Source organism: Trematomus bernacchii, unplaced genomic scaffold (assembly GCF_902827165.1).
Source record: "Trematomus bernacchii unplaced genomic scaffold, fTreBer1.1, whole genome shotgun sequence".
NCBI lineage: Eukaryota > Metazoa > Chordata > Actinopteri > Perciformes > Nototheniidae > Trematomus > Trematomus bernacchii.
The window spans coordinates 18,561,122-18,633,210 of record NW_022987973.1 but is presented as its reverse complement, the minus strand read 5'-3'; the positions used below and the strand labels follow the sequence as shown (position 1 = coordinate 18,633,210).

The following is a 72,089-nucleotide window of genomic DNA, read 5'->3' as shown; positions in this document are numbered from 1 at the left end:
TTTGGATCCCATTGTTTGCCCTACTTTCCCTTTTCCACACCAACTTGGCACGCTGAAGCACTCAGCAGTAGCCCACAGTGTCTGGCAGAGACGTGCGTTTAGTGCACGCTTCCTTCGGCCTCCCTGCCAGTTTAGCTTTTTAGGGCCACAGTCACACACAGAGGGACGGGGCCCCCGCCATACAAGCTCACAGCAAGATCTGGAGTGTGATTTGCCCGCATCTTTTCTAAATCTCAAATTAATAAGAAGCCGGCAGGATTCATCAAAAGGGCTAGTTTGTGTCAAGTATTTTATAATAGCAGTGATGGCTTGAGACTATAGGCTCCAGGAAGTGTTTAATTCTTCACATACTAAGTGCGTATTGCTCTGCCACTTGCCAAGTGGTTGTTAAATCATGAGACACACAGGCTTAGTACATACAAGAGTCAGAGTGGGAATAAAAAATAGATCACTGTCAGATCTGAGACGTCATCGCACCTTTCTGGTGAAAAGCAAACATCCGGCTCCCCGAAGATGGGTCAGACCAGCTCTGTTTTGACGTCAGGGTTTTGAATGAACATCTCAACCAGATATTATACTCTCAAGATGTATTACTATCACCACGGGGTCCAGAAACCAGCAGCTGCTTGGTAATTTAAACAGTGAGGTGCATGCAGATGATTATCTTACTTCCAACAGAAGGTAAATTATAAAGAAACACAAACCCAGAGGTCTGAAGGCTCAGTGGAATAGCATAAGAAGGGCTGGGGGCTACAACCCTCTGTGAAGCTGAGGTAATAATTTAGACATGCCGCAAAAAGACAGATCTTACTGAGCTCTTAGGAAACCATGACGGCACCTCATCTGTCATCTGTCATCCTCCCTTCAGCCCATCTCCTGGGCCCGGCTGGAGAGCATCCTCCGTCTCTCTTTGCCCACATATACAGACGCATACAGCCTCAAATATGATGGATGAGGGGAGCGTGCACACAAGCCGTACTCTTTCAACAGAGCATGACTCCATTTACACCTACAACATTACCACTGCCTGGCTGGTGGATCCCAGGGATGTTGTCCTTATCCTGTCCAGTTTTATGAAGAAATGCAGACACATGTTAGGGCACAGTTGGCTCCTTTTCCACTCTTGTTGTGTGACTCTTATCTTATAGCTGCTCTTAAAGGGGATGCAACCGTTTCAAAGAACTGGTGCCATTTAGAAAGGAAACACAAGTATTAGCATATTTAAATGTTCCTTCCGGCATAGGGAAAAAAATACTGAGTCTACTGTAAGTGAGATCTCTAGATGATTTGAGTGTAATCTGTCATGAAGTTATCTTTGGAGCTATGTAGCCTAGACTAAGTGTTCCACAGTTTAAATCAGTTGAGTTTGAGCCAATGACTGTCAGAAATATGTTGGATAGTTTTTCTTTGAAGCACAAAAGTCATAACAGCCTGTACTTTGGTACTTTTAAGTATTTAAAGCTAATTTACTTTAATGTCCTCAGCACTGTCAGACTCAGGCTTTTATGAGAAAATATGTCAGGATTCATGAATCATTCTCTGCTTTTAAAAAACCTAATTATTTTATTTTTTTGCAGCTGACAGCTGTTATGATTTCTCTCTCTTCAGAAGCCATGAGATACACAGTGTTTCCACTTTTTTTTTTACAGCGAGTCACCTTTTGTTCGGATTTGCTTTTAGGGAAATTACAAAGTATTTTTAAGGTGGCACACTAGTCAACGCATGTTTCATGTTTAATGTTTGCTCTACTGGCAAATTCGCTGGTACAGCACTTCTTTATGTACTGTAAAAGATCACTGCAAGTAACTTATAAAGGTGTACACTGATGAAGTACTATTACTAATATACTTTGTGACAATGCATTTATTTTAAGCAATACATTCAGAAAGGATTCTTACATAGAAAAGCAGTCCTTTTTGAAAACATACAAATCACCACTACAGGAGTAAGCAAAGCACAAATGTATTTTTCCAGCAACTTAACACACTGCAAACTGAAAATCAGTGCTTCAAAGCCCTCACGTCCAGCATCACTAATGGCTGTTGTTAAAGGTGTGCTCTGTGGCACCTGTAACCACAACAACTGTGATGTATGTCACTGTGCACTGACACACTGGAGTGCACGTATTCATTACTGCGAAGGTGAGCATTTAAAGGAGACAATGTACTTTTATGCAGTTCTATTGGTTAAATAAAATCATCTTTTAAATCATTGACTTTCCTTTTTATTAACTCAACAGTTAGTTTAGTTGTTTTTTTTGTTTTTTAAACATTAAAGCATATTCTTGCAGAAATCCAAAATACAAGCATGAACCTATATAAAATGAGCATGATGAGCCCCTTTTTATTCATGTTCAGGGGTTGTATATGTATTTCTTAACTGCCATCAGTATGCCAGGAATCCACTATGATCTTGGAGGGGATCCAGAAAACATATTTTTAAAATTGGATCCACACCCTTTCTAAAAACACATCTATGAATGCAATATCCAACTAACCCCCAAATCTAAATCATGAGAAAGTTAACTTGCCTAACACAAATGATAGTTAAAGGGAGGTGAAGGCCAAACACAGGACAAGGCAAAGATAAAGGAGAAATGGACAAAGGCACCTACTGTGATTTTGTAATGAAAGCAGAGTTGACTGCAGGTTTAAGATGGGAAATGAACAACAGTCCAACCTAGACAGGAGGTAGATTTTCAGTGAAGCGTAAAGGTCGGTAGGCAGGATGTTTGAGGAGTTGGATCAATGCTGTCATTTTGCTGGTAGATATTATCTCTGAATATCAATACATCCAGTGACCACAGACTCAACTATGGGTCCATACATCGAGAATAATCGCTTTATAAGTACAAGGCAAACAAGATGACAACTATCCACATTTGCCTTTGAGGTATTGTCATGTCCTGAGATAATAAACGTACCGTCAAATCGGTGGGTTTATTCGTGCAGAAGCATACAAGACTGTTGCACTGAGGCTGAATGTCATCTGCAGCATGCACTATACCGAGGAAACATCATAAAAGACAACTAAACACAAGAAACGCATCAAAGCTTTGCAGACACATTAGTCTCTGTCCATGTCAGCGCCACTGGAAGTCATATCTTTTTCATCAGAGCAGGTTAGAACTTGGTCGTTCATATTTTAAATGATCGTATATTCCTAACCCACTGAAGTGCTTTGTTTTTGCTGTGAAACCAACAGGGGAATCTAGAAGGAGACAGAGAAATATTTGTTGGTGGAAATGTTGCATTAGCAGGAGCAGTGATATGGTTGTAAATCACTTAATCTTTCAAGGGGCCAAAAAGATTTAAAACCAAAAGTTTGGTTGTAATAAATACAAATGTGGAAGCATAATTATAATATGCAGTTCCCTAATTAATATATCGGTATTAGGGAATTACAATCTGTTTGTAAATAAATTACTGATACATAGCCATTGCTAAGGCTGAGTCAAAACATAGCTGGCCCCTCTCCAAGACAGCATTCAAATATTAAATAGAGTTTATGATTAAGAGAATAACTTAATAGCCCTAAAGTATTTATACAGATATGTGCACAGCAAGTGTAATATACTGTGACGTAAATAGGGAATGTCAGGCGGTGCAGTTATGTAATGTTGATTCTTCAGGTATAAAAAGGGATTTGGCCGTGTAAAAAACGTCAGCCATTTAATAAAAACAAGGCATTAGAGGATACAGTGAAATAAATTCAAACATAATATTATTTCAGTTTTATTTATCTAGTATTATATGAAAGAATCGGTCAGTCTCTCACTGACTGCTTATCCTTTTAAAAATATATACGGGCACACTAAACTCGTCTCTCTACACCTCCACATTGAATATGATATTATAATCCATCACTTCCTTTGTTTATAATCAGTTGCACTTGTTACCTTTCTGAGTGAGTTATAATCCCACTATGGCTCTATTAATGTGGACCTCGGTGGGCCCCGTTTATCTAGATTGCCATGTTTTCATGTGAGTACAACACAGAGGTTAGCTTTATAAAGACATCATGGGTTCTAACCCTTGCTCTCGCATAAAAACACAGACTCCACGGATTAGATCCACTAATACAAATGTAAAATCCTCCTAAGTTGTGTTTATTTTGTCGACATGGTTGCTAAAAAATTGTATTTCCTAATTTACTTGCCAAATATTTAATCAATTGCTTCTTTTTTTTTAACTATTGCTTCCCTGTTTATTTAGGTATTTATTTCTTTACCGTGTTTTTGCTGATCCGGCTCCTATCGATTGGTTGCACTCTGTTGCAGCTGAGAGGGATGGGTAGGTGGTGTGTGGGCGTTTTTATGATCCGTCCTCATCCTCTTTCCATCCTGTAAAGTGCTTAACGACAATCAATCTTAACCCCCCCTCCCACCCCCACCCCCCTCCTTAGGAGATAACGTCGACCATGAGGTTGCTATTGATTTGTGAAGAGGCCTCCAGGTGGTCTTTAGTCATTCCACAAACCTCACCTCTACCTGCCGACACAGAAAAACACTGATTTAGAAGGAATCGAGGAACCCAGGAGATATAACCTCTATTAATTAAATTAGTCGGCTGCTGAATGTTGAAGTTAGATTAGTTGGTTATGTAATAAATTGTGCTGCCTGTCTGTCACTTAGATTTATGCCTCAGTCACCATTTGCAGGTGAGTATATTATGTTTCTGACATCACTCAGACTGCTCAGCTTGTATTATGGCACAAAAAAACTGTAACACCAGATTCTGTGTATCGATTAAAACATCCCCAGGAACAGATCTGTCATCCATCAGCCATTTTATTGGATTTCAGAGGAAAGAAAATGGTCTTGTTAAGGTGAAAGTTTTATCGTCAAGAACACTAAAGACTCATCACTAGTCCCAGATTGTTTCTAATCCAAACATTGATTTTTGTACACAATTTGTCTGCAATTCAGACGCTTGTTTTTACTGAAAGATCAGATTTTAATTCAGTATGTGAGTCCTGAGGGATTAATGTTCCAGAAGACACAGGCTATAAGACGCAATCCTAAAAATGGAAGGTCGCTGCTTTGGCCCTTTATGATCAAGAAAGACATTGAACTGCCACTGCAGGAGCACCATCAGCATCTTAACCTGCACTTGTGATAAATACAAATGTTTCCTGCCTCTATAATGTGGAAGGGAACGATTATTTCACTTAGTTGATGATGTGGGATTTCTTTTGGTGATATGGAATATTAGAATTCTCTAAACCACCCGCAAATGCCATACATATCATTTTTTCTCAAGGTTATTAAATCATTAAATGCCTTATTATTTTCCTTCCCTTATGTTTTAGCATTTTTTTAAGTATCTACATGCTTCATGTGTCATGCTTAGGAAAGCATCCCACAGATCAAATATGACAGTGTGCATGTAATGAGCTGATTTTGTCATTTCTCAGCGCTGTGAGGCTGAGCACACACAGAAGCGCCATAACTCAGCGCGTTCTGGTTTGCTTTATCGTGACATGCTACAGCATTTACGAGAAAATAACAGGTCACACTAAATTTCCCTCAATGGCATCCCTGTGCAATGCTCAGTCGGTGCATCAGGCATTTGCATTAATCATCATCCGCATGCATTTGGTTTTTCCGAGCTGTACTGTAGAGGTTCATGTGAGGCGGTAAAACTGTCGAGAAAGTTAGCAGATAAGAGATATAACACCCCGGCCCATTTTAGAAGCATCCCTCTGTCTTCATGTTTATGCTAATAAGCCTCATTACGATGCTTTATAGAAATCCCGCACAGGAAGTCACATGATGAGGACACTCTTTTGGAGGTCATTCAAATTCAATGGGGACCGGGTGTAATTAATCAAAATAATGCATCCAGGAGAAACAAGGCCTGTTGGACAGCAGTGTTCAACGACGACGGGAACATTTGACTTTGTGCCAAGGTATCCGTATTGGCATGGCATAGGAGTGGAAGCAGCTTTGCATAACTCTTCATTGTTTCCCTGCACCTAAAACAATCTGGCCTAGGCAATGAGAAGGCTTGCTGCATTGTTTTCCTTTTGGTGCATTCTTTTGCAAAATGTGTCACAAAATAGCTCATAGGAAAGCACGCAGCAGTCAATGTGTAAATGTTACAGCAGATATTGCTTCATTTATCATACATAGAAATGTCTATGGTGAAAAATGGTCCTCACTGATAATGTCTTTATCGTTTGAAGCAAATAGATGCTGTGAAACCAAATGAAAAACAGACATGAGCTGAAAAGTCATGGTATACTGATTTGAGTTTTCACTCTGGCTTCTTGTTAGCTTTGCTTCAAATTAATTCAGCGCGTAAAAAAAACATCAGGCTTTTGTGGTCAAGCCCACAAAGGTCAAACACATTTAAATATATGCCATGTCCTTCTTAAACGGCAACACATTTGAGTATATAATTATATTAAACCTACATACAGATTGTTTTGAGCCTGTGTAAGCCAGAAAAATAAAACTATATTAGCTAGTTTTGAAGACTTGTGGTACTGCAGTGACATACTTCACACAGTTATCATGCTATTGTAGACTGCAAACTAACTCCATTGACACAGGAAGCATTAAGAACATCTCATACTGGCACTTTTCCATTCACTGGAAACATGTTCCTTCAAAGCCATTTCACCAGCTGAGTTATTTTTTCTTTAATCCACAAAGGGGCTTTAGTATAATATGCATACACAGAAATGCCACTTCAGTTATCTGGAACTGCGGTAATGAGAGGAAACACGGTCCATTAAGGTTCATCCTCCTACGCTGCTTACTGTGATCACTGAATACAAACAAAATAAAACGAAATAAATACAAACATAAAATAAAATGCCATGGGGTCTCTCCGGGGGCGAGTTCCAATTGTGTCACATGCACTCATAAATTAAAAGTGGTTAGGTATACAGTTATTTGTTGCTTTCAAGTAGTCTTAGTGTAGCCCTTGTATATAGACAGGTGAGATGACTAAATGAGGGTAGAAATATAAATAAAATGCGGGAAGAGGGGAATAAAAGGAATGAGGGGAGACTCAATATTAAATGAGTGTGAATCCTATGTGTTAAGCTGAGCAGATACTTTGTTCTTTATTAGTCACACCACACACATTTTAATCAGTTTGTCTGCATGGCCTGGGCTTGAGCTTTTCATGATCTTGCTGTACAGATCAATCGATCGGCCACAGCGTGGTGCTCACACTGAATGAAAGCCTGGAAACCCTGTTGGGCCCATTGACAATTCCAATAAAGTTAGTTCAAACAAGACGTATGCTCCCTCTACAATGTTGATATAGAGAGGAAAGGCAGCATTACTTTGTGCAACTCTTCTGTAACCAGAAAGTTCTCAGGAAAAATAATCAGATATGAAGCCGCAGATTGCTGGGTGCATACGGGCCTCTCTTTTATTCAGTGAATTCCAGTTTTACGTCAAAAGCAGTCTCAATCAAAACTATTAACCCCAAAATGTAACATACACGTTTGGTAATATTGAAACAAGCCTGCTACAGTTTGAAACATATCTTTTGACATTGGTCATGTTGTACCTCTGACAAAGATGTACAACCAAAGACCTGGGTCATATAATAATCATTCAGGTAATCCATAAGGCGTTGTGGCCCTCCTCACACTGCATGTCATGTCAGCTGATCTGGCAGACATTTAGTGTCTGTCCAAATTGAGACAGGGCCCTTCATCATCAGCACCAAACACAATACAATGTTTGTCTTGACGAAAGCTGTTCCTCTCTCCAGTAGAGTTCAGGACACTATGCCAGGTTGCACCGATACTCTTAAGGTTATGATGGCCTAATACCTTACTACAATAAACGATAAAGACCTGGAGGACCATTCAACATCTGAAATCCTCATCCTTCTGCCTCCATATTTTACCAATGTGAAACACTTTTTCAAAAAGGTTTCAAATGGCATGGCCTCAGATGTTTTACAAATTGTAAACACCTCTCTTCACTCAGGTGTATTTCCACATGCCCTGAAAACTGCAGTCATCAAACCACTGTTAAAAAGAAGAACAATCTAGTAGCCTTACTATTGAACAAATATAGGCCCATATCAGACCTCCCATTTATAGGTAAAATAATTTAAAAAGTAGTTTTTCAACAGCTTAAAGGTGGGGTAGGTAATTTTGGAGAAACCAGCTCGAGATCGCTAGAATTTGAAAATACACAACCGGAAAAAAATCTTCCACTTCCTTACAGAGCCCCTCCTCCAACACACACAAACGCGCACATGACCAATGAGGGCACGAGATAAGTGTGTGCACAGATGGAAGGCTGACAGGCAGGTAGGCCATCCAGTTATTTTAGCCGGGCCGCCTAAAATGATTGGTCGTGCTTTTTACAGTACTACGGCTTCCACAGATGACATTTTTTTATGGATTTTTTGTCAAAGCACTTAAGATATTCATTGCTATCGGGATGTTAAGAGCATTCCATGGAATATAACAAAAAGTGTATCTCGAGCCGGTTTCTCAAACGTACCTACCCCACCTTTAACAACTTCTTGGCACTAAATATCTAATATTTTAATAAAACAATGCATACAGTATATTATTTTGTTTACCTTGTTGTATGGCTGCCATTGTAGCGCTGAACAAAGTGCATTGCTGTTACTGTTCTGAGCCGGCATTAATATATTCATGAATAGTATATGTTTTGCCTATGTACTGTTGCATGGCTGTGAAAACAACTCTCCCCTTGGGACAATAAATCCACATCCATCAATATTTTACTGAAGAAAAAGATCTCACTATCGCTGCACTTCCCCAACATAATGGCCAAATGGTTCACCTAAACTGCAGCCTCTCTGGACTGCAGCCTGATTATCTGGATTCCATTCATTCAATCACGACACAAACTTGAATCAAATCAAAACTTTGACTGAAGGGGGTGGCAGTGATGCAGTCCGGGATGTCTCATAATTTGCGAAGCTCAAGATCATGTAACACAATCTCATCTGACTGAGGTGACCAGCCGAGCGGGAACCTTTGTTTCTACTTCACTGTGCACGTCTTAGACGAGTTAACATTTGCAGTCTGTTCCGATACAGGTAGCATGCCATACTTGATGCTAAGTAGTCCCTCAGCCTGTTTTTAATGGAATTTAGGCCGAACGTGACAGGAATACTTCCCTCTTCAAAGTCATGCTGTCAGTTGCATAGAAAGTCTCCCGTTCATCGACTGCTGGGCGGGGAAGCGAGGAGTCAAGCGCACTCAGCCTTTGCTCTCTGCGTGGGCTTCATCTTCTGGATATCTGTCTCTTTGGGGGCGGCCATTTTAATATTCAAACCAAGCAGCGATAACAAGTGCAGAGGGACAGCGGCCATTTGAATAATTGAAGAGTCTCCGTAGTGCTAGAGGATCATCTCTCTTCTCTCTCTATCCACCATATTTCTTTCCTTCCATATTTTTTTTCCCCATATTTCTTTCCAGCCAACTTCTTGAAGTTTGTCCCAGAAAGCAGTCTGGGACATGTGCTACAACAGCACAGATCCAACTATCCCAAAAGACTGATGGAAGGAGATAGAAGAGATGGTAGACCAAAAGAAGACGTCTCACAGAGAGAGAAAAACGAAGAGGCCAAATCTATTTTGACAGGAAAGTGGCTATGGACCAAAATGAGGGATGACAAGAATCAACTGAAGCCATCTCTGCCCATCATTTGTTAAACACTTTAGCATAGCTTTTCCCATGTGTGTCTTTCAATTTGTTTGACAGACTTTAAAGTCAGCATGTCTGAATAAGTCAGCAAGGAGAAACCATCTACTTCCCTAAAGGCCGGATGAAGCGTGAAGCAGTTTTACATTCCCAGCATTCTTCTCATTGTTATCACATCTCAAGCAGTTATGTGAAACTAGTTCAGTGAAAACGATAAAACGTGAGACACACTGAGCGTTTTGCTAATCATGTTAGGGCTCTTTGTTGAGAATGCTTGCAAGTTTATAAAAACATCCCTCTAGATGAATTTGCATTTAGAATACCAAAGCGAGTAGATAGACAGAGCTTGATGTATTTTAGAGAACTTTGATCAGGTATTTAAGCGGCTCTACGCTCATGTGTCTGGCTTAATAGAGGGTGAGAGTACGTTTCTGTCTATCTGTTTGCACAATATGGATTTTTTTTCAAGCTGGTAGCATTAAGGTTTATGGTCGATACCAAAAAGATAAACAATTATTCACATTTTTTTTAAATTTGTATAATATAACCTGAGGCTTACACACAGCTGAGATTAAGAAAGGCTAACATGTAATAATAAAAACGGATCACACATATTGTTCCTATTAAACTGAACTGAAATCACTTTTTTTGACGCATCAACAACAACAGTTTGTAGTCCTCAAATATTGAATTATTATTTCAAGTAAAGCAAAGACAAGTACGGTCTTAGACAGCGTGCTGCGCTTGTTATTCCTGTTTATTCTGTATAGTTAGATACTGCGATTGGTAAATTCAATGATAGCGAATTGTATCATCAGCTATAATTTCCTTTTTGGAATGATGCATACAAATATGAATCACCATTATTTGCCCAAAAGTGTGTATATAGCGCATCCCTACAGTCATTCTTTCAATAACTTCGGGAACTGAAATTAATTTTATATAAATGTTATCAATATGCATCAAGATTTGGTAAATCAAACAACTTCCAAGCAAGCATATTTGATGAAATATTTGAGGAAAATGTATATGAATACAAGCCTGGCCAAAACCATTTCAACATTTGGCTTTTGCATAGAAAATAGAATAAATAGAAGCTGTCAAGCTGTCAAGCTTCAAACTCCATGTGATAATTTACCGCCCAGAAATCATTTGTGGGCTGGCAAATCTTTGACATTGACACAGAGTACTGCTGTTGTATGTATTCAAATAGGGCTAAATAAGAAATACAGGAAGTTTATATTGTCCTCGCTGGAAAAACAATGTAATGAGGGAGTACACGGTGAAGCAGCATGTGTTTGACATTGATTTGATTGTGCAGATCTGCTGAGGCTTTCATTTACAGAAACACAGGGTGTGCCTCCCTCCCCCTTGTTATCTGCACTTTTATTTTTAATTTTTCTGCTCAGGAGATCTTGAGGAATTAAAATTCATATTTCATCAAAGCATGAATAAAATGCTGATAACAGAAAATATATCAAATGTATCTCTAGTGTTTGTAAGGGAGGCTGTGAAACTCTTCTTCAGTTATGTAACCGTTACCACATTAATATAAGTGCAGCGTACGACAAAAGTCTAATTATGCCTCAATATAGCTTATTTGAAACACAGAAAAGTCCAGTTGTGTGTACCTGGACTTCATCCAAGGAAGTAAAAAACGTTCAGATGATTGAGCTTCTGAGACCAGGATTATGTTTGATGTGGAGTTAGCTTTTGTTTTGACAAGCAGCCCTTTTACTTTTGCTTTAGGCCGGGGGGAGCAGTTTTGACTTTCAGATATGGAAAAGTAATCAAATGATTTTTGTAGGAAATGCATTTAGTTTAATCCAAATAGATTGGATCACTGGAATCAAGATTATATATTTGTTCCCAAAATGAAGACCTTAATACTATTTTAAAACGAAACCGTAAAAAGAACAAAGTAAGGTAAAATGTACTTTATAAAGTTTCATTTTGCAGTACAATGCTTCCCATCAGTATTTCACTCCTTTTTTGAGGTTTTTCAAACACATTATTGCTACATTAATGTGTTTGTTGTTGGATTTTTAAGGTTGCTATTATTTCTATACTGTTTGGTTGTTTACAGCAATGCATCATTGCTGTCCTGTAAAAACCATGTACTGTATATCTCCAAAAAAATCCACTTTTTAATGAGCTCAGAAACACAGCCCTGTTTGCAGCGACTGTGCATTTTCCAGCTGATTCAAGAGGGTTATTAAATATTCAATAAAAAAACCTCTTCACGCAAACGTTTACATAAAAGCCTTTAATCAGATGGCTTTAGAGAAAATCCGAAAAACAACCAAAGTTTGTATCATTTTCAGCTCCATTTTATCATGCGCAGGGATTGTCCTTGTCTTGAAATACCAATTTGATTAAAGGCTTTTCACTGTTGACAAAAGACTGCCTTGGACCTTTTGTAATCTATTGAACTGTTTGTGTTCCCTTCCAAAAGCACCTTAATTGCACATGTCTGTACTTCAGAGCACATTGGATCTTTCTTGTTCTTTAAATATTATTATTTTTCTTTATATACAACTTTTCTGAATTTTAGTTTTCTTGCAGTGGAGAGACCATAATTGCTTGTGCGATGATGTAAGGCAGAAGTATAATATTGCATATAAGTGTAAAGGTTAGTACAAGTGCTTTAAATTTGCACTTAATTGTACCTTTACATCCCACCACTGAGGGAAGCACTTCTGTGCATCACTCCAAATCTTTAGGTGACCAACCAGGTTAAATCTAGTGATTGCTAAGTCCAGATATGATTCAGGTGATCTCCATACTAATGGAAGCATTCAGTGACCCCTCACACACAGGATCTATCTTTTTTTTCTCCCTCTCTGTCTTTGTCGATCTCATAAAGCCTCAGTGACCAGCAGCCACTTTGTCACGAAGGCGACTTGTGGTCCATTATGTTGGCTAATGAGACACGATGTTCATCTCAGCTGAAATTAATGCGTACTCACTTATCTGTCTGTGGTGTGGAAGTCACTAAAGCCTCTTACCTATGAGTGCCATGATGTCTCTCACACTGGTCCATGCAGGGAATGAAGATTTCCCTTAATGTGACCACAGAGAATCAGAAGGCAGTTTTCAGCCACACAGGAGTTGCCTAGGTTACTTTTGTCTGCATCTGTAAAGGAATACAATAGTTGCAGGTAATCATCCTAATTAAAAACAGCAGATGGTAAAATAATGTAATGTTCTGGTTAATCATGACTTTTTTTTTTGTAGCTGATTTGTGTATTAATGCACATTGTATTGGTGCTTTGAATGTGGGAGGAGCACTGCTTCTACATGTTGAATGTGAATTTATGTGTGCATGCAGACTGTGGAAATGGTCCGTTTTGGATGACTGGATAGAGACTCACGCCTGTAGATGGCAACCATACCTCATCAACAATTGAATGATCCATGCACGCGCGCACACACTCACACGCACGCACGCACACACACACACACTCAAGAGACAGCAGACTGGACTTTATGCGTTAATGCGATTGATCCCTGTTGATTAACGACCTCAGGGTGATTTCAATGGGCCGATGGACGAGCAGGCAAAGTGGTCAAAGTTAAAGTGGTCCCTGGGTACTACACGAACACGCTCACGCCTACACACGCGCGCACCACCGTCCTACACTTTAAGCTACACACACGCACACGTGACTCGCGCGCGCGGCAGATCTGTGCCTGGAGACCGTGATTTCAACGTGCTCGCTATTCAAGTCATGGACTGCAGAGAGCGGGGGAACCATTAGGAGCCGGTGGCAAAAAAAAAAAAAAAAGCCGCTTTATTTGCAACACACGGATGATGCTGCTGCCACACCACCCGGATCGGACACACTCTCCCTGCCAGGCGGAATAATTACTAATAGCTGCGCTTATGTTATCAATACATCGGATTGCTTTAAGGAGAAATTGCATCCCGTTGATAGAAAATACTGTATGCCATATGCTCTGCGATTTTTAGAGCACCCCATGGCAACCCATTTGTCCTGATGCGACGCGTGTGATGGTTGCAGTGGGACGGATATCCTTAATTTGATCCAATAGGCGTTCTCAGGAGGGTTTTGTAGGACGCTTCTGCACCCCTTTCTGCGCTGACCTTAACAATGCTTTAAATAGGTAATTAATCGTCTTGTCTGCCCACGGATTTTTTTTTGGAGTGAATGATCCACGTACAATATCAGTTTGACTGCTAAATCCCCCAAATTAGTCCACTTTGGTTGTATCTTTTAATTTCTGTGGTGAGATTTGATTTAGTGCTCTTTCGTAGAAGAAACCACCGGTCGGAGTGAATTTTGGACTGTGACTGGTTCGGAGGGGGGGGGGGGGGGGGAGAAGGGGCCTATACTGACTTGATCCCCCATCAAAAACTCCGCAGGGTTTCCTCCTCCTCAGTCCAGAGGAATATCTTCAAGTCCAGGGGGGTTGCTGCTGGTCCTCTGGGGGGCTTTCATCGGCGCTCATTACATCCGAGGGAATGGTGTCCGCACCGCAGATCCACGCAACTCTTTCTGAATGTTTGGCATTTTTTGCAGGCGAGCATCTTGACTTGTGATCGAGAGAGACGCGGACTGCAGCAGCCTCCGATCCTTTCACATGGAGATTTGTGCCTCGCTCGCACCGCACATCTTGAAAACGGGGACCGGGGCCCTGCTGGTTTTCCCCTCAGAATCGGCTTCATTTATTCGAGAAAATGCGTAAGTATTTTCTATACATGATTCAGTCCAATTGAGCCCATTCAGTGCGACGTGCAGCTGTAGTATGTCACCATGCAGAACGATTCATCGTCATTTAACCTGTGTTTTGTGGTCACGGACTTCAATGTGAAGAAATATACTTTTCTTTTTCTTTTGATTTATGCTTATTTCATTCCTATAGGTAGTGTGTGATTGCTGTCGCATCCCCTTTGGTTTGTGAGTGATGTGTGTGTTTCTGACGGTGTGTGTGAGAGATATAGATGGAGGTAAAGATTGATAGGGACAGAAAGGGGGGTTGAGGAGGTGTGTGTGGGGGGTGGGGGGGGGGGGGGGTCGCTGGTGCAACAAATTGTATGTTTGAGCGCTTGCTTGAGACTGTGTGGGTCTGTGGTAGCCCCTGTTGCCAGCAGGACATTACTGCTAGCAAAAGGCCTACGTCATATGGTAATTCAAATTCAGTTCAGGTATTCTCAGCATACACGTTTGCAGCAGAAAGAGCGCCGGATTGGCCAGGTGGGCAGGCTCGAGGGGCGCTTTGAGTGGAAATGTGGCAGAGCAAAAGCTTCAGGTCATGCTTTATTTTACAGAATCTGCTCATGCACACACGTCGTGCACATTTCCTCTCTCTGTGGTTCTGCCTGTTGACCTAGTATGTCTGGAAAATCGAAGCAAAGCCACCCATGGGTGATATTTAGACATGAGGATGTCATTTCTTCCTACCACAGCCTGAGCAGGTTTACCAGAAGTACAGGGTGCATTTTAATTGGAGTTGTTGCTTTGGCAATACAGCCCTTTTTTGTTGAAAACGTGAATAGGAGCTGTCCATCAGTGGGAGGTGCTGAAAAGCCTTGATGCTGAAAATACTTGTGTGTTGGCTGAAATGAGTAGAGGGAGCTGCATTTGGAGCAGACATCACATCTGAAATTGCTAGAGCTACTGCAGCCAAAAGCATTCCACTTCAACCTGAGCTGGTTTGTCCTCAAGTGTACGCTTTCATATGCACATCTGGAGATTTTACAACCTGCCAGTAAAAATGAAGGACACAGTCAGAGTGTTTAGGAGCGGGGCTGTCATTTAGGGTTGGTTACCACAATATTTGCATGGATATATAGCCTACACATTATGTTTCACCTTCACCCTGCTTGATTGGTTTAGGAGTTTGACGATTAAATGGGGAATTTAATCATACTTCATATAGGCATTTCAGCAAAGGGTTTATAGTAGGAAGATTAGAGCCTGTTATACATAAAATCATCTGTGGGCTCTTGAAAACTGATCATTGGAAGTATGACATGTCTCAAATCATGTTATTGAGATGATCTCCCTATATGGTATGTAGAAGAAAAAATACTTCATGTTCTGTTCTTTACCATTGAGATTGAATTGGCACTACAGTCAGTTCAATACCACAGTTTCAGTTCACCAATATGCTGCTAACTGCTAAGATTAGGGCCACACACACAGAAGTGTCTCAATGGGGCATTGGGTCAAAATGAGCCATCTGAGCTGCTACACTGAGCTTTTAGATTCTAAGAAAAACAACCTGAAGCGACATTTTTTACAATACGTTCCACCATTTGAGTTTTAAAGGTGGTCAGGAATATTCTTTGTAGAATAAGTGTAGTGCTCTGCTTGGTTGAGAACTGGTGACCATTACTGGCACGGTGGTGAACACAATTTCCATTCTCATCAACAACTCTGAGACCCGTCATGGCCTGTGGATTTGGGTTTGTCACCTTGTAATATTCCTCATGTATCAGGACAGCAAAGCGTAATAAATACTATCAGTCTGAAAGGTGGTGTTGTTTTGGCGTTTATCTGCCTGCTACCAAATGGATGTAAACCGTGCCACGGCCACTCACCAGAACATCTCTGACAGAAGCCTTCACGGTGGGAAATAAGCACTTGGGCAAATAGATTTATTTTCATGCGTAACACACATGTAGGCAACCACTGGTTCAGAACAGGGTGCACCGTGACTCATCTACCCATCCGAGGCTTTTTTCCTTCTCAGTGAACCACTGCTTTTGTTGTTGCACTACCTGCAGTATAAAAGAGGTAATTTAGGTATACTAAGCTTTTTATGCGATGCAGTTTCATCATATGATGATGATCATATGACAATCTGCTTGCTTTCACCTCGGACTGACAGTTGTGAGAAAGTTGATTCATAGTCTTTTTGCATCCAGCAATGATGCACACACATGACAGTTGAGCACTATGTGCATATATTCTTCCCAGGTGGTTATGTCGTTTCAACATCATGCTTTTTTCACCTAAGCCATATATTTCAAATTGTGAAACATCATTATATCAAACAATGCACATCAGAGAAGATCCTGCTACTTAAGTGTCAACAATCAGGCCTTTCATTTGAGCCACGGGAGTCAGAAATAATGAGCATCTGGTCTGCCTAGGGTTTTTACACACAACCCCAAGCATGATGGGATGTTAATCAGTCATTTAAGGACCAGGCCCACACCTGCGTGGAATAAATGGCATATTTTAAATGCTGAAGGACCTGTCAATCAAAGTAGGATTCATAATGAATTTCCAAAACCCATTACAATTAATTAGAATTGGTCAATTAATAGTTGATGGAGAACATAATGCATAAGTCATTTATCAAGCAAAATACTATCTGGTTATAACATATTGATTGTGAAGCTGAAAATATGTTTGCCTTTCTTTATTTTTTTTACCTTTTTCCTTATATCTGTGACTGAGTAACCTTCTGACTGGCCTAAACCCATCTTAGTATAATGATGGTCTATTTTAAAAATACAATAGACCTTTCTTTGATGCAAACTATTGACTGGGGAAAATTAATGCCCATTTTGAAAGACCTGGTTTTGGATGTGTCAACAGCAAAAGTGCTGATTCATTTTCTAATTAATATCTTTCCCATTGAACTCATCATGTTGGCGATTGATAGGGCCACTCAGTGGTTTTGAGGGATATGCTTGACTATACAGGGCCACTGCTGTGTTATTTAATCAATTTATATAGTCTTCTTGGCCTTCTGCTTACTTCTCTGTGTGATATGAGGATTGGTGTTAGGAGAGGCGATAAATTATGGCCGAGTTTATGTCTTGATTAAGTGGAAAATAGCACCGTGCCTCCAGGCCTGTGCTTTTTTATCTACCCTAATACAGAATGATTGTGTACATTTTTGTATGTACATGTACAGTTGTGCGTCTGCGTGACATAAATAAGCGAGTGGGATGCAACTTGAGATAAGACTGACTCCAACCAGCTCCATTTTGATAGATAGCACTCTGTATCTACCTCCACGAAACATGTGTTTGTGTCGAGTCAAGAGACAGGCCGATGTGAGCGAGTTGAACTGCTCGGGTGTGAAAGAGTCCAACGCATGCCAGGCTGGAGAGACTTAGTATTCACTGTAGCAGCTTAAGTTATGCCTTTGTGCACCAGAAAGGGGATTATTCTGAGAATCCTGCTCTGTGTCATTCACCAGTCTGCATTTCTAAATCAACAAATATTAACGTGCTGATGTATGAAGCGGCTGTATCTGCTTTGTGTCCGCCTGTATGGACCCACTTTAACACTAACTGTGTTTTATGTGGAGTGACAGCATGATGCCTGGAAAAAAATCACAACTTATGGCCCAAATGTCATTATGACACATTCACTGTTTCGACTGCAGCCATTGGTGCCTATTTTCACCATCTGTGCTGTGTACTATGTGTCTGCTGTGGCCTGCAGCAGCAACCAGCCATCAACTCCAGTGAGAGCTTCTGAGAGGAAGAGTATGCTCAGACTACCATGTTTCTGCCTCTTCAGCAACCAGCCACTTTCAGAAAATGCCATCATGCCCTTTATAGATTCCCAACAACCTACACATATAGAGTTTAGCAATAATGCTGGAGTCAACATTTATTTTCAGTGATTATAGGTACGGCGATGCTGTGATTTGAGGCACTGCCCAGTGCTCTAAAGAATGCGTAATCACAGTAAACAATGTCCTTAAGGCAATTGTGGCTTTTGTACAACCGTTTTAGTGCATTTCTGTGCCATTTCAATGCATATGAATATAATAAAGACATATCACAGCAGTTAATGCTGCTTAAAGAAAAGCACAGACAGCTGTGCTTCATGGGAAACATTCATGGTAATATGTAGGGCTGTGTTTAATTTTGGATCTGATCCTGAGTTTCTAAAACACTCCCGTTAGTCAGGTTTGGGGTTCAACAAATACCTATTTGTCCTTTCTATTTTATGAGCAATAAGATATTGTACGGAAAGGTAACTAGCCATTCAGGTTACACTTCACTTACATAGAGAAATATCCTTTTGCATGGCTTTGATTTGCAGGTCAAAATATAATCCAAGTTTTAAAGGTGGGCTACTTTTTTGTATTTTAGTGTCAGGCAGATCCGATGTATAGTCACTGAAATGCAGGGGTAACAAGGGAAGATTGACCCAGACATCTAACAAAATGTGACCTAATTGACCAAAAATGTGCCTAGTTTAGATGTCTTACCCATTAAAGAACAACCTATGGAATAACATAAATTCATTTTTGAAATAGTCACCTTTTGATTCCTGTTAAAAATAGGGTTAATATTAAACACTTTTGGTACAAATGTAGTTACTGCAAAAATTATGCAATACGATAAACTAAGCCTGACGATACCAATACCATGTCACGCTGTGGTCACACTTTTTTGTTGAAATGTCCAAAGCCAGTTAGCCAAAAGCTCAAGAATAGGTCAATCTAATCTAAGACATAATGAAATCTCTGGTTCCTTCATGAAGTACCGCAGCTCAGTTTCACGGCTGCTATAATGCATTCAAATAACCAGAATCACAGAGCGAGAGAAAGTATTAAAAATATACAGTAAATAGGAACTTAAAAACTCCAGCAACATAACCATTTCTCATCTGTCAATATGTTACAAAACAGTACATTCCTTGCCAAAATATGTAGCTAGCAAGAGTTTGTAACATACTGACAATATACTGTAGATAAGAAAGCATATTTTCTACCCGTCAGTGTTTGGCAGTAGTCATATTTGTTTTACTATTAGGAAGTATTCGTTTTATGGTATGAAATAAACCAACACTACTTTTTCAAGATATATTAATGTTCAGATAATAGAAGTCATTTTGTGCATTTGAACACAAAGAAGATGAAAGGTCTCCAGCCGTGCCAGCAGCTCTGTGAGGCTGTTCCTGAAAGCACAGTGTTGCTTTGTGCTAAATACTAAACATGCAAACATACTGCATGCAATGACAATCCACATGATGATGTTCACCAGTCTAGTTCATGAGCAAGGTAACAGTATCAGAACCATAATCCAGTTTATTGCACAGTAGGTTTTCACATACAAATACTTTCCCTCAATGTATTGGTGCATTCCATTCATTAAGTAAGAATAAAAGCAGGTATTGCAAAAATGAAAACGCAACTCTTTAAAGAAATACAAAAACGATATATATTTACAATATTTCTATATTAATATGATACAGGTGTTTAGTTATGAGTAACAGTTATAGTAATTGCGATTTGAAATGACTTTAAATGCCATGAATGGGCATGACATTTAAAGTCATTTAAAAAAGGTGACTATTTCACAGTAGGAGTTTATAAATTAGGAGTTTATAAAGCATAAATATATGCAATGTACAGAAAAATCGTCTTAAAGATGTGTGTTAATGTAACACATTTCCTAACATTATTCATTACTCAACCTTTAGTGGTTAGAATTAAAGTGATAATTGGAGGCAAGCAGAGAAAAGAGAATGACACATTTACATTACGCAGCTTCTATGTACAACACGATGAATTTATATTTGAAGCCACCCACCAACACATTCCCACAGCATCTGCTTATGTTCTTTGAAAACCCAGCAAAGATTGACCTCCACCATAGAAACCAAGAGTTGTCTGCCATCTGATGAGTCAAGTTCAAACCCAGTGTAGGTGAAATCAAGCCCTTGGAAGAGCTTTGCCTCAAAGCCCGGGCAAATCTCATTGTCTGCTTATCAGCCTAAAACTTACTCCGCCTTACAGAGATATTCCCTTAGAGAATTAGGGATAATAGCTGAAGTGATGACTGTCATGATGAGTCTCTATTTCTCTCATGTTTAATGCCCCCCCCCCCCCCCGCCCCTTTCTGTCTTCCTCTCTCTAACTTTACCCTATTTATCCAATTCCTCACATAATAATATACATTTTATCTGCTGCCAGTTCGTCTGGCTCAGATGTCTTTGATGAGTATATCTTAACATTACTTCGAGCAATGCATGCACATACTATCATGTCGCAAATCACTAGGAACAGAGAGTGATTCATGGTACAATGAAGGGAGTTACTAGATTGAATGAAATCAAAAAAATATGTAGTGTGTTAATTCTTTGGCAAACAGCTTGGATTCTAGTTGCTGGAATACATTAGATTGGCTTAATTGGCAAAGATGAAACCCTAGTATCTGGCGCCATGTCAAACACTGCTAAACCGAGAAGGGAGGAATCTTGTAAGGCTGACAAGATTTCCTCTTTCGTGTGTGGCTCAGAGTCGCCTCTGCTATATTTTCCCCCTTTCATGACAACACTTTTCTTCAACCAGCGTTTTCTGGGATGGAAAAAGGCTGTATGAACATCTTGTTCCCATGTTGCCATGTATTATACATTATTGTTGAACCACATTGTTTGCCGCACAAGCATTTTGTACATACAATTCAAAGGGAAAGAAAGATGAAAAGCTCTTCCGATGCTTTTCTTCACGTCTTGTATGCTCAGTAATAATACTAAGTCCATTTTATTTGTTGTGAAATGCATTAAGCCTGGGCTAAGGATCCAGTGCAGCTGGAGTACTCAAAAGACATGTGCAACACAATTTGATAATTTACTCATTCCCATCTTGTAGGTTGTTTAATTTATCACCAGAGAAAGGGATGTCCCATTCACATTTCTGCAGCTAATTCCAATCGAAGTCTTCCGAATGAGTCTTTGCGCATCTCATGTTGTATTTATCGGGCACCAAACCTAGAAAAAAAAGTCAAGAAAAGCTGATCCGCAGGTTAAGGAGCCAAAAAACCTAACTGAAGCTATTCAATATATTTCAATGTTTTTTTAACCAAATTCTGTCTCAAAAATAACAAAAATATATTAAATGTTATAGGCTGGAAATGTGCCAATAATTAGCCAGAAAGATATTATCTGTTGGATGATAATTATATGTTACATGTGAAGGCTTTCTAGAAAGTTTTTCTGGAAATACACATTGTGATTGAGGTTTCTTTTCTTACCAAAAAGGAAATTCTATCCATCTCCATTTTACTGGGTGTTTTCAGAAATCTCAGACACAGACATCTCCAGATCACAGCACATAACGTACATCTAAAATTGTGGTTTCAGAATGATTATAATCAGTCCTTTAAGTAACTTCTAGGTCTGATAGCTTCTTAAATACGTATGTTTGAGATGTCACCTTCTTCACTATTTTCTGGCATTAAAGGTAGGGTAGGTAAGTTTGAGAAACCGGCTCGAGATCGCTAGAATTTGAAAATACACAACCGGAGAAAATGTGCCACTTCCTTATAGAGCCCCTCCTCCAACACACACGAACGCGCACATGACCAATGAGGGCACGAGATAAGTTTGTGCACAGATGGAAGGCTGACAGGCAGGTAGGCCATCCAGTTATTTTAGCCGGGCCGGGTAAAATGATTGGTCGTGCTTTTTACAGTACTACGGCTTCCACAGATGAACTTTTTTTATGTATTTTTTGTCAAAGCACTTAAGATATTCATTGCTATCGGGATGTTAAGAGCATTCCATGGAATATAACAAAAAGTGTACTGTATCTCGAGCCGGTTTCTCAAACTTACCTTTAAACACAACAAGTAATTTATTCATCAAGGAACTAATTAAATGACTCAATAATGAATATAATCATTAGCTACAGCCGTGTTTTGAAGCTCTTCAATCATCAAACTTCTGACTAAATTATTTGTCACACCTGAAGCTCAGTCAGCTTTTGCGCGTAATGTTTCAAAGCTGAAGCGACATTTTGCAAGCTTGTCTAACTATCACCTGCTGCTTGGACTTTAATTATCCAGGCAGGGATACTGACACAAAGTGAGGGGAGTCCCCAGTATTTAGCTCATTCACACCCTGGTAATGAAAATGACTAACAACAAAGGGCCGGTTAATAAAATGAGACAGTAGCGCTTATTGAAAAAACACTCAACTACTGTAAACAACCTTGTTTTTAGCTTGAAGGCCGTGTAGTGTTTCGTTGAGGTAATGGGTTTGACAGAGTTTATCTCAACCCGAAAAGCCTTCACAGGTTCTCTTCAGTCATTTGTGAATTTGAAGTAACAGCTCTGTGAGGCTGCAGGTAAACGTACAGTGATGCTTTGTGTTAAATGCTCAAGTCAGCATTCTAACATGCTCATTATGACAATGCACATGGAGATGTTTACTGTACTATGCACAATGCTTACTATGCTCAACATTAGCTAATTAGCCCAGAATACAAAGTAGGCTAATGGGATGTAATAAGATGCAGGTATTTAGTCATAAACCAAAAATGTTGGACAAATTGAATTATTTGTCGGAAAAAGGATCAAGGTGTTATGAGTCATCCTTATGGGAACACGTGCGTCTAAAAATAGTCAAATCCACATAAGTCGATCTCAGAATGACGCAAGAGATGATGAGAACAATGATTAGCCATTCCAGACAAAAACACCTTCCCATGATCTTTTTTTTCTTGCTTTACAGTGCTGTGAGAGTTCCAAATGATTAAAGCTTTACAAAGACTGCAGGCAGCTTATATTTGCAACACAGGGAATATATATTGTAAGCCATCCATCAACAGGTTGCTTCCCAACAACAACACAGCAGAGTCCAACCTACACCAGAGAGAGCTATACGTGTATTGTGCTATTTGATGTGTCAAGTTCAAACCTAGTATAGGTGAAAGAAAGCCCTTTGAAGAGCTTTGCCTCAAACTTTTCATTCTCTGAATAGAATAAAAAAAACTTGAGTTTCCCAATACACATGCCATCTATTGTTGTTTCAATATAATGGGTCTATAATAAATGCTTTTGAAGCAAAAAGAGTTTATCCCAACCCAAAGTGGAGTCTGTACCTTATCAGATGAACTAAAGCATAGAAATCATCTAAATGTAAAATCATGTTGTTATAATGCATTCTCAATAAATCATTGACCAACCAAGGCTGCAACAACAACTCATTTTCTAAAGCCCCAATTGGCAACCTCAAATAGCTTGCTATGTCCAACTAACTGACCACAAATCCAAAATAATTCAGCCATATACAGTAAGATACAAGAAATGGTGTTTCCTGCTAAATTGCATATTTTCAATTACAGTATTCTTATCATTTTTAATGGCATATATGATTGAAAAAATCACAAGTTAGGTTGCATATTTGTACAGTATACAACATGACTGATCAGTTTATCACAGATAGTCAACAGGCGTTTCATTGAAATGATGCCAGCCAGAAATGCATCAACATCCACTCATTGTCCACCATCCTCCCCCAGTCGTGTTTTCTCCTTCTCGGTAGTGATGATATGTGGACTCTGTACCGTGAGTCATTCACCAAAGCGTGTAGGCTAAGGGGCATATGGCCATGTTGGAGCAGAGCCATGCGGCTTAAGGCGGGGTAAACTGATGGGCAGAGATTGTTGGTGCATTAGCTGTTTAGCTCCGCATCATGCTTCACTGTTGCTTCGACAGTGAGCACGCTGTTTATCCAACAGCAGTAAATAAAACATTACAGTCATATTTCTCTCTCCATGTGAGACAAAGTTGGAGTTCTAGGGAATTAGGGCTGTCACACAGTAAATACCGTTTGTCTGTGCATGAAGATGAGAGAGAGGGGAAAGAGACACAGACGGAAAAAGAGAACGCCTGTGATCTACTGAAATATCCTTGGCGGCGAAAGGCGCTGTATTCACACATTATTCACGGACAGTTTGTACCAACACCGAGGCTCCGCTAAGGCTATGATCGGCTGTGGTTGGCTAAATGCTCTAGAAGAAATGCTGCTGCAGAGCTAGAGAGCTGACGACGGACTGTGTGTGTCGACTGTTGATTATGGGGAGAGCCTCTGGTTCCATCTATTTCATATTCATGAGCCAAATAGTTCATGTTGTATTATTCATGAACAAATTAGACGTTCAAAACACCAGCGTGAGCAAGGCTGTATGCACAATGCATAGGGACTCATAAACCTAACTTTTCCTACCCCAATGCACACATTTAAATCTAGTTTCTTTCCATCACTGATGCTGATGATTTGGTCCCTGTTGAAAAGAGTTACTGAATGCATCCCATATTTATTTTGGTACACAATTCCCAGCCGCCTGTCCTTACAGCAGTTACCACTGTCTACAAGCAGTGGTGAAGCGAGGACATGCTTTAAAAAATAGAAAATAGATTCCATTCTGTTTACTGTATGCGAGGTCGAGAGTCGACCGGCTTGTAAGAGACCGGCTTTGTTCTGCTCTCTGATCAGCTGGCGTGCGCGCAGTCGGGACGGAGCAACAGAAGTGTATCCAATCAAGCTGAGCCCTGTTTTAAAAGGCCCTGCAGTCCTTGGGCAGGGGCCGCATTTATGACCCAAAATCCAGTAGACGAGCCTGGCCCTGTTCCAAGCCCTCCAGCTCGTATATTCTGTTTGAGCACATCCAGAGAAAAGTGAGGCACTGCAAGGAGGCCCCATGAGACACCTGGACATGTGTAACTGACTGTGTGTGAGTGTGGGATAGTGTGTGTAAACAGTGTAGGAAAACTGTGTTAACCTTCAAACCTGCCATGAGAGAGATAGCCATAACAGTCATATTAGATGCACAGCTAAGACATATCCTATGGGGCCAAAAGAAAGAAAAAAAATCCCTGTTACATTCGATATACTCCCCGAAAAAAAAGAACAACACTGTCGGCCATAATGAATTCAGTCTGCTGCTCAAAGCTGATAGAAATGACCTTTGACTTCAGTTAGCAATCAAATTTAAAAGCACTTCATTTACATTAGCCAAATGGGAATGAATATTTTTTGTGTGATTACAATGCGGTTGGTCAATTACCGTAATGGTGTGGATTTACAGCATCAGGTGATCCACATTATCCACACATTGTGTATTCCAGAGTTGATCGCTAATCTGAAGGTCACCATCACAATCCAATGACTTTGTACACCTAAACCTATTTCAACAAAGGCTTTGACTAAAACTGACTGCAAATGAAAAAGACAATGTGGTTACTGATCAAATTAGTGAGATTACTGGTGAGTGTTATACATTAATATTTGGTAATGGCGATGAAAACGATGCCATGATAGTACTCAATATAATTTCATACCTCAAGTACTAATTTGACTTCTCACCAATTCAATCATCCACCTTTTCAATCCTTCAAGAATCTCCTTTTCAAACGAGCCCTACAGGAAATAATTGCGCCAGTGCAATTACTGACACAGATCTATGCTGGATGCAGACTTCCAGTCAGCCACCTCAATTGCTTTTGTGTTTTGTGTTGTCGCACTGTAGTGGTTTGTTTACCTCAAAGTGGATCCCAGCATGGCCCACAATGTTGCCTCGCTCATGGTGATCAATAGGCATTAGCTTCAGACAAGTGTTTTGTCAAGTGGGTTGTTTCAGTGAATGATTGGCAGCTCTCTGCTCCACTCAGACATCAACATGAAACCTTCCTACACCTGACTGAGCCAACACACTTCTCAACCTGAGTCAGTGATCATGCAAATAAAAATATAGGAAAAACATTGAGGCTGTTCTAGAGCGCTGACACTATGCATCAAATCAGATTCTGGGTCAGACTGAGGTGGATAAATAGCCCCACTGTCATCTCGCAGCAACAAGGTCCTGGGATCCAAGCTCAAACCACGATTCCTACCAGACCAAAAGTCATGATTGCTACAAATGCCTTTGACTTTGCCCTTAACCAAGGCACTTCATCTGAACTGCAGGTTGCCCCATGCACTGGTTCCTGACTGGCCCCTGCTTTTTAATGGTTAAATCAAAAGGACTGAGACTTTTTGAATTTAACTTTGCTTTAAATGTAGTGTAAAGCTTAGATATTCAAGAGTAGCGTTTAGGTTTGACCTGTAACTACAAGTTGAGCAGCAAAACGTATTGACTGATTGTTACTATTTTGCATGAATATATAACAAGTGTACTACTAACTTCCAACTTTTTTTTTGACAGGCCATTTTCTTCTACTAAAATTGCAGATTCATAACTTAAATAACTATAGTATGTTGATGTGATGTTAAGAAATGTTTTAAATTGGTGATTCTCCAGAAGTTGACATGACACATGCAGAGTCACAACTCTGACGATCTTGTTGAAACGCAGATACAAAAAGATCAACCTATGGCCTTACAATGTTGTCGTATTAGCAGAGTATAAAGACATTGATCATGGCCTTGGTCTACATTTTGATAGAAAGACGTTATTGTAAGTCACTTTGCACAAGTTATTTTCCCTAAAATGGTCCGTCCTCTATTTGAATCGGTTTCAGTAAGTCTTTTTCAGACCTTAGTCTTAAGGCCCAGACACACCAAACTGACACCAAAGAACACGTCCAGACGGAACACGACTGTTGTGTCGCCTCACGTCTCCTGCGTCTTGGCCAACAGTCGCACTGGAACACACCGCAAAGGCTTCAGCCGACGGCCAAGTAGCACGTACGAACTGCGCATGCGTGAGTGGCAATAACTCTCCTTACCAGCAGGCGGCGCTCGTCTGTATTCGTCATCCAAAAGAGGCAACCGGAAGACAGACTGCGTGATATACAAACTTCAGCTCTCTGAAGCAGAAAGAAACTATTTAAGCATTGTGGCTGGCAACCTTAAAGTACTGCTGCTACCACATTCCATGCATCAGTAATTATAATCCAATATTATATTAACATACAACATCATAACACTGACAGGCAAATTATGTATCATCATGTACATCTGTATCTTCTGACGTTTATTGTAGTATAGCTAATTGTATCCTCATTCTAATGTTGTGTAGTATGAAGGTACAAAATAAAGTTTTGTATTTTGCAGTAGCTGTAAAACGTGGTTTATTATCAAATGTAGAACTGTACAATGTAAACAATCGACTAAAATACAATAAGATAAAAATAGTAAGTAATAGGCCTACAATTAAAAAAAAATAGCCACATCGTCCAGGGTCCTGTCCGTTAAATACTTGAAGAAGCTATTGTCCACGTCGTGCAGGAAGTGTGGCAGCAAATTATGTGGCAACTGAGTTGGTCTTCGGTTTCTTCATTCCAGATCGCCATGATGTAAAATAAATTATTGCGTCCAGGTGAGATGAAAATGAAAAATAATAGCCTTCTTCACTTCCATTTCGCTTCTCATGCACTGATTCGCTAAGCTGAACAGCCAATCAGAGTGATTTATTTTGCCGACAGCTCCCCGATTCGACATGTTGAATCGGGGGCGGAAGGTGTCGGCACGGCCGAAAAGACACGACGGTGCGGGACACACCAATCTGAGTAGGGCGACAGGACACTCATCGACGGCCAGACATCTATTGACGGCCGAAATCGGCTTGGTGTGTAAGGACCTTTAAATCAAAATAGACTCCAAGATATCTGGTTTTGCATAGCTACATTCGATTGTGTTTTTTTTGTATTCCAATCCATACATATGCATTTGCTGTTATTACACATTTCAGAATGTGACAGAAGTACATTTACATTTATTATTTCACCAACAGCACATAGCAAACATACAAACTGTTGGTCAACAGTGCTGGGTACACACTTCCACAGGCTCAGACTATCACCTGCAACATGTCTTCTCTTTGAAGCGCGGTGTAATGAGCTACAGACTGCTAAATCTGTGACCTACTTGACCTACATGGGTCATTTTGAATTCAAATTTAGATTTCAATAAAATAGTCTGTAAGGAAAAGTTAAAAAAGGTAGTGAGCAAAAAACGCTTTTACAGGTGTCATAGTTTTCCTTTGCAACTAATCCAATGAGTCTCAAACCAATTTGCACCTGATCTTTGTCGAGTTGCACAGTTGAAATCATAAACACATGTAAACCGGGTGTGCAGTTGACTTAACCTGCATGATGTAACAATGTATAACACCTCACTTAGCATGTTGAATATAATGAATTATAAAGTAGTAGCATACCCGTGTGCTGCTCTCTAGAGTAACACTGTATACATAGTGTTTAGAGAAACATGAGTAATGATCTGAGAAACATAAACCTAAACTATCAGAGTCTGGGGAGAAAGAGAATCTGGCAGTGGACTTTGGATATGTTCAACAGGAAGGATCATTTAATTATTGAAAATCTTACGGGCTCCTTCCCTTACTGTCCCCTACGCTGTTCAAGGTTAATTGTAATACGTTCAGGCCAATCTCCCACCAAGCCACGAGGGAGGGGACCAGAGGAGAGACGCCACGCCAAAATTCTATTTTATTAAGATAATTGTGCATTGAAGCAATATTTTCCATTACGCATTGATTCTTCACTGGAGACTCTACCGTCAGGCAGGCGAAGAGAGTCGCTCCAATTTACTACTGCTTGTCCCCTCTTCTCGCCGACATCACAGAAAGTGGTAATAGACATTTACCGGGGAACCAAGTGTGGGTAAAAGGTAAAATGATCCGCTTCCTAAACTGAGGCTCTTGGCTGTGAGATTAAAAAAGGTGTTTTGCTTTTTCAAAGGCGCTGGAGATAGAAGCAGGCCATTCCAGACAGCAGCATGTTAGCGTGTCTCAGCCGTTTAGAGGATTGCTTGTGTAATGCCATCTGTATTCAGGGGATGAACAGCCACTTTTTACACCAGGGCAGAGAAAGAGGAGCAACAGCGACTTCAGCCAACATCTGTCGTTTACCCCTTTCTTCCATTCAGTCATCAGCTAGTCGTTTCATCCACTTAGAATCGTGACACAAGACCGGATATGTTCATTGAAGCGACATTTCACTCCGAATGAAATGACTGTGAGGGATAAAAGCGTTTGTTAATACGTAAACGTTAACTGGTACAAACTTGAACATTGATTGGCTTTTGAGATAAATGCTCTTGTTTCTCCACATCCTTCTAAAAGGAGTGAGCAACGTACAACAAGAACTCCAGTATACAGCATCGATATCCATATATAAAAGGGTTTCATTACGGGATCTTAAGCAGGAGATCTTTCATTGGATGTTCCAATAGAAGGTGCACACTAGAGATTTCATCTTAATTAATCGATAGATAAAATAGTATGCAACTGTTTTGACAATTTTTTATAGAGAAATTACAAACATTTTCTGGTACCAGCTATTCCAACGTGAGGCATCTGTTGCGTTTATTTAATCTTGTGATAGTAAGCTGAACATCAAGTACATCAAGTAAAAGTCATGTTCAGAATAACTGACCCTTTACAGACCAATTAAATGAATCTGCAGATTTGAAACCAAATTGCGGGTTGGTCAAGTAGGGTTGGTGATGTTTAGGCCCAGTTCCATATCACATCAAAACAATGAAATGGTTCAAATTGGTACAGATCTGTAGAGAAAATTCAGCAAGATTCTCCCAAGGGCAAGGACTCAAGAAGTCAAGATTTGGGATAAATGTTACACCTGACATTTCTGTAGTGGTAAATGGTCGATAATGTAGATCCAAATGATACCGCCATACACAAACTGCTGTATTTCTTTCTATATACGGAAAATGGTAAATTGGTAAATGGGCCAAAGACAGAGACAAAGTAATGCTGTTAATATAATACAGCTTTTTGTTGACACAGCAGTCACTTGAAGCTGTTTAGGAAACACTTGCTGTGTCTTAATGTGATGAGATTTTTTCTTCATTTTATCAAGGGCGGCAGCTTTGTTGATAAATGATCATTGCTTTGTCCCAAAAAACTAAAGGGAGAAGATCTGTTTTATCAGTGTCCCCTTATGACTTAAGTGCTTTTATCTTTGGAGGCCAGTGCCAATCTCCACAACTCCCCAGATAGTCATTTGAATGTACAGTATGTGATTTGATTGTCTGTAGGTGGAATTCTTATTTGTTTCTCTTCAGTCACGTCACTGCTTATGCTAACTGCCCAGGTCTTTCTCTGTTTATTCCAAGAAAAGCTGCTGTTGCTGCTCCAAGAAAAGCAGAAGCATCATTTTCTGTGCTGAACCAGAGTTTTATTTTCTCCAAGACCTACAGTACAAGACACCTAGTGCTTGCACAGCAGATGTTAAAGTTTTCATGACCTGGATATATGTCGTACCGCTCCTCTCAGGTATAAATTGCCGAAATAGAAGAATAGATGTTCGTTTTCGATGTGTTCCACATTGGTAATCAGAGGCTGCGGTAGAAGGTAATGATACATTGCTTTGTGTTGAAAGGGTATTTGTAGATTACCTTACATATGTCCAGAGGGTTCAAATGATTTTAGTATCTTTATGGGGATTGCTGCACATATGTATTCTGTGAGGATTTAGGATTGATTCTCATACACCACTAGTCTTGTTTCATAAATGAGGAGCCTGCATAATAACTCACACACACACACACTCTCACACACGCCCAAAGGATGATTGTAAACTGTAGTCAACAGATAATACTTTTGAAAAAATAAGCTAGAGGTTATATCCATTGATCTGAACCACTTGCCAGAGAGACAATTAGTCTGCTAGTTTGAATCAGCAGGAACATCACACGCACACACGCACGCACGCACGCACGCACGCACACACACACACACACACACACAGTACGATTATTTCCACTCCGAACCTTTACCACTGCTGTCATAACAACGCCAAAACAAGCAACTTTGTTGTTCAAATATAGCTCAAACAAGCTGCACCTCTTTCTTTCCCCACCGACTGAGCAGAGGGATGATCCTATTTTAGCATTCTATTAATTGACATAACATTATTTTGATCTCGTAGTGTTTTCAGGATCAAATAAACACGCCTGTATGCTTTTTTTATTGGGGCATGACATACATATTTGTGCATATGTACATGTCTACGCACATAAATGAATAATGTTCCTCGAATTATCTACATATGCGAGAGTTACATGTGCTTTGATTATTAAATGCATGTCTTGACTTTTTGGTTATAATAAGCCATTTCTTCGCATATATCGTATAATAAATAGTGTCCTGACCCAGAGTTGCACCCTTTAAAGCAGGTACACTTTATATATAAAGGCCTGGAGCATGAGTACTGAAAAAACAGCAATCTTAAATATTGTACATAGGAAACCAGTCCATCATAGCTCTTTCCATTTTGGAGCAGTTTCTGATTTTAATTACTATACATGGTGAATTAGCTAATGAATAATGAATGGATTCCTCACACTAAGTGCTCTGACTGCTAATGCACTTGCAATTCTCTCACTCTACTACCCCCTCACACACTGCCAATGTTGCTTTCTGATTCTGTCTCTTTTTAGGCCCCTCTCCACTTCTGATTAAAACACAATCGCTTTCCACCTCTGCTTTTCTCGCTCTCACTCAGATTTGATTAGATTTCCCTCTGTAAGAAATTATTTAGAGATGAGAGTAGAGAATGAGACCAAGTTAGAGAAAGGCTCCAGGATAGAGGGAGACAGATAGTGGTTCTCGGGGGAGTGAAGGGAGAAGGAGATACAGGGGCTTCGAGGAAAGAGAGTGAGAAAGCTGGAGGATTAAGGTTCAGTGAAGCTGCAGAAAAAGAGAAAAACTGTGTACCTTTTGTGTGCATACTTTAAAATTCCATATTCAGTGAAATCAAAAAACAAATATAGACTTAGAAGTATAGCATGCAGCTGGGGAAAACATGTAAAGTCCTGACTCATACTGTACTGTGTGGATTTGTATGTTTTCACGTTATCCCCATGTCTGCATCAACTTGTGCTCCAGTTCCTCCTGCAGTCCAAGGACAGGCAGGTTAGACGAAGTGGAGACTCTAAAGTGCCTGTAGGTGTTAATGTGTGTGTCTGTCTATATGTGTTAGCGCTGTGAGAGGCTGGTGACCTGTCGAGGGTGGTTCTCACCAAGTGCATGATGGGAGAGGCTGCAGGCACTGATCGCAACAAGTAATATAGAACACGGATGGATGGATTTGCTGACAGCACAATGGTCATTTATTCATATTTCAGTATTTTTAAATATTTAGAGCTACCACTATCTATATATAAGCAAGTACTCAAATGGGAATATGTGACAGTTGTGATAGGTTGTGATGAACTTTAAGTATTGATTCATTCATTTTGAAGATCCTTTCTCCAGCTTTTAGCAAAAAAATGTTAATGTTAGTTTTAACAAACCTTCTTAAAAGGATAGTTCATATGTATTTTTAAGTGGGGTTGTACGAGGTAAAAGAAGGATTGTGGTGTAGGTGGAGACCAGAAATACCTATAGCATAAATGCTGGATTATATAGGGTGTTTAAAAAACACAACTTCAATAACTGTTAATGTTTCTAAAAGTCTCCTGAATCTAAAAAGCTGTTTTCTAACTATATCACAACTTAAAAGGAAATAAAATGTCGGTAGTGTTTTCTTGACCTCTGTGTCTGCTTTGTTTTAGGTATTTATTATTTTTACAAATATAAATGTGTTGATTTTAAAATAAATGTTAAGGTTACCTCTTCCTTTAGCATTAGTTAAAGCCATTTCTAACTTCTCCATTAATAAAACCAACAGGTGATTTACATATGTTCACATACATACATATGTAAATGTAAACACTATAGCTGACTGACATTAGCATATAGCCCGACAATAAATGTATACTTTTCTGAAATCATAAATAATTCACAGTACAAAGTGCACAGTTGTGAACAAACACACATCTTGGCTTGGGGTTAAGCTACATGCTTGACTCAAACAACTATACATGAAAGGGGAGAAAATCAGGCTACCTCAGATGAACACAATCAGCAGCACAGCAGCTGGATATGTACGCCTCAGGTTAACCAGGATTAAATATAAACAGTGTCAAACGGGAAAAGACAACCCAGGGTAGTGTTAACTTGGGATTAGAGCCCAAGGTTTACAGGTTAAAAGACATGTACGTGTTCTGTTACATGATGTGCTGATCGTAGCGTTTGAGACATTCTGATTAACTGCTGGCATGATTAACAAAGGTACAATTCATTTCAAAGATAAAATGAGTGTCTTCATTTCACATATAATCACCACCAGATGCTGCAGCAGACCCACAATAATGTCTGTTAACTTTACATTAATACTGAGTTAGCAGAAAAACATTATGATTGTATTTTATTGAGTGTGAGAAGCTATTAAAGGATTTGTGGTAAAAGTTGTTTACCCCATAAAATAAGTGTTTGGTGCAGTAATTACAGTGCAATATAATCCACATTTTGTTTTAATTCTGTGTGGCTTAAATTCACATTCACATCATTTACAAAAATGAGAACATGAATTACAATGTCAAAGAATGGACAAATATGGCCTAGTTCAGATGTGCTTTTTTCATCATAAAGGACAAACAATGCAAACCAATGTGGAGACACGTTTTTCTGGGGAGGGTTCATACGATTTCTGGCACAACACCAATCTATCGCAGCTTATTAGCATGCCAGCTGAGAGTTCTCCCCATGAACAAACAATGAAGGGAAAACAAGATGGACTACCTACTGTATGCTGTCAATACTGGCTACACACAATCAATCAGCCATCAGCAGAGGAAACACAATCCCTACTGAACACCCACAGCTAGTCTGTTCAGCAGCTGGTTGGGTGGATAATAAAACATAAGAACGGGAGGTAATGATCATCACCATCAGTGTACAGTCCAAAGTAAAACAAAAAAGGACATAATGTTTGTGTTGCAACAATACAACAAGTCCCAGGCCTACTAAATGACCTTGCATAAGCACGGCCATAATCATGCGGCGGGTGGTGATTTGTGATCCTCTTGGTAGATCTTAGCCTTCATGAGAGAATGTTTGTTACAGCCTACATCCATCTTTTACAAAAGTGTTGCCTGCCACTTGAATAATTGCATTTCCCCTGCTTTGATTTCTGGCTGACTTTAAGTCGGTGTCCCACGGAGCGTCATGCATTGACTGCAGAATTATCAAAGCAGATTAACAGAGAGAAAAGAAAAGAGAGCAGGGAGAAGAGGAGATAGAAACAGAAAGGGAGGGAGAGAGAGAGAGAAATCTAAATTACACCACTGAGAAAATGTCTGCTCTACAGCTTTCATTTATTGAGTCCAAATATATTTGATGGTGGTTATTTTTAAACAGACCTTAATCCTCCACTCACCCTTTACCGTGAGGTAGATAATTATAGTAATCTGGTGGAAGGGAATTTCATTTCAAACTGTGAATCCTTGCTGTGGGATGGGCTAGTTGCTTTATGAAAGGATTTATAGTGTCCTGTCCTACAATTTTGACGGTTAGATTTCAACCTGCGTGCAACAAAGAACATTCTTTAGGATCCACTTTAAGATACTTATTAGCATGAGTTGTACCAGATATTATAACATGGCAATGATGTACTTTATGAAGAACAGTCGAGAGGTACCCATGTTCTCTTTTTGTTCTTAATAGAGGATTAGGTGAATAGATTGCATTCGAAGTAGGATAATCTAATGATGCTCTCTTAATATTCTCCTCAAATAAGAATCTACTCCTAGAAGCTTTTAGACTTATGTTGGGACTTTCTTTAGAACAAATCAGAGTAGGAGGTATTAAAGATCCTCCCCATGTAGCCGCACAGGAAAGAGCTTGTAATGTACATGCCATTCTCGTCCTGCCCTTGAGCATGTCAGTGATTCCCCACTGACTCACTACCAGCTCGAGGGGCGCTCTGTGTGAAGATGACCCCACACTCTGACCTCCCTTCAGGGAGCCAAGTGAAAAGAGAGTTGCACTGCGGGGATCAATAGAAGTATCACACCCTTATCACTGCATTCAAGCAATTTGCGACCGAAGGGTTTAGCATGCACTTAATCTTTGACCAAAATATGAAGTCTTCTTTTTATGTGAACTACTTGGGCTGTGTGTAGCTACTGCAGGAAGAAATGTGATCATAAGGTTCATTTCACAGTAGAAGTTGGTAGTACTTAGTTACATCATTGTTTTCATAATACTTTTTAGACTTGCAGAGCATTAAATAATCCACCTCCTTATGCTCTATGACAAGGCATAATGGCATTCATTTTTCTCACTGCATTTTAATTTTCCGTCCATTATTTAATGCTTTTGTTTTTCAGGAAGGTAATTATGCGTAAACAGCCTAGTTATAGTCTCACAGGTGCACACTCCGTGCTTTTAGACTATATAGGCCAATATGGTGCAATTCCATTAGCTATACAGACGCTGTTTCCTCACAGCTTTTATCTTTGGCATATTTGCAAGACTCCAAACATGATTACTGAGTGCTTAAGACTTGCCTCGGAGCGGATACAGATCTGAACCCCACTAGACGTCTCAGCACCAACAATTCATCACTGTGGCTACAAAACAGTAACATCTCCGTTTAATATTTGACAGAGGTTTTGCTCACCATAACATATTAATGCTTAGAGCCAGGAGTACCGTGTCAGCTGAGGCAAAGCAGGAGAAGCATCTTATTTCCATTTCAGTGCTTTCTACATTTTACTCTCCAAAAAAAAAGATATCCTTACTTGACATCGCTTGCTTTGACATTTGGTCAAGTCAAGTGAAAACTCAGTCAAGCCAAAAGGCTTATGCCAAGCATTGCTTAAAATTGGCATTTGCAGCTTACATAGCTTCATTTTAGATAGGGAGCAAAGTATTATTTAAAAGCTCCAGCCCTTACCTCTTTGGTCTTGTTACCTGTTTGGATATATTGGTTTAACATTGGTGTGTGTGTTGTCTCTTTTTACTTTATTGGTCTTAAAGGTCACCTATTATGCAAAATCCACTTTTTCATGTATTGTATACATCAACATGTGTCCCCTCTGTGTAAAGAGATTCTGAAAGTTTCAGGAAAAAAGATTCGCTCACATTTTGTCCTGATCCATTTATATAACAACCTGTCTGAAAATGAGCTGATCAGATTTTGGCCACTTTATGATGTCATAATGTTTTTTTGGCTTGTGTAACCATTAGCCAATAACAAACAAAGGTTTGAATCTCCTCCTAGAGCACCATTGTGTTCTTGTTAACCAAATATCTCTCAGAGGGGCGTGGGGAGTGGCTCCTTATTTTCATCTAAAGCTCCAGACACAGAATCAGCACTTTTGAAACAGGGCTGAAACAGAGGGGTTTATGGGTTTGGTATTTCGAGCCAAACACTTCAGAGACATGTTTTGTATATATCTGAGACCTGTACTATATTGATGAAAAACAGTATAATAGGGGACCTTTAAAGTCTGACATAAAGCTCTTTAGTTTTAGCTACAGCTAGAATTGAATCTATTTTAAAGCCAAAGCAATTTCTTTACACATCTTGACAATATCTTAATGATATGCCAACCTACAGTACATAAGCGTTACCCTACCCTACCTTTTAACCAGAGAAACACAATTGCTGTAACTTTAATAATACATCTTAAATGGTGTTCAAACGTAATATTATTCAGATGCACACATCTAATTTGTGTTTCAGAAATGGTGCCAGACTTTGTCGACACCAATCTACATTCACACAATGCGTCTGTATACATAGTCTCAGCATCGCACTCATTAGTGACGTGTGAATAACTTTTCACATACTGATAGCTACAGGGCAAAAACCCCAGAAAGGATTTCCAGCAAGAGACAGAGGCACATTGGTTGGCAGCAATCTTAAACAAAAGAACAAAAGACTTCACCACGTATGTTGCCATACCGATGTGAACACAAAAGCTCCAGAGAGACCTGCCTCCAACTTCTTCTATTCAGTCAATTTGCAAACTAGAATGGCCGGAATTCATTGGCAAATAGCTGTGACTGAACAGGGGACACTCCAGTGAACTAATCCCTTCGAGCACTCTGCGTTTTTGCAGGGAGCGGCAACCTGCCAAGATGGCCATTGAAGCTATTGTGTCATTTTTAATGCAACACTGTTGTCTTTCTCAACACTAACAATGGGAGACTGTATTTTGTTCTTTTGGAGGTATTTCCACTGCACCAGTATAGGGTATAGGAGAAATCTAAATGGTTCCTACAAATTGCAAACTAAAATAGTCAATATATGTGGGCATAAAATTGTAAATGTGCGTGTTATATCGTGAAAACACACCTATCATGGCCCAATTTCTAGTGCTTCCGAAACTTTTAGGAATCACGTTCAATATGTGATTAGCTCATTTGGAGAGAGCCAAGTTTGACTGATGACGCTTAAAATGTACAGTATCAAGGGCATCACTGTGATGTGGAACCTTTTTGAGTTAAATATTTATTAATTCATCTTTCAAACAAAATGAGTGTCACAAGTTCATTCAGAATGATTTTGCAGGCAGAACAGCATTCGGGTGCGTACAGCTCACTTACTTCACCAATCACACAAATCCTGTGCTAGCAGTGATCTGTTTAACTACTGTAAGAAGGCAGCTTATGGGGCCTGTGCAGCTCATTATTCTGCCACTGCTGCTGGCTGTGTGTACTCACCTACCTAAACCCAGACTGCTACCTGCTTATTCAATATCTGTTTCCACTGTTCCTTTCCAGTGAGTTCTTTAGTTTATATCAGTGACCAATTACTAAGATTGTCCCGACTGCCATGACTCATGCAAACATATTTTACTGTGCCGTGTTTTCGTTTAGTCCAATCAGCCTCGTTTCTGCCACAATGCCCTTCAACCTATCAGCCAATGTTGCAGATCTCTTTTTAGGAACGCAGTCATGGGAAGCGGATTGGTGGGCTAGACAAGTGACACGAATACTAAGAGCGTCCTCGCATTCAGCCGGTCTGCCACCCAGGGCATCCTGTCGTAATCCCTTTGCAGAGACCAGCCAAAGCCTTGGCAGAGTGTATTTGAACATGGAGGTCCCTGCAGATTATTTAGCACATGCAATTATCATAATGGAAGCAGCATACGGTGATACGTGAAAAGGAATTGAATTATCACTTGAAAGGTGTCTCTTTACCCTCTCGCTCTCTGTCTTTCCAGTATTTGGCACATGATAAGCAACCTTCCTCTACTTGCCTCACATGAAAGAACATACAGGAAACCAGAATGTTCTATCATGCGATACCGTTTAACTCTACAAACAGAACGGTAATACAAGTACAATTTCCTGGAAAACAGCTGCGCCCAGGTATACACATCTGACAGCTCTGTATCTGTATCTTGACTTTAGAGTAGTTGAAAAATACTTATACCATTATGTCGTTATTTCGCAGTTTTGTAAGAATTCTAAACACTAGTTGGCTTTTCTCATTTTTATCCAAAGTTTGAAGTATGTGTCATGGCCGTTTCAAAGCCATTTCATAAATAAAAGCCAACATAAAAGAGCCGTCATAATCCAATAGCCAAGACTGCAATCATCAGAGTGGCTAGATGGCTGATGTTTTTACACTTCTCATTAGAAACAAGAGATTGATTTAAACAAATGTATTTTGTAACGTTTTCAGACATAATATTCTAGCATATTGCCTGAAAGCAAATTAAAATGTGTCTATAGGTTTATGTCCTCACTGATCGTCTGTCTGACAATAATTCCAGATGGCCGTTTGATTGCCTTCAATTTTGTCTTTCTTTAAATGTAATTTCATTCCATCACAGACGGGAGAAAATGAGCCTGGTCATCTAAAATTGTGATGATTTCCAATAACACGATCATGCCATCTGGAAACGCTGCTGCCCCGAGAGGATGGTGGAGGTTAAGCTCCGGTCTGAGGGTCAACTGCACCACCTTTATTTCTCATAGTTCATGATGAACAGACCAGGATGACAGGCTGCTCTCTTTCGTTGGTCACGGAAAACAAATATTTCCAGGCTAGTTGAGGACCCTCTACATCTTACAATCAGTAGAACAATGACAACACATTTGGTAATGAATTAGAAAGAAATTATTTCAATTAACTGGTTGTACTCCAGTCCCCTGTAATCTTCAAAGGATTAGGGGTGTAAAAAGAGAACAGAATGATAGATGGGGTTTCTATATACTGTATATGCTCACTATATTTCTGATCCATACACCTTTATTGGGCTTTGAACTTGTAGAGCATGAACTGTATGTCACCTTAAAGCTTAATCAATATGTTTTTATATTAACATTAACTAAAATGACTGTGTCAAATAAAAGAGCTTCTTACAGTGCAGATATCGTGTTATAGTGACCGTCAACCCTGAAAAGCTATTTAAATCCTTTTGTTTAAATGTTATTGTCTCTAACAGTATTTACTGTCAGGTAGTCAAAGTATCACTCAGCTTTCATTCATGTTTTTGTTCCCCCAGAAAATTGATTAATGCAGCTTTCAAATTAAAAAGGAGCAATTGGAGCTTTTAATCGAAATCATTCAAAATAATTGAATTTCATTGTTCTATTACAATGTCTTATTGAACTCTCCAAAATGACTATGAAACACCTTCAAATATCATGTGGAATTCTAACCCATTCTCCGTCTAAGAGAAGTGAAAGCAACTGAGTAAACACATTTGGTTGGGCAGCTTTATTAAATCTGGACTGTCCCTGAAGTGATCACAGCATCCGGTTCCCTATAGCTTGGAGACCCATTCCACCTATCCCTGACCCCATGGCAGCCATCCATTCATGAAGCACTTTTTCCACATAGATGAGGAAAAAAACACTTCAGCAATCCTAGTAGTATGACCTTCCTTATAAGTCAGGTTATTTTCCACTTCATGTCTGCAGCCGTCTTTCAACAAGACGTTATAGAATGCACCCCCATGCAATCAGGATGATGTTACCTGGGATCCACTGAGAATGAAATATTGTGGCTCCAGACAGTTGTACTACAGTGGTTTCTTCAAGATGCACGAGTTACTTTCATTACCTTGAAAAATGAAACGTTGTGGCTGCCGTCAGTTGTACTTTGAATGATCAGATTGAAGGCACAGAAATTGTTTCAATTTGGGTCCATTCAGAGATGAAATAATGATTTCTCCATTCCTTTTCAGGCATCCCACTAAGTAAAGTAATATTCCACACAGGGTGTAGCTGAAGAACACGGAAACATGGTTTACATCATCCTTTTGCATGACCTTTACTGTGCACTGCAGCAGTGGCCTGCATTTGTTTTCACCAGAACATGGAGGGCTGCATCTCCAACACACCTTGTTTAAAACACTGACTAAATGTGACATGTTGTCATGGCATCACTCCTATACCAACTGGCCCAGCCAAAGCAAATTATGCCAAATGGTTAGATTAAATAAAATAATGTAGTGTGGTTGTAATATACAAAGCTAGTTAATTTAATATTTGCTGAGAAATTTCCAAATAAAAACATGACATTCAAATGAAGAAGAAGAAGAAGATGGACCTTTATTAATTATTACATTCAGTTTGTACACGCACATGCGTTTTTATACAGGTACATACAGTACACACAGTACACACTTTTTACAACATGCACACACATATACAAATGTAAAGTATAAGTATTACAGTAGCTCCCCAATTACGTTATATCACTAGGAAGAGAAATATGTTCCCTCGAATACTGTAAAGAGAAATGTATCCTTATATGGTATGAAAGGGGTTAAACCTGAAAACATTACATTTGGATTCTTGATGGCAAGCAGGGATGGGTGAGGGAAAGCAGGATATTGGTTTTGGTCATTACAGCAGTCAGAGGCATAACACATATTTACAGCCCAGTTTACTTTTGGTCATTTTTATGTAACGTTAGGTATGTAGTTAACCAGTGACAAAGCTACAAACTGTATTTCTTTGATAACACATCCCTAGAGAATACAAAATGTTAAAGAAAAAGGACTTTCTTGCTTTTCTGAGACTTGTCGAGTTAACAAAGAGAGCCATCCCTTTTCCTGTTGAAAGAATAAAGTTTGGCTGATAAGTCGACAGCCCCCAACTGCCTCTTAGATTAAATTCCCTAAAGGCCGTGACACACCAAACCGACATCAAAAAACTAGATGTGCCAAAAATGTGCACTTGAACACATTGCAAAGATTACAGCCAATAGCCAACTTGCACATACATTTTACGTCTGTACGAGAAGAAATAAATAACACTCCATAGCAGACAGTAACAGCAGTCTGTATTCTGCATTTTAAAAGTGAAACCGGAAGACCTAGGACTGCCATGTTACATACATGAACATACAACATACATGAACATACAACATACATGAACATACAACATACATGAACATATAAAGCAGCTGGCATCTCATGGATCAGCTTTAGCCTTCAGCTGCTTTATTCCAGATGGCCACATGGTTTTCAAAATGTTTAAGTATTTGAATGATCAAATTAGATAATAAATATGAAAATCTCTGTGTGCCCTCGACTTAAATCGTTTGCTTGCTTTTCAAACTTTAGTTTCTCTTTTAATGCGTCCGTTCAACATGCCAGCTCCTAGGGCCAACGGTGCACGACACTACAAAAACTACCACCAGAAACAGAGGCGTTTAATACGCAGAGTTATGGTATTAAATGCCCTTTAATACCAGAACTCTGCGTACTTAGGCCATGATTCGGAGGTGGGGGGGTTGTCTTTTTTTTCCAGGTGAAGCAGAACTGAAGAGCGAAGCACTCCAAGTCTGCATGTCAGAGTGAGGCAGCAGCATCGGTAACGGCTGGTTGCGTTTGTCCTCAGTGCTAGATTTGAAAACCAGCAAAGCCCAACGTCAGATATAAAGCTGTACACAGAATTTGAACACAAGAAAAGAAAGTATTCACTGTTAATCATCTTATCCATCGATTGGATAATTGTCAATCCAAGCCATTTTAAATGATACTGCTGGCACTAGAGCATAGTTTTATTTATTTTGGCCAACAAATCCCCTGAAAAAAACAAACAACAAAATGATCCAAAAACCCAAGTAACAAAGGAAGCACAATGTTGCACTAATTACCATGTTCCTTCAGTGCAAACAACAGGGATAGTTTATTTTGAGTCAATTCTGCATACCCACTAGTGCACCATATGTGTATTAATCTGCAGCCAAAGATAGTGCCCAGTAAATGATTAATTTACTACTGTTTGAGATAACTACAGCTCCCAGCTGTTTAGGATTGCAGTGTTCCCTTTGTAACAAAATGAAACTATGCATGTGTGACCTGTTTTCTTAAGATTTAAGAGTAACAAATGGGCTTTGGGCTGAATGCCACAGAGAAAGTAGGATTTGACAGACAAACAAACACCAGCATTGGTTTTGGTGTAACCTAGGATTGGTTGGAAATACTACAATTGTAGAATATCACCAGCCTCAAACCCCTCTCTCTTTGGTTATACTGTTTGTTGGTTGGCTTAGGTCCTGTCTTAGATTCTTCTCTATACCAACATATTCATTATTCAAGATGTCATAATTGTTATTCATCTGTATCTCAGACACATGGTCTGTACACAGGTCTTGTTGAACCCAGATGGCCTGTGAGGTCACTGCTCCTAACACTAGGATGGGTCAAATGCAGAGAAACCGTTTTGTTACTAGTACCTGTACTATGTAATGACAATAAAAGTAAAAAAAGAAAGAAAAAAGGTTATAACATCAGCACTAACGAGGATAAAACCAGATCATTAGTGTGCTGACTGAATTAGCAAGACAACATTTATTTCAACGAAAAGTCCTCCATGTGGTCAAAGACTTATTTCGCAATCATAATGAGAGACTTGCCTTCCTACACCTTGATCCACTCTATCAAATTCACACTCCTAGTGAGTCATGTAGGAATATGACGCCTTCTTTTCTGGATTGTAGGAGGTAGGATTTGTGATTCCTAAGGGCGTACTAAGTCAGAGTTGTTAAGCAATTATATCAGTATGTACTGTAGAGTGTCAATACCATCGGGTACTAACTGTAACTAGAGAATGCAATTCCTGAAGAAATTGCTAGTGGGAATGGTTTATGCTGAAAAGCTGACGCTGAATTGCTATGCTGAAATGTAATGTGTAAGAAGAAAGTGAAGAATTTAGATTGAAATGATACATGAACACTGGGGGCTTGAATGTGTGATGAGAGAAGAAAAGAAAGTAAAAAGGCTTGGAAAAGCAGCAGAATATTTAATATTGAACTAACTTGATGGCGAATGATCTGTCGCCATGCCAACGGCATTTGATGACATCCCATAATACGCTTAGATGCGTTGATGGCTGCATCGTTACCAAACCTGTGAAGTTTTGGGCCGTTTGGAGCATTTTCACTCAAGTTATGAGAAAACCGTGTTTCATGGCGAGCATTGTGTTGCCATGGCAACGGCATTTGAAGAAATCTCTAAACTGTCCCGCATATGTCTTCACGGCTGGACTGTTAGCACACATGTGAAGTTTGAGCACTTTTTGAACATTTTCATAGGAGTTAATGTAAAGCGACATCGTCTTTTAATGCGAGGGATGCGTTTCCATGGAAACGGCATATGATGACACCCCATAATTGACGTAGAGCTGTTGAGGGCAGGACCATTAACCACTATCTGAAGTCTGCTGCTCTGAGCATGTCAGTTGGAGTTATGACATCATCGTGTTCCATGACACAGGTGTTTATATTTGAGCTAACGAGGTGTCCAGAGATCAAAGGTTTCTATTGTTCTGAATGAGAGATAAACCTCTTACATGTGAACGTTTTGTTGAAGAACAGTAACAGATATCGGTAACATTTAAAAGCGTGAAGCATCTCAAGGACCTTGAGTATCTGAAGTGTGCTTTTTGTGTACTTTCGGGTCAATAATGTGGCCTTTTTGGCAGATTAACTAAAGGTGTGCGGCTGCTGTGGTGGGGAAATATCAGCCTGAAATTACAATGGGCTTTAATGGAGACATATTGAAAGTTTTTGTCACTTCATGCACTCAAGAGGCATTTTGTTTAATTTTTTTGCTTAATTATTTGTCATTTTTCAAGCTACGAGATGTTTTCCCACGTTTGTCATGAAAAAGTATGTCTCAGGAATGTAGGGTTTGGGAATTATGGCAGTTTTAAAAAAATATATGAAGGCAAATTTCAAACTGTCCTCCACTCTAACTCTGACATCACGCACTCTGCCTTAACAAGCTGCGCAATGGTAAAGTTAAAATGTTAAACATTTGATGAATTATGGGCTATATCTCGGGAATTATGAAAGTTATGAATGAGAAAAGTAATAGCCATCGATTCCCGACCGAGCTGAACGTTTTGATGTTTGAACGGAGTTTCTGCGATGTGGAATGTGGGAGAAGAAGAGGGCCAAAATAACAGGCGGAATAATAAAGAATTTTGTGCGTAGAAGAACAGATAGTGGGAATGCTGTTAACAGCATTCCCACTAAATGATATCAGTATTATAATTGTGTGCCACACATGAGATTATCATGCTTACAGCTGAACATGTGACTTTTTTTGTCTGATAGTGAAAGTGCAAATTGAGATGTTTATCACTTTGCCGTTTGGTTGGAATTATCTTGCTGTGCACAAGACAGCTCAAATCCCTTCTTAGAACTCAGAGGGGAAATGTTTAATGACAACAAGCTTAGACAAACATCAAATCAAAAATGTGACTGCAAAGCAAACGTTCAATAATGCAATGTTTCTTGTTACTTTTCATCCTCAGATGTATTATTTTACTCAATATTACTTGTGTGGAGAAATGTTAACATTGTTATTCTCGTACCACGAGATTGTTCTGTTCATACCTCGAGACTAAGACACAGTTTCTCTTTTTTTGTTGCGTTACCTCAATTATTGTGTGGTTTCCAGTAGAAACTGCCAAGCTTGCTTGCCTCCCTGGTGTGTGGAAATGACCAAGAAAACACATTTGGCCAGTTGGAGTGAAATGTTGTGCTTGCCGTGAACAACACTGAGAAATCTCTAATGATCTTACATTGTAGTTTAAGTGCTCTGCTTTATATTATAATATCATTGCTATGCGTGCCCCGATTAAGACATAAGTTAGCCTAGCACTTTTCCAACAAACTCATTAGAACAAACCATTTTGGCAAATCACAGTGGTGTCGGACATAATGCCAGTTGCTGCTGGTGCAGGGGCAGCAAAGTAATGGTGGGTGTGTTTTTATGTTGCTGGCAGGATTTTAGATGTAAGCTACTGCTTTCAGTGGCTTTGAATACATGTTGAGTGTGCCTAGGTGGGATTAATCCACTCAGTGTTGCACCAACAAAGGGAGGAAGTACGTTTGAACCGTTTTTTTCTTCTTCTGCAATCTTTTTATGTAATGAGGCATTCTGTGCTGATGAAATGTATTCAGATATAGTGTTTTATGAAGAGGGCATGTGAAAAAAACTATAATTAGTCTATGAGTGGTAGCTCAACATGGTCATTGCTGAATTTATACTTTTTCTTAAAGCAATCTGATGGAATTGCAAACGGAGATGTTTTATTGACCGTCAATATCCTCCATCAGTGTGTTTGCCATGTCTGACATTTTCTTCTCTTGGGTGGCAACGCAGGGTTGTTGTAATTCCAGCCAGACAAAATGAGCTCCTGCCAGCAGGAGGCTTCATTCGATCTGATGCCCAGCAGAGGCTCGTCTCTCCGCAGCCTCCAACCACCACGGCTGGTGTGGCAGCTTGGCTGGTGCAAAACCGAGCCACATGTAGGCTCATTTCTACTGATTAAGCCAGCCACTCATCTTTACAGAGAACATTTCCATCTCAGTTAACCATTTTTACAGTTTAGAAAACACCTGTCCTGTCTTTGTGGTGTGGGTTGATGGAAAGAGATGATTAACAGATCATTTGAGTTGGAAGAGCTTGAAAGAGACAAAGAGAATACTTCAATCTAAGGACCCAGTAGGCGAGGTTAATGTTTTTTGCAGCATGCAAGAGTGCTTTGTTCTTGGCAAAGGCACTAACTGCATTGAAGAATAGTGCCTGCATCACTTAACTGATGTCACATATACCATAGCTTAAGAATACAGTACATATAGGTGTATATGTAGGTTACCATCATTGGGGGCATGAGATAATAAGGTGTGATAGCCACACATCAACACTGCTGTGTGGAAGTGGGAGGTACAGGCTGTGCTGTATGTGTATACATGTCTTGGTCTATTTTTATCTTGAGCACACTCAGGCATATACTTAGACACTTTGGCTGAATGGAGTAATCTAATCTGATTCAATCTATTACAAGATAACAGAGTAACAAGTTCCTTGTTAGTCACTTGATTTGAGGGAGATAATACATTATTTTATATTTCTACAAGGGCCATATCCGGCCTCTTCACATACTTGATTAACGTTATTGTGAGGGTTTTTTCATGTGACAATAAATTAGATGATAATGAAAAGTAAAAAGTACTGAGATATTTGAATGAAAAAAAAAACAATTCCTCATGAATCGATAAAGGCTGCTTTTTTTTAAACCTGAGGAAATAAATCACTGATAAATAATTTCAAAGGAAATACAAAACAATGATCAAATAAGATATATATTATTTAAGTAAATAGTAAAAAATAATAAGACATTGTCATTGTTGTGTCACTGGATCACATTTATCAATTACTCAATGTGTTTTTCCATCAAGTTATAAGCCATAGCACTATTTCAGGCAAAAATAAATGAACTTGTCTTGCCGGTGTACGCTGTTCATGAGTTCCTGTCGGGCGCCAAGTTGCATCTTTCAAATGGTTTGTTCCATCTGACCAAGAGTCTAAATTCAAAAGATTTTGGGAATTGTTGAGACATTGATAACTATTGCTCAATGCATGAAAAAGTCTTAAAAAGTATTAAAAGTTGATCAATCAATTTAGCGAAAATGAAGGCTATTCAAAAGTATTCAAAAGTATTAAACGGCATTTTCCAAGGTATTAAGAAGGTCCACAGCAACGACAACATGAAGCACCCTTTAATTTACTACGACGACATGTCGGGAAACCCCCTCAAGGCGGCCCCATGCATAGCGCGCCGTAAAATGCTGCTTCTTATTTTAACTTTCGTTGCCTTGCTCCGCTCTGGGGGGGGGGGGGAGAGTGTGTTGGGGTGCCTGATGGTGATGAAAGCTGGTTCGAGGGGGCCCCACAGACTCTAGAATCGCCACTGTAGATGGGGATCAAAGCTGTCCGGTCCCACATGCTAAGTGCTAGCCAGAAAGCTGTGGCGTGCCTCCCCTGCCTGCACGTCGCTGACACACACAGCTGCTGACTCTCTGCACGAAGGAGCAGCGGAGTCCGGGCGATGCTGCTCCTCCAAGGGAGAGACACACGTTCACTAAGCCGACAAACTATATCCGGTCACAGAGATCTGCTATTTTAAAGTAAAGTCAACACATATCGACCCTAAATATAGCATATATTAAGAACGAGAAAAGTCTTAACATATATATCGTTTTTTGTAAACATATGACAAATGTGCGAGGGTGATGACGTCAGAGCATCGTCCTATGTGCCCGGGATTAGCCCCGGACAGCCCCGGCCCAATATAACCCCTGGGTATTTGTGAGGGAGCTCCTACAGTATATGGCATTACCCCGCTGAAGCTCACCAAAGTTTAATATAGTTCAAAGTTTTGTCAATTGTTTTGTTTATTGGTCAAATACTGGTTTCTAATGGTTTCTGAGGAGTTTTACTGGAATGAAAGAGCACAAAGTGTGTCTACAGAAGCACAAAAGCAGCATACTGCATTAAACCTGACCTTGACAGAGAGGATGAAGTTCATGTGGAGAGGAGGCTTCAGTAGTCTGTCTCTTGGGAACAATGCCTAAATCAAATACTACTTTCTAAAATGGTTTATTTTTCTAACAAACCTTGCATTGTGTTGGTCACACAATTCATTCTCTTGTGCTTTGTTCAATCTGCATTATGATAAGGAGTTATTATCACAAACTGTTTAGTTGTGCTATCTTACAATCAATACTGTTTAGTAAATGTGAGGTAAAGTGTGTCGTCAATGTAACCGGTTAGAACTCGAAGTGGCGATGAGGTCTTAAAATGTGTGGAAAGGGTCTTAAAAAAGGCCTTAAAAGGTATTAAATTTGACTTCAGGATTCCTGCATATACCCTGATGAACTTAACAATGTACTTATTGCTACTTTATGTGGTTACTAAATATTCTTCTCACTTTTTTCTTCTTGTTTCAGAGAACTCAAACAGCAGATGAACTATGAATGCTGAACACAATGATCTCCTCCCTCCAGCGCCAGACAATGAGAGGTCGTAGGCTGAAGGGGGCGCTGTCCAACCCCCTATTCGTGCTGCTTTTGGCCCTTCAGATCCTGGTCGTGGCTGGGCTGGTTCGCGCTCAGACCTGTCCTTCTGTCTGCTCATGCAGCAACCAGTTCAGCAAAGTAATATGCACCCGCCGAAGTCTACGGGACGTCCCAGATGGCATTTCCACCAACACTCGCTACCTGAACCTCCAGGACAACCTCATCCAGGTCATCAAGGTGGACAGTTTCAAACATCTGCGCCATCTGGAGATCCTGCAGCTGAGCAAAAACCACATTCGCAACATTGAAATTGGCGCCTTTAATGGACTGGCCAGTCTCAACACTTTGGAGCTTTTTGATAATCGGCTCACGACAATCCCCAATGGAGCATTTGAGTACCTGTCCAAGCTGAAGGAATTGTGGCTACGGAACAACCCGATCGAAAGTATACCATCTTATGCCTTCAACCGAGTCCCCTCGCTTCGAAGGCTGGATCTAGGTGAGCTCAAACGTCTCTCTTACATTTCTGATGGAGCCTTCAAGGACTTGAGCAACCTGCGCTACCTAAACCTGGGAATGTGCAACCTCAAGGAGATCCCAAACATTTTACCTTTGATCAGGCTTGAAGAGCTAGAAATGTCAGGAAACCAGCTCACTGTTGTCAAGCCCAGCGCATTTTTAGGATTAGTGAACCTCCAGAAGCTGTGGATGATGCATGCCCAGATACAAACTTTAGAGAGGAATTCCTTTGATGACCTTCAGTCTCTGGTGGAGCTCAACCTAGCTCACAACAACCTTACCTTTCTACCACATGACCTCTTCACACCGTTGCATCGCCTGGAGCGGGTCCACCTCCATCACAACCCTTGGAACTGCAACTGTGATATCCTGTGGCTCAGCTGGTGGCTGAAGGAGACAGTACCCGCTAATACTAGCTGCTGCGCCCGTTGCCATTCGCCTGCAGTCTATAAAGGTCGCTACATTGGGGAATTGGACCACAGCTACTTCCAGTGCGATGTTCCTGTCATTGTGGAGCCACCCAGTGACTTGAATGTGACAGAAGGCATGGGTGCAGAGCTTAAATGTCGTACAAGCTCGCTGACATCCATCAGCTGGCTTACACCAAATGGCTCGCTGGTGACACATGGGGCTTACAAGGTACGTTTGTCTGTACTCAATGATGGGTCACTGAACTTTACTAGTGTCACCATGCAGGACACTGGGACTTACACCTGTATGGTAAGCAACACAGCAGGCAACATTTCTGCCTCTGCTGTGCTTAATGTCACTTCTGTGGAAAACAGCGGGGTGACCTATTTTACCACAGTCACTGTGGAGACCATTGAGTCCCCGGGGGACTATAGCCAAACGCCACTTCCCCCATTTGGCTGGGTGTCATCCTCGACAACAAAAGGTACTCCTATTTCCACAAGGACCACAGAGCGGACTTACACCATTCCAGTTCTTGATCCGGATGGAGAGGGAGCCCTCAATGGCCTGGATGAGGTGATGAAAACTACCAAGATTATCATTGGCTGCTTCGTGGCCATAACGCTAATGGCTGCTGTTCTGCTGGTAATTTTCTACAAGATGAGGAAGCAACATAACCAGCAGGATCCGGATGGCCCTGCCTCCTCCATGGAGGTCATTACAGTTGAAGAAGAGCTTGCAGGTGTTGCTGCCATGGAGAGACACCTATCGCTGCCTCCTCTGGAGCACTACAACCACTACAACACCTACAAGAGCAGTTACCACCACGGTCCTATGCTCAGTACCATACACAGCTCAGCCACACAGGAACCTTTACTGATTCAAGCCTGCTCAAAAGACAATGTACAAGAGACCCAAATCTGATCTTGAATTTGACTAAACATCTTGTGTCAGCAGTTTCATACTTGGAGTACAATGGACCAAATGTGAAGATAAAAAAGAAGTCAAGATGACATTAACCTGACAGAGGTGATGTCTGTAATGACGAAGAATCACCATTTGGCAAAGGGACGACATATGATACTTTACCAAGTGTCTTTACAAAAACAAAGATTATTTATTAAAAGTATGTCTAGTGGCTAAATGAAGAAAAACAATTTGTGATAGCTTTTAAGCTCATTTTATTTCTCTCTTTCTGTGTAATACTGCACAAGGGAAAGAATGGTTTACAAAACAAATGAACACAAGCAAACAAATACAGCTCATGTGTAGAAAATGATCTATAATTAATATAACGCCATTCATTTAATATTTAGATTTTACCTGATAATAATGTGTTTTGTTTGAGGGCACCGTTTTAAGATGTATAAGCATTTACCAATTTGAAATCTGCTAGTTTTTCAGGCCACCATGTCCAATTCAGCAGTGTTTTATAAGAGTAAAAATAAACATAAAATGGGTTTATTCATGCTGTCATGTTCCAGCTGACTGTCACTCAACACCAAATTAGATCCTCTAATGATAGAGCTCTGGATGATATCGCAGGGAAGCCAGCATGCCTGAGGAGCAAGGCAGCCAAATTAGTAACTGCATTTCCCCTGTGGCTCCTAAAAAACAACCATACATCCTTCACTTTAATTAAGATTAAGTTCTTGCTCCCACTCTTCCTTCTACCTTTACTTTACACTTCAACCTCTACAATTTCTCACCTTGTACACCTCCTCTCTTCTTTAAGTCTAGGCTTGATCTTCCCTGTATTCCCCTCTCATCTTTCTTACATGTCCTCTTGTTTCTTTCATTGTCTCTCTGTCACTTAGCTCAGGCACGTTCTTCACCCTTCGCCATGTCTCATTTGTCTCGCTTTATCCGCCGGCATGTGCCGCACGACGGCAGAATATTGCTTGGGAAAATGAAGGGGAGCATAAGGCTGCAGTATGTAGCCACCCTGTTAACCTAGTAATGATCTACGTCCACTCAGTGTCGCGTTACCTTACCCCAGGGTCATACGAGCATGGGAGCTGATAGTCCATCTGTTAAACAGCTAAAGAGGCAAATGAGGCTGCTTTGTAATGTGTGACCCTGTCAGACTAAAGCAGACGGGGCTAACATAGTCAGTGAAGCAGCTAGGAACCTGCAAGAAAATAAGGGGAGATGGGTTGTAGCTCATTAATCTGTATCAGCAGTTCATTTGCAGAGGGAAAGCTGATAACAAAACAGCATAAGACTTTTCCACTCTCCCTGCGCCCGACATCTAACGGGGGGGAGAGGCCTTTGATATTGAAGTGACCCCTGCTCAGTCTCATTTTTGAGAGAAAAACACCCACACTTTGATGTTGCGTGATTTATAGACCATCAAAACATTGTCTCTCCTGTAGTCTGTTTGCGCTTTGATTTTTCATTTACTTTTCAAAGAGGAAGGCTTAAGGAAAAGGGAGGTAGGGAAGAAAAGTGATAAACAGAGGGTGGAAAAAGGCGAGCCAAACCCACAATGGCCATAAGGGGTCTTCAAACAAATATATTGCTGATATGAAGCAGGAGGAGTGAAAAAAAAGATAAGGAACAAGGAGGCAAAACTAGCCATCAGACCGTCGCCATGGAAACAGTGACCTTGTGCAGAAAGAAAGGAGAGGTAGATATGCCTTTCACTTTGGTCTCTGTGCAACAAGCATATTTAATTTCCCACCGGCAATTTCAGAAATGCGACAAATTATCGACAAAACTGACAATTGAATGTACATTTAAAAATAGTTCTTATGGGATTTGAGCTTTGTGACATTATTTTGCAGTGCAACAAACATGTTCAGTTACTTGAATGATATATTACTGAATGATGTGAACATTTTAACATAAATGTCCAGCAGCCGTACTAACATAGATTTGAGTGTGAGCCACATTAAGCACTGGCACACGCACAAAATCATATACTTCTTATCAATCAGTCCCCTAAATGTATTTATTACGATTTATACAAAATACAGATTAATGACTGGTGATCCCTCGCGAAACCTATTCATTATCAGCCTTTCATTTTGTGTTACGAAAGGCGAGAATAATACCATCAATGGTAACAACGTAGAGTAAACCATTCTTTCCCTTTCCACTGTTTTCTTTTTCAATGCTCGATACCTTTTCAATGCTTTTGGTGGCTTAATGATTCAATGTTGACGCTGGCTACAGTGAAAAAAAAGGTTGAGATTTTTTATATATATATTTGGGGATGAGGGTTGTGAGTTATCAGGATGAGTGGAATATCTCTGTATTGGTATTTGCGTGAGCAGGATGGCTTTATGTGGAGATCAATTTGAATGCCAGAATGAAATTAGACTGACCTGCAGAATGTTGGACTTGAAATACCAGCAGAGTGAGCTTGATTTTTGTGCAAAACCCCAAGCCAAGGTTATCCGATTCTTGTGTGTTATTCTGCCTACTGTCTATGTATAGGGAGGGTTACTGTATGTGGGAATATTGTCTCTCATTTTTGGAGAGAATAGTCATCAAAAGGTTACATTTCTACAAAATAAAAAAAATATTTTCAAAAACATAATGCAAAAAAAAAAGATCTTCAGATCATAATTTTACATGTGCTTCAATTGTTAAAAAAAGACAAAAAAGCTAAAACAAAAAGAAGAAAAAAAACAAGAGACTGTGCTTGTAAGGAGTCCAACTCATTTCTCTGAGGATGATGTTCAATTATTGATACCTGAGATTGTAGTTCATACTGTACATGAATACAAATAAAAGTTGCAATTCTTTTTTTTCCAATGGATTTCATGGAATGTATTATTCAGAGACGTTGTCGCCATTTTGCCGCCTTTGTCCTATCTGCACATTAACACTTGCATAGAAATATTCAAACAAAAAGGATTACTAAGCAGCTCCCAGTATGCTGAACTGAGAAAAATGCGCTGTGAATAAAATGTACTGTAGATTATTTTATGAGGTCAGAGGAGGGAAGTGGATCTCTCTTAGTGGAAAAGGAAGTGATCTTTCTGTATTGTACACGGAAAGTCGGATTCTTTTATCTAATTTGAATCACTCCATCTGTTTGACAGAATCATTTGATTCATGCGGGCAAATCTGAGAATTTCATTACCAATAGCACAATAGGCTGTTCCTGCTCTCTCCGCTGACTCAATATGATGAACAAAGGATCCAAAGAACCTTTGAGAACATTGTCACTCAGAGAAATACATGCCTACACTTCCCTCACTGGCATTTCAAAATGAAATGATTATTCAATCAATTAGACCAAATATCTGCTACCATAAATCTCGATTTGTGTAAAAAAAAATGCAACACCTCAGAGAAGAGACTGCTTTTCATCATGACATCTCCATTATCCAAATAGCACAAAATGGCGCACAGTCACAATTGCCTTTGCTCCATTTCATCCAAAAAGTACTTGATGGCTGCCCAGCAAAATGTTTTGAGGCCATTTGTGCAGGCTTCATTCAGCCACTTAATGGTATGTATGGTCATTCGCAAACGCTTGAATGTCTATTCAAACAAAGGGATCATTAATTCATTCACTCACTGAATACAATTTATTCAGGAAATGACACACTCAGCCTCAATGAAATGATGCCGGATCCAATCCGGAAACTGAACAGTAATCTCATTAATTTCCAGGCAGTTATAGTATGTACTGTAAGCGGGAGATGGAAGTATTTTTACAAGCATTGATTCAGATGATTTATTCCTCATGGGTATATTATTGAAAGTGAAGGTTATTTCTCTAACCTTTATTTGTCAGTGTAAGTATGACATACAAGGATCCCGCTCTGTACCCAGAAAAGCCTGGAGCATGGTTGAAAAAGCCTTTTTTCAAAAAGCCTTTTGTCAACCAGAAAAAAAGGCATGCAGACAAAGAAAAAATAACTAAAGAGGCTGCGTTAGTGTGCCCGTGTTGCTACAGGAACAAAATCAACAATATAATCCAAGATACGAGATGCCAAGTCCATTAAATACCAGGGTACTTCATTGTTGTTTTGAAACAGCCAGGGAAAAAAGAGCAATCAGCAACATTACCAGCAGTTGTCATTGAGAGGGAGCCAGCCTTTTCGGCTGCAGTCAGACTGAAAGCTGTCCTACCTTGTGTGCAAATTGTCACACATTAACAAATAACAAGAGTCATCAATATCCCTGAAGAAGAAAGAGTGAGCAACTCTAAAACCGAACATTTTTATAAATAACTATTTTTTGAAAAGAAAATACCTAAAAAGGACACTAATGGTGTTAAGGAGATATTATTTTCCTGAAAATGGTTTACAATCTGCATCATTGTTATCAAGTGTTCACACCAAATGCAATGCAAATGTATGGATGGCTTGATATCATACAAAGACAATGCAAAGACATTTAAATGACTTTTCATAGTTTAAGGTCACGCATGAAATTTGAGTCAGACTGTGTTGCCCCCCAGCTGGATTCTCCTGACATCCTTAAGTGGAAGAATCAAAAAAGGTCTATATATAAGGGATTATTAGGTTATCTAGTGTTCTTGCACGTACAGTACCTTGCGAGGATGTCGAGACCTTCAAATCAGCGAACACGGTTATGTTGCTAGAACAATGCATTAAAAGGTTCCATTTAAAAGAAAGGAAATATATATTATTGGCAAGGAGTGCTTCTCACCAGCTAAATTATGTAACTGCCTCATTTGCTCCTGCTTACTCTTAGTTAAAATATATTCTATTGTGAGAAAAACAGACCTAATGCCCAAACTAGTTACTTGGATTTTCAGGCCTTTTATGTGCAAATGTACCCTTTAAGAGAAGGTCTGTTTAGGGAGTGCAGTTCTAAGAGAAGACCAACAAGTTACCGTAAATGGACCACCAGCAAGCTGTGAAACAGATGGTATCCCACTTGACTATAATCAAGAATCTAATAAAACCTGTTACACATAAGACTGTCGGACAGAAAGAGTGCCAACTGGTAGCAGCCCTGAAGAGACTTAACGTGTAGGGTGGAATAATCCTATAAAAAGGGTAGGCCTTCATAGCAAGACCCAGCTCCACAGCGCTAGGTCATCGTAGAGAAAAAAAGGTAATCTCTGAGTCTGTCCTGGTGGCTTGGATGTCAAAGGCACAATTTCAGAATAAGCCTCTGGGAGTGAAAGAGCAATATTTCTAGGATTCTGGTGTGGCCAGAAGATATTAGTAGTGGAAGACTTCCTTTTCTATACGCTCTTCATTGTTTACAGACCAATTTGAGTAGGCGAAAGTGGAGTTGCGCCACTACATCTACAAAATCATTGTTTTATAATAAACCAGTTTACACTTACATTTTAAGGTACTAAAAAGTGTAAATCAATGCCAATGGGTTTCGCCTCTATAGTTCTCCACACAGACTGTTTGCCTACATTCAACCAAAGCCTGCTCAAATATAATTGGTAAAAACTACACAGACTACAAACTGAAACCAGGTGCCTCCAATACCAAAATATTGTACTGTTGGCTTCTGATTAAACATTGATTATGATTGATTTTTTCAGTTTTTACAATAAATTATATATATATATATATATATATATATATATATAAATTATTATTATATATAATTAAATAGAAATGTCAATATGTTGCTTGAGATAAATACTATTCAGACAGGGGGCATTGGGTTCACCCAGTGATATTTTTATATCATTTCTTTTTAAATGCTCTGTCTTTTTTACCAGGGCAAGTGCATCACATTTCATTGGACGAAAAAAAGTAGCATGACCTTTCACTGGGATTAAGATGTGTTCTATAAAGAACAAGAAGAAACCAAGAAAATGGAATAAGAAGTTGATAAACTGCTAAAAGCTATTTTTGTATCCAGTATTCTATCAGTAAGAGTCAATGTGTAGCAGATGTAGGCCAAGGCCTTAAATTTGTTTCCAGGCGCCAATAGTTGCCTCTCAATATAGTTGGCATCCGTCACAGTTTTGGCAGCTTTTTATGCTCACAAGTAGCAACAGACATTTGTCTTCACAGAATGGATAAGAAAAAGCGCCAAGTGTATTATGGTTTTATTGAGGAGAGAAGAGGAACCCATTAATGTGGCATCAAATGCTCACTCTGTTAATGCATTTGGTTTGCAGTTTGAGAATGTAAGGTACCAGATGCTTTTTTATTAGGTTCGATTAATATGCTATTTAACCTGTTAAGCCCGAGAGACCCCGGTACCGGGGCACTGCCGCAAGATCTTGCAGGAAACAGTGTCTGAGGGCATGTTCATTTAATAAAACTATGAATGTTTTATATCCATGTAACGGGAAGAAACTCATCTAACTGATCATTTTTTATTTTTTTTAAAAATTAAACCCACAATGCTAACACTGAGCCTCTGAATTAGCAACGAGCGAAAAATGCTAACACCTTACTGCACCGAAAATCACTCACAAAACCTTATTATTTATCTTTTCACCACATCCAACACATCGATTCACATTGTGAGGTGACACAGAATCTATTGACACCGACATTACCACTGAATTATACGTATTTGCGACGTTATAAGCAAAAACGGACATCAAAACAGGTGAACACATCACTAACTTTAAAGGATTATGTCACAACAGAGATTTGGAGATATACAGTATTTATACTGCATTTTAAAACCTTTGATTATTAACAACTGAAGAGGAGGTAGATGTTTTTGATATCCCAGATACATCTAGATAAAACTAAGAGACCTCCATTTAGGAACATACTGTATATGATCCATAATGGCAGATATACAGGGATAAAGCAGTCCTCCCTATTGAACTGCAATTATAGGAGGCACAAGAAAAGACTGCATGTTGCCTTGACAGCAGCCAATCCAAGTACAAGACATCTGGTGGAGCAACAAATGATCCAAAAGTAGATATGAGAAACTGGCAGCCGCAGCAGAGGCATGTGGTTGCTGCCGGAAAGTGATACACGCTCAACATGCCTGTTCGACTCATGTGGGCTGAAAATCCAAAATATGTGTTTCAGCTCCAGAAATGAGCTCTCCTTGAAAGAGAGAGCTTAAAAAACAACATGCTGGTGTCAGCCAATGTTGCCCTTTGGGGTGGAAGGAGACATCTGCTTTTCTTAATCTCTAGTAGTCTGTGTAGTTGTTTCTACAAAAAGCACTAGCCGGTGAGATCTGACAAGCCGGGAGAACATCTGATAAATAAAATAAGTGTTTTATTTATTTAGTACTTTTTAAAGGAATAAACAAAGTGAATTTCAAAAGGAAGAAAAAAAAAAAAAAGATAACAGTTGACATGTTGTGTTGTACTTGTTTTTCTCCATATCCAAGCTACACCTTAGCTATATTTTATATGCAAAACAAACAATGCATGAATGGCCTAGAGAGCATGCTTTGACAATTATTTCCGTCTTGTATCAAAATCAGAATTGCTTTTATTAGACGGAGTGCAAGGGAGCACGAGGGATGCGGCTCGTCTAATTTGTGCTGACAAATTGGAAGCGAGTTACACAAGACAAGATTGACATATTGGGAGAAGGACAAATTGTAACAGGACCTCACATGCTGGACAGACATGTCAGACTGTCAAGTAGAAGGCTAAACATAAACACGTCAAGAAGTGTATACATTTAAGTCTGAAGGGGGTCTGACTTTGCTTGAAATGCGGGCGCTGCAACTCCAGCAGAGTTGGGGGGGATAATAGGGATAAAGCTGCACTGAGCATTAAGGTTGACACATCGGAATAAAGATTGTGAGGAGGAGAGCGTTGTGAGCAAATATAGCATGTATTTATGTAGGTGTAGTGTTCAGCAGAGGTGGAATAAGTTGTAATACCACATTGGAAAAATACTATTACAAGTACAAGTGTTAAGTAAAAGTCTAAAAGTTTAGTAAGTAAAGATACAAAAATGTCAGCCCCAAAATGTCCTTAATACCAAACCTAAAAATCTGACTAACTTTGAATACATTTTCCAGGTTTCTTAATCCATATTAGTACATTATGATTCATTATTGGATTTATATGTCAAACATATAATCCTGCAGACTAATTACTACTTATGTTACATTACATTACATTTAGCTGATGCTTTTATCCAAAGCGACTTACAATAAGTGCATTCGACCAAAAATATACAAACTTGAAGAAAACAGAATCATATAAGTACATTAGGTTTCATAGAGCCAAACCATTTTAAGCGCTACTCAACTGGCTTTAGATATGCCAGTCCTTTGTTAGTATTTAAGTGCTTTGTTAGTATATAAGTGCTTAGTTAGTATATAAGTGCTTTGTTAGTATATAAGTGCTTATTTAGTATATAAGTGCTTCAGCATGTCCTCCTACAAAAAACGACCATATAGGTCGATTGTTCAGCAGCTTATTACGACCCATAGTCACGTTTTAAAGTGTAGCACCTCTAGTGGTCGTGTAAGAAACAACATGCTCCCGTTGATTGCAAACGCTCCAGAGGGTCGTTTATTCACAAATAACCCTCTCTGGAAAATCCTAAATTGTAGAATAGTTTGGCCATTAAAATGCTTTTTGATTTGATTAGATTTCCCCCCCCCCACCAGATCTACACACCCTGGCTATTGTATTTTGCAACATGTTCTATGGCACGTCTCCACTGGGAATTAAGTTTTAAAAGACGTTTTCGTATTTCCCATAATTAGAAGTTGTCAGTATTAAACTGTGTACACCCCTGGAGGTTTAGGGGATACGAAACGCATTGGTGTTATCACATGGCAGTAGCCATCGATCATCTTAAGATAAGATAAGATATACTTTATTGATCCCAAGTTGGGAAATGTTTTTGTTACAGCAGCATGTACTACTTTGTTCTACTCCACTACAATTCAGAGGTTAACCTGGTATTTGTATTCCACTATATTTATTTGAGTTACTTTGCAGATTCTGATTAATGATGTGAAATATAAACAACCCTTAAAGCAGACTTTAGTTACACCTGAGTAAAGTTCAGGGAAGGTGATTGCCAAGTGCCAAAATAAACTACGCAATATATTAGACGTTAAGTACTTTGTCAGGCTTAATATTTATCTATAGATACCCCCAAAGTTTTTTTCTTATTCAAAACAAGACCTTAACCTTAAAGTATTCTTTAGTATTTAAATAAAGCCTTATTAGTTTTTCTGTTTTGCACATCCTTCTATTAATATCTTTGGACGTCCTCCACTAGCTGTTTTATTGTAGAGATCACTACAGTATCTTCTTGATATTTTCTATTCTATATCTCTATCATTGACCTTATACTTTGCCCCTATTTTGTATGTAGGCTACTCTTAATATTTAAATGTTCTCATCAAATATAACATAATCAACACAAATTATTCAATAACGTGCTTTAACCACTAGGCGGTGCGGGTTACACAATAAATTATACTTTCCAGTATAATTTCCAGTTTAGTTTATGACGGATTTATTTTGTCATCCACCCATATATTGTTTTGATATTTGTAACACCAAACATGACCTAGTGGTCTAGATAATAAAACATAACAATATCAAACATAATATTACTATTAACTTTATTGTGAAATTAAAACAGAACGGTAAAGAAAAATACAGTTTCAGTCTCTCGATTTGAAGCTTATGCATTGTACCATGAACCTGTATAGACCTGTAACAGTCAACTGCATGAGGAGTTGGAAAGGTAGTTTCTGAAGATGTTACAAATAACAAACAGCATACAATGCCATAATACATTTGTATTATTAGTGTAGGACACTTATGTATGTATAACATCTGATGATGTGTAGTTTTATTCATGTTTTCACATAATGTACAGGATATTGCTATAATATTTCACATATTGTAGTTCTACACATTAATATCTGATTTGTAAAACAGACAGAAAGGTATATCCGTCATTTAATGGTAAGCTATTGCAATTCTGAATCCATAGATGTGTCTCCCATCACCCAAAACCCCTGACTATTCTCTCAACTCAGTATTTACATTATTTAATTCAAAGAAAATCAGTAATATCTTGAAAAACTACAAGTCCCTTTCTATCAGCTGTGCACCGTTATGGTGTAAATATAACCTATTTACCAATTGGATCAAATATAAAAGTCAGCCGAATTAGTATTGATACTGCAAGGAGACGTATTGTGTGAAGAGAAATTGAAGATGTTGTTTAATTGCTGATATATTTATGATCCACGTCACGTATTCAGTTTCGGCGGCATTTCTTCCAGTTTGTCCAAAGGTCTTCTAATCAGGGCTCTATAAATAGAGAACTAAGGCAGGTGTGTAATATGTAATGCAGCCGAACCGTGTATTACAATGCCGTTATGTGATGACTTCCAAAGAGAAAAGCAAGCACACTCGGAATAAAGTATTATCTTCTTTTTTTTTTTTAAATGTTTTCGGATTTCATATCGCATAAACACCATATCCCCGTGCATTGCGGCTAAAACATCCAATCACCGAGCTTCAATGATAGCTGAGGATTATGGGTAGATAGATACCAAGGTGCGCAATACATTATTGTGCAATCTATGCCTGTGAGCGTGCTGCGCGAGCCGAGATTATGTGTGTGTGCGTAGTTGAACCTTTTCATATTTAAGTTTGTAGCAAGTAGAGGGCTGCTGCTGTGTGTGTGTGTGTGTGTGTGTGTGTGTGTGTGTGTGTGTGTGTGTGTGTGTGTGTGTGTGTGTGTGTGTGTGTGTGTGTGTGTGTTTGTGTGTGTGTGTGTGTGTGCATTAGTTTTAAAGACCCCCATAGAGCTAAGTTTATAACTCGAACCCTGCTAACAACGGACTATTTTTGACCTGCCAGTCGGGTGTTCTTTTACCCATAATGACCGCCTCGCTGCACATTCTCCCTTACTTAACTTCGACCTCCGGGGTGGCCTTACTATGGAGGAGTGGATTGAGCAGTGCCTATCTCCAGAAAAAAAATGCACCTAAACGACGACATATACAGCTACGTGAAGAGCAGGTAGACCAACTGGAAAAGTACCACCATTCAAAAGCTTTCTGATGCGGGTCTTGAAACAAAGCAGAGAAAGTATGACCGTTAGTGGCCACAGGTGCGAAAGCTCTCTCCAGAGCTACTGGAAGCCGAATCTCGGGGACCGGAGAAAGTGGAGCAATATTCTCGCCACGCCAAGCAACAGCCTAGAACAACCTCAGCCTATACAAGTAACCACGTAAGCCATTCTACTGATGCTGGACAGTTTTTCAGTGGGTGCACAATAAACGGCAACATACACATTAATGTAAATAAATAGCCAAATAATGGATCAACGCTCTCTGTCTAATATGTTCGCTAGCTGTTAGTGTTGTTGCATAGCAACCACCTTGCACTATGTTTCGTGCAGAAGGCAACAGAGGGACTATTTTATTTTGAACATCATTATTTACTAATAAAAACTATTTAAATTAGAGTGTGTATTTTTCTTTCATATTGCCACACTTGGTAACCGTTTTATAAAAGCAATAGCTCACTTCAGGCCGTGATATGCTCATTATATCACAGCTAAGGGGCGTGGTTCGGCCCGACGCGAAGCGGAGGGTCGACAACCCCCTTATACCACGGCCTGTCGTGAGCTATTGCTTAAATGTACGACCCACCGGAGCGTTTGCAGTCAACGGGAGAACTAGAGGTCGAAAACTTTAAAACGTGATTATAGATCGTAATAAGCGCTTGAACAATCGACCTATTTGGTCGTAATAAGGGCTTGAACAATCGACCTATTTGGTCGTATGAGTTGGAGGACTTGTTGAAGTGCTTAGTTAGTATATAAGTGCTTTTTATTTTATTTTAATCTTTTTTTTTTTCATTTTATTGCTCGAAGTGGAGTCGAAAGAGATGAGCTTTCAGTCTGCGCCGGAAGATGTGTAAGCTTTCTGCTGTCCTGATGTCAATGGGGAGCTCATTCCACCATTTTGGTGCCAGGATAGCAGACTTGTTTTTGCTGATGGAACTTGGGTCCCCCTCACAGTGAGTGTGCAGCGAGCCGTTTGGCTGATGCAGAGCGCACGTGCTGGGGTGTATGGTTTAACCATATCCTGGATGTAGGAAGGGCCAGAACCATTCACAGCATGGTACGCAAGTACCAGTGTCTTGAAGTGGATTCTAGCAGTTACTGGAAGCCAGTGAAGGGAGCGGAGGAGCGGTGTTGTGTGGGAGAATTTAGGAAGGTTGAAGACCAGACGAGCCGCTGCATTCTGGATGAGCTGCAGAGGTCGGATGGCACATGCAGGTAGACCAGCCAGGAGGGAGTTGCAGTAGTCTAGGCGCAAGATGACGAGAGCCTGGACCAGAACCTGCGTCGCTTTCTGGGTCAGAAGGGTACGTATCCTCCTGATGTTGTAAAGAGTGTATCTGCAGCAGCGGGTTGTTGCAGCGATGTTTGCAGTGAAGGACAGTTTGTTATCTAGGGTCACACCCAGATTCCTTGCAGTCTGAGTCGGGGAAACAACAGAGGTGCTGTTGTTGATTGTTAGGTCAAGATTGTTGATTGATATTTTCCTGGAAGAAAAAGCAGTTCAGTCTTGTCAAGGTTGAGCTTGAGGTGGTGAGCAGACATCCACTGAGAGATGTCTGCTAGAAAAGCAGAGATGCGTGCGACAACCTGGGTTTCAGAACTGGGAAAAGACTAAATTAATTGAGTGTCGTCAGCGTAGCAATGGTATGAAAAACCATGCAAGCTAATGACAGATCCGAGCGGGTTTGTGTACAGAAAGAAGAGGAGGGGACCGAGGACAGAGCCCTGAGGGACCCCTGTAGATAATTGACAAGGGTCGGACTTGGACCCTCTCCAATTTACCCTGTAGGTGCGGTCTTTGAGGTAGGAGGTGAGGAGGGAAAGTTCATAGCCTGTAGAGGGGTAAAAAATACAACATTTGCTTTCAAATTGTAGAGCAGTAGAAGTAAGACATAACGGATGTAATCAAGAAAAGTACCTACAAATTCTACTTATAACTAAATACTCTTGCTTGTGTTCATCATTTCTCTGTTTCATAGGTTTTAAGATACATTTTGGAGACTAGTAGACAATAAATATTAATAGAGTTGTGTATTTGAACTATGCTTGGGACTGTCTATGGATGTGGATGTAAGAGGGTTACGCAGTCAGTGGGGGAGTGTGACAGGGGGCAGCAGTGGCGGGCTGCTGTGTGATGCGCCATAAGTGTCTTATGCTAAACATGCAGTTACCTGCGTTGGCAGACACGTTTGGCAGAGATAACAATATTCTCTGCCCTTTTCCATGCTTTGATGAGCTGGCAGCCGACTACTGGAGTGTTCAGCTGTTCAGATGACAGGCTGCTGCTTCGCTCTGGCACCTCGGGTGTAAAAGGTATAATCTAGCAGAAACGACTATCAGACCCCCCCCCCCCCCAGAGATTTTATGTCATAATGACGGCAAAGCCAAAATGAATTATCGATCAATCAGCGCTCCTGCTCTTACATCCTTGATAAATACCAAACTATTGGTTCAGTAAACTCTCCACCAATAGGTCGCATGTGGGGTTAGCAACAGAGGAATAGAGACACTAACATACAGTTCTCCCTGACCAGAAACGTAGGCTGTAGTAGCCTTAAGGCAGGAGAGCACTTAATGAATATTCAATATTACAATTATATTTGGATGGACAAAATATTAAAATGATCGGTCAAGGATGGCATTTAACCATGAAACGGAAACGACACAAAACTGTGAAAATTCTATATTCAAATATTAAGATTGGAAATTGAGATGGAGAATAGTTCAACTAAAAACTGAAAATAACCCAAAGGACAGTAAAAGGATGAAATTAAAATGTATGGTCAAATGTGAAGGCTGAATTTGAAAGTGTTTTTTTCCAGCTCCTAACAGGACATTCCAAAGACGTCACTGCTGTATATGGACTTATTATTACGTATGACAATCTCCCACATATGTAGGATAGTGGTAATATGAAGCTTACTGCATAATGTACTGCCATGCATCAGCAGGTAGCATGGAGAACAGAGGATTATACAAGTTGAGTCAAGATGACATAAAGCCACACTGGATGTCAAACATTGCAAAGATAGAAAATGTCTTTGCAATGATCCGGGGTTGTTAAAAGAAACATGGCTGATCATCTTTTTTGCAGGTTAATCCAGCTTCACATTTAACTTTACTGAGTGATTAAAGGGCATTAAAACAACTTGTATTTGTATAGGAACATCTGGGATGAGGAAGAATGATCACCTCTTTAGCAGTGTATATCATTTATATTAGACAAGTTGAATTTTAAGGCTGCAATGCATGATTATGCTTGCAAGTATACGCACAGCCAAACATCCTCAGAAAAGCTCCTTTGCGGGGTCTTAAGTGGCAGGTTGCACCTCTTCAAGCACATCCAATCATTTCTACCAACGAGGACAAAGATGGGGATGGTATCGGAGAACTTTAAAGAGTTTTTGCAAATATGTTAATAAAATAGTTTACTGCAAGAAGAAACACACACAGATTATAACAGTTAAACATGTCCCTGTTACAATAACAAGCTCTAATCCTGCATAGCAATCTCTTTTAGAATGACCAGTATTTAGAGTACCACACTACTAACACATGTAACTGTAATCACACTACATGTATCCGGTTAAAGCAGTGTACCAGATTACTGTTTAAATTCTGGTTATCAAGTTACAGTAACTGAACTGGTGGAGATGTCCCCACCTGCACTAAACATTGAAATGTAACTCAATAACTCCATGATCCAACATTTATTTTATAGTCTACCCTCTGACTATTGAACATTGTTTTTTATGTAAATATTAATATTCAAATGCAGACACGAACTGTTGCCTAGCAACAGCTGCTGTAAGTGGAAGAAGACAGACGAGTGTAGGAGGCCAGATGCAGGACAGAATTAAAAAAAAGTAGTGGAGGAATACATAGAATATCAAATAAAGTGTGCAGTTCTTATCAGGAATATTTTCTCTAAGGGAGAGCAACTGCGGGTAAAAATCCAAAGGAAAATCTCCAGAGTTGATTTACAAGCTTCAGAACCACAAGTAAAATGTTAGAAAACATAGAAAGCCAAAATAACAAATTGAAATGGGCCTTTTTGACTCATATTTATACATATTTTGCGTAGTAAGAGTGGAAAAACTGAGCATTGGAAAGGGCACCAGGGATTTTATAGTAGAATACATAGACAGAGTATAAATCAATACAATCTGGTGTTGTTTGACATAACCTTTGTGCCTTTTTTGGTTAATAAAGAATATTATGTAGTATTAATTTTTGTGTTTCCAAAGCCTCAAGTCAATTACATAATTGACATCTCACTTGAGTGATCTTTTTTTATTGTTTTTATGAGAAATATAGTTCACTCTTAACTCAAATTATTTCTGATTGTTTAGGTTTTTCAGAATATATGTCACATGCTCTATATACTGTACAGACACTGTCTCACATTGCAAACGCTCAGCTCGTATTTAACTGGGTTATCTATCCTGATGTGTTTTTCTCTGACAGCTCCACGCTTTAAAAATGTTTTGACACTGTCACTGTGAATGATGTGGCTCTTATCGAGGAGGAAATGCATCGTTTGGGAAATGGGGGAAGGATTTGGAGTGATATGACTTTCACTGAATGGTTTAATACCAAACCAGTTTTCCCATACAGCACCTTAGCCCACATGCATCCTTGAAAAAGACCATTTCAAGTATGCTGGCATTAAATACAAATAGAACATGCCACTCAGGATATACTGTGCATTGCTACTGTAAATCCATATGTACCGATACCAAAATAATCCCTTTAAAGCCAGAGAGGGAAGTGAGTGCACAGAGGAGTGAGAGGAGAGTGGGATCAGAACTCATGGTTCACCTCCAGAACTTGGAGTAAGCACTTTTCGTGTGTTTACGTCTGGAGTGATGCCAAGCTCTAACCAAAGACCTCATCACCTCTTGAAAGGATTACATGCCTTGACATTTTGACATTTGTATACATACAAATGACATCTACCTTTCTTTCTTAGTGGTTTTGTTTCCTGCCAAGTGCGCATGCAGAGCAGAGCTTCAGTGATCACCTTGAGAAAAGCTGTACTGATATCACTTCCCTTACCCACAGAAATATTCAGTTTCAAATGTTCTGTTTGCAAAAAAACTCTTAATTCAATTGGGTTGAAATGTAGGCCATGGGCCAAGTAACAGGAGTTTTACGTGCGTGCGTGCATTCGTGATAATAATATAAAGTCCTTTAAATTATGTTAAAACTCCTGAACAAAGAAGATACAAAGTTTGGTATTTTTTGGTTCAAGACAATGGTACTATGGGTGAATTCTAAATTATTTCCTAGTATTTCATACATATTCCAAATGATGATCCACAATTAATGCCACAAATGGCCTAATTTTAACAACCTTTGGCCCAGAACATATTTGTATAAAACAAGAAGGTATCAGTGTGAGTTTTTATTTATATTACATCCCAGTAAAATTATTGGGTTGGCAGATTAGACAGATTTGTGCATCTTGCGCAATTCCACAAATAGACGTGTATCAAGATATATGCCATTCTGCCTTTTTTATATGATGAATTGCAACCATATTCCATGTCCATTTCTCTGATTCGGGTATAGAACATCTACAACAACATTTTGATTGGATGTGTGAATCCTTCAGCTCCTGTTAACCAGTCTTGCTGATCCAGGGGAAGTTTGTGTGCAGGGTGGGGGAGGGGGAGGAAGCATAATTGAAAGGCGTGCCTTGTTCATCTCCACCGGTCCAAACACACACGAGCGCTTTAATTTATGGGACCTTTGCTCTGCTTCTGTGTGTTAATGTGTGCGCTTGTATGTGTTTGTGTGTTCCTCGTTTCCATGATGAATGGCTGGGAGTGCATCAGTTAATTATTGTTGGGACAATGTAAAACCGCTAAATAAAGCCGAGTCCATGCAGATGGGGTCGCACACATTGGACAGGGATTACGTTACATAATAAGTATGAGTGTTTGTTTGGCATTAAAGGGTCGAAAAGAGAAGACAAACAAATATTGTAATTAGGAGCAATTGCTATTTTCATCATTTTTCCCACTGGAAGGGTGTACTATATGTTTGGTGTTAATGAGGCTACTGTATTGACTGTACTGTATGTAGATATAAAAAAAACACTGGATTATAATGATAAGAAAGCAGAATGAAGGAATTATTTATCAAGCATATAGTGCAGCAAAGAAAATGGGGGGAAAATGCTCAATCACTTTCTGAAACTGCTAGAATGATTTTGGAGGCCCCACCCCCCCCCACCCCCAACCGCTGCATATCTTTGTGAAAACCAATTTTCATCATCTGTGGGACATGCAGAGAGGAGAAATGTGGCCAGTGACAAGCCATGGTGGGTAACATGCAGGTTTGTGCACTACGAACTGACTTCATATTCAATTCCTCTATGCTTTGAAAGGTCATTTTGTGCTGTTCTTGATTGAGCACTTATCCATACCTGTATCAGAGACAGACATCTCCTGCAGGTTTCTTTTCCTAAAGTGCTTTATCTATATTTCTATACCCTGGGGTTGAGAGGCATTGCTGGTGAGATAATTATCCTTCACCAGTTGTTGACTGTCATCGCATGGAGAACACATCAGGGGGCACATATTTAGCGAAACTAAAACAACCTGACATGCTGCTTTTACTGCTGATCTGCTAAGCAATGAGATGATTTAACTGAACAAAATAATTATTGTTTTGCATTTAGCATTTTTTATTGTATGGCAGCCAGACCAGTTAAGTGGTTGGAAGTCATGCATTTCGCCGTTTTCTTTGTGCTGTGTAATAAATCCTATCAAAAAGGAATAACGTTTTCAGCTAGCTAGTTTCCAGAATTACTGAATGTTCTTGTTTTTCACTCGTGCTTATGAAAGTTACACGCTTGAAGTGCAGGATATGAAAGATTTCTCCATAGAATTAATTAAATGTCATGTTGCAGTTTTCCAAAGAGCCAATATGCAAATAGTACAGCCAGTTTGAACCAGTTAACAAGCACTTCATTGCACTTGACACGCTGCTGAATGTGCAGCCGGCTCTGAAACAGGAGCAACATCTGTGACAATTGCCATGAGTGGCCAGAAAGGTCTCCATCACCTCCCTTATTTTCACTCGGAAGTGCTGCAACTACCAATGTACGCCAGAAGCGAGAACATAATTAAAATCGGACAAGGAAGGCAACAAAGTTAAACAAACCTAGTGTGATGAAAACTTCAAAAACGTACTTCAACAAGCTTGGATTTATGCAGAACACAGCAATTAAAATACCCCTTCAGCTGTTACAAAAGATGCTGTCTTTGTATAGTGGTAACTCCTGTTGATTTAAGCTGGACTTCTCGAGTGGCAACACCTGCATGACACTAACAAGTACAGTCAGTACTTGTTAGTGTCGTGTACTTCAAACACCTGTGCAGACTCTACATGAGCTCATCATTAGCATGCTGTTATGCATACTTTTAAGTTGAGATATAACTAAAGAAAAAAGGCTTTGCAGTGAAGAGATTCAGAATAGAGACAATAGTTTCTCCTTTTTAAAGGTTGTAGAATATTACCGTTTCTAGTCGTAGTATAGTAGTGAGCCTCGCATTTCATATAAGGTCAAAAATAATTGTGCAATGTTCTGATTTTCGTGAATAAGACATCAACAGCCATTTGCCACTATATTCTGTCTATTATATCAAAGCTGAAGGGGCCTTAAACTGCACCACATCTCGCTTGGTGCAGTGAAATAATGTCAAAGCTGAAAATCATGAGCTATTGAGTTTAATCCACTTCCATCCATCTTATTGCTCAAAGAATTGCGTGAAAACAAGTGGTTTCAGAATGTGGCTGTGCTGTGCAGATCTGGATAAATCAGTTTAATGATTACATTAATGTCTAAAAATGCCCCAAAAATATTCTGAAACATGTTCATCACTGCTTTCTTTGAAATGTAGTTATTAATTTAGATCTGTAAATTACATTTACAAAAACATTTTCTTGCCTTATTTGCGTTTTCGGTACGTCCGTTTGTTTTGTGTCAATTTCTCGTTTTGGATTCATTTATGAATCCTCCTGCCAGGGCAGACTGGCCATCTGTAGAATCTGGAGAACCACAGAACGGCCGGTCGTCAAGTACCGGCTCGGTTCGCTGACGGCCGGCACCGCCCTTACTTTATTATGTTTTTAAACGGCCTCATTGAAGTTGCGCCGACAGAGGACCGCCGTGTCCCCGCAGCGAGGCTTCCCCCCCGTTGACAGGTCAAGGAATACCATGATCATAACACCAGAGGGAGCTCCACAAATCATGTAAAACCCAGATTTGGCACAAAAAAAGGGGAATACACATATCGCAATTATGCCACATCAAGGTGGAACGCTCTTCCCACAACTGTAAAGGAAAGTAAAACTATACTTACCTTCAAAACCTCTCTTAAAGAGCACCTTCGGGGGAAAGCATTGCAAAACTGGCCCCGGTAATGGTACAAATCTCAACCTGTCGTACAATGGACAGCTTCCCCCCCCCCATCTATGTATATACTCGCATTTTAGACTCTGTTACTAACTGTATATCTGTAGACTTGGTATGTCTTAAATGTCCGGTTAGGATGTATTAGAACGAAATCTAAAATGAAAATTGTAAATAAGCCATCTGTATGTAAAAAACCACCTGTATGTAAATTGTAAATAAGCCATCTGTATGTCAAATATGTCTTATATGTCTTAAATGATATGATGAATTGGAAATGGGGGACCCTGATGTAAACAAGACGAAAGTCTTTCTCTGGTCTGCATCCCCTTAACAATTGTATGTTTTGAGCTGTACTATACTGTACCCAATATACAAGCTGTTAATAAACTTTTCAATCAATCAATCAATCAGACAGTTCACTAGCACCCCCCTTGACAATTTACGTGGGTTGGTCTGGGTGAGATTCCAGGGCTGTATTTTAGTCCTAGTCCGCCCCTGTGTTGCACTGCGAGATTGTGCAGTAAAAAAATAATCTGAATGACCTTCTTAATTAGGAGAACCGATGAATATTTGTAGACATAGTCAACAGTTGTATGATGCAATGTCCAGAAAGCAGCGCTTCTCACAGCTTTATCTCTATCATTTAACAGCCTGACTTACACTGAAAATATAATGAATCGAGGGAGAGAAACAGACCTTGCAGCCCTTCAGCATGGGCATCCAACTCATCTTAAGCCAGGAATGTATCAGCATTCAATTCCCTAGTTTATAAAAATCCTTCACACCTGCAATTTACCAATGATACAGTAGAGATAAGTGTAATTGAAAATGAGTCACAGAAACGTGGAATTGAATTTATCCAAAGTGTGCGATACAACACATCAACAATTCCATCTATTTTTCCTCCTCAAGTTTAACCAACACCTCTGTAAAAAAGGGAGATCCTGCAGTGGATAGACTGTACCTTCCTCCTACAGAAGCTCAACCCCCCCTCCTCAGGGATATTATAGCAGTGTAATTCTACACAGCCAATATAATACAATCAATCACAACCTCCTTCATAACTGTCCGCTTCCCCCCACTGCTCCTGCCAAATCCGAGAGCAAACTGCAGTGCATCATAATGTGAAGAGAAAAGTGTGACTTCTCTCTCCACTGAAAATAAACAATACTTCAGAGCATGTCAGAGCATGTGGGGGAAATCTTGACTGATCTTTTTCACTTGTTGTGGAAACTCACAAAAGGCAAACAAAGTATTAATTAATATATTTTCAAGGAAAAATCTGCAGTTATTTTTGTCAGCCTCTAAAACCAAAAATAAAGAATAAGAGCGTGACAAATGAAACGCTTAAAATAGCAATCTACAATCAAAGTAACAATATGTGCATCATTTACAGATAGCAAATACTGCACATGTATTTTCATAGTTGCACACCCTTGCTCTGTTCTTCATTCCCTGAGCAGAAATACAGGCTGTGGATGTTGACATTTACGTAGGAGGACGGGAACGTAGACTGTGGAAGGGAAAACTTTCTTCGGAAAGATTAATAAGCTGGTTTTCTCCGAAAAAAACAGCCCATGTTTGCACAAAGTCAGAAATGGGGAGAATTTTTAAGAAGATTGTTTATTAAAAATGCAAAAGTGAGCTGTGCGTGCCAACATTTTGTTTAACAGGCACCTTGAAGAGGATGAAATATTATACATTACTTATTAGAGATGAACAATGTCCTCCCAAGGCTAGACTTATACTGAAGGTCAAAACTAAATTGAGGACGCTCCTGTGAACACACACACACACACACACACACACACACACACACACACACACACACACACACACACACACACACACACACACACACACACACACACACACACACACACACACACACACACACACACACACACACACACACACACACACACACCTCTAACTAAAACTCCCTGTCATGGTTCGAACTTCAAGGTAAAACCAGGAGAGGAGTTTTCTCTACAAGAGCTAGAACTTAAGTCTGATAAATTGTATTCTGCAATTCAGCATAAAACAAGAGTTTGAAGCAGGGTGGGCAGATGACCATGCACTGAACTGAACACTCTGCCTTTTGGGTATTGGATTTCCTACATTTTTCTTTAAGCTCTGCTTTCTTGTGGCCGATAAGGTTGTGCACAAAAGGAAAAATAGGGGTGCAACGTCAACATTGTATTCATTTTTTTTTACCAAAACTCAACTG

The 72,089-nt window shown here is 39.7% G+C and overlaps 1 protein-coding gene across 1 annotated transcript; it reads left to right on the top strand.

Moving 5' to 3' along the window:
• Positions 1–14,093: 14,093 nt before the first annotated feature.
• On the top strand, positions 14,094–53,239 carry lrrc4cb (leucine rich repeat containing 4C, genome duplicate b). Its single transcript, XM_034116170.1, has 2 exons — positions 14,094–14,363; positions 48,479–53,239. Exon 2 carries the CDS (start codon positions 48,506–48,508, stop codon positions 50,399–50,401), a length of 1,896 nt encoding a protein of 631 aa, XP_033972061.1. The 5' UTR covers positions 14,094–14,363; positions 48,479–48,505; the 3' UTR covers positions 50,402–53,239.
• The last annotated feature ends 18,850 nt before the right edge of the window (positions 53,240–72,089 follow it).

Bases quoted from the DNA above. Each gene is read 5' to 3' on its own strand.
- lrrc4cb (XM_034116170.1), top strand. From the start codon at position 48,506: ATGCTGAACACAATGATCTCCTCCCTCCAGCGCCAGACAATGAGAGGT.